Here is a 72,089-nt window from a genome sequence, read left to right as displayed (position 1 = left end):
TGATCAATGGTGTCAGAGGTAAAATGCATGTTATAAAAAAAATGGATGGGTGTGATGTGCATGCAAACCTGCCCTCAGGAAGTGGCTGTGACATGTGGACAACTAAACCAGTGAACTGCACACCACCAGCGAGTACGCCTGCGACGGGTAGCAATGAGGGCTCCCCCTCAGAGGGTGCCGCATGCTGGACCAGCGCAGGGCCTGCAACAATGACTTGTGGGCACCGGGCGTGGTTCAGTTCATGTCCAGACATGGAAGGGACTGATGCGTGTGCCCTTGTTGTAGTGTTTACGGGACCCAGTACACAGTATGCAGTGTAGCACCCTCTGACTGGCATCCCACAAGATGAGCATCATTGACGCAAGGGAAATCACTGTCCCTACATTCATCCACACATTCATACATGAATGATGAAAGACATGACACATCAGTGCGTCACTGGATGCTTATTGCACATCCAGTGCAGTTGTGCAGCTGGAGATGTACAGGGCAATGCCGAGCACACTGCACAATATGGGCCCGTGGAGGGCCAACTAGAGTCCATCCGGGGATGACAAGTACTGCGAAAGATTAAGGGTACAGTCCGCAGTCTGGTAGCCGTGTCATTGGCCATCGAACATGATATGGCAGTCAATGTCGCTGTCCAAGGTGAGTGCATTGGAGTGTATCGGGGGTCAGTAGAAGGTCATGAGGCCATGTGCAGCACCAAGCAGAAACAGGCCAGGTGGGGGGAATGACTGCTAGTGCCTCCTGATCACGAACCCATCGACGTCCTCGTCCCGGATGTGTGCTCTGCACCACCTGTGGGTGTTGCAGTACCGGCTGAGGCACTGTGTGCCACTGACACATCAGGTGCCGGAGTGGATACGTCTGACGCACTGTGAGGCAATGGCACACCAGGGGGAGGAGATGTGGATGGTATGGGGGCAGCAGCATTCATCTGCGCCTTGTGGCAGCAATGCCATGATGATGATGTGCAGGGCATGGTAGATCCCAGCTACATTTCGCTGATGTACAGTGGTGGCTGCCATCCTTTCCGCCTCCATCCGCACCATGTCCTCCATGAGCCTCTGCATGTGTGCCAGCTCACGCTGGTATCGCTGGTGTCCCTCTGAGCGGACAGGTGTTCTTCTCTTCTCTTCACGTCAGGACTCCAGCGATGTCAGTCAGGGCTCGTTGGAGACCATGGAGCGGGCCTAGACACCCATGGATGGTGTCCAGTTTGGTGGCCATGAGGTCCAACTCCACCCGCACCTGCTCAGCCGTCTCCCTCTGGGCCTCCAGCACATGGGGTTGGAAGGCCGTGTGTTGTTTCTGGGGGTCTTGGGAGACTGCTGGGGCCTTGGGTGCCTCCTGCTGGGTGGTTTGGGTGGTGGGTGGGGTCTCCTTAATGCAGCTGGTCAGCCCTGTTCCTGGAGGTGAGTCGCAGATGATGTCAATGATGTCTAGGAGGGCTTACGCATCGATGCTTGGGTTGTCCTCCTTGTCATCAGTGAAGAGTGGCTGGGACTGCTGGGAGATGGTGTATTGCAATGTGTCCACATGTGTGTAGCCGCATGGTACATGCTGACATTCAGACAGCATGGTATTGTACATTTTGACAGTCTATAGATCTGGGCGATGACCCAGGGTCATTGAGGGTGTGCACTGTGCTCTACTTGATTGTGCATGTGTGCCATCGTGGCCATCTCCACCCATCCCCCCAGTACCTGGTGGTCACTCACCCTGTTGCGGTTGTGTTGTGTCCTGTCGAGCAGTGTTCGGTCCCCCGACTCCGGCCACAGTATCCACACTGATGACTGTCGACACCAGCTCCTCCATGTCATCCAGCACGAGCTGTGACGCTGGGCCCCCACCTCCAGTCTGCACTGCTGCCTTCTGGTTGGCTGTGAGTTTTTCCTTGGTCTTTCTCTTGATGTCATTCCATAGCCTCTTGACCTCATCCATTGTCCACTTGTGCTCTCCGACGGCATTCACCTTGTCCACGATGTCCCGCCATATTCCGGTTTTGGTGCCCAATGGCACGTTGAAGGTGACGAACAGTTGTTGATGGTGTTCCATCACCTCCGTGACTATGATCTTGTTCGCCTGCGGACTGAACTTCGTCTTCCTCTTCTAGTCCTTGCCCGTCCCTGTCCCCGAGGTCCCGGGCTGGTCATCCGGGGTGCTTGTGGGGTTGCGCTCATCCTCTGCGCCTGCTATGGCTGCCTCCATGGTGCTTGGGTGTTGGTCAGTTTGTGTTTGGGTGTTTTTTCTACTTTTATGGTGATTTTTCCCACCTGCCAGGTGTGTATTGCAGGCCTGGCGCTGCTTATCGCTGATTTCCGCATCATGCTTTGGCCCATCACAGGTTTTTTGTGTTGTGGTTTGTGTTTTTATCTCCATTGAGGTGGTTGTATCGCGGACATTGTCTGTGATTTAGGCAGACTATCGCATGGTACCGCCTTGTTGTGAATTCCACGTTGACACAGGGTTATTTTCCTGCGATGGGCTGTGATGTTGAGAGTTGCGTTAAGCTACTCTTGTGGTAGTTATCACACGTTCTTGTGAATATATCCCAAAGTTTTACTTGTGGTAACTCTGCCGTAAAATATCAAGGCCTACACTATGTGGACTCTCACGAACAAGGAAGCAGAACCCCTGATCTTGTTGACGCGAACAGTAAAGAATTTGAGAAATCTATAAGGTAGCAAATTGGTTTAACTAGAGAAGAGAGATTGGTGGAATAAATTGAAGAACAAAAGCACCATTGATGTTTGGAAAGAGAAACGAGAACAGCAGGAGGATACTAATTGAATGAGTACCTCTCTATACAACACAGTGAGAGTAGGAGTTTTAAGGAACACGAAGAACTCCGAGGGTGCAAAGAAAGCCTCTTTAGGAAGAATTGCAAAATATCACGAAAGTGACTTTTGGCATCTATGTGCTTCCTGTGGATAACAATCAAACCGATGATTGTTGTCACATAGTTAGAGTCCTGAAGAAGGTGGTTTTTATCGAATATCATCCACCGAAACACCTCATCGACAACTACATGTTTTTATATTTGAGTGGTTATTGGCCAGATGTGAATGTTTTTTGGGTGATTTTAATTACTTAATGTGTTTTTAATCTATATGTATTGGTGTATGAATCGTAGTTATACAGACATTAGAAACTGGTGGCCAATACCAGAAAAGACAAGGCCCCATTTTCAATTGTAATCACATTGTTTTTAAGATTTTAATAGTGCTTTTGTACTAATATCAAAACAGTAATAAAGTAAACATTGTCACATATGAATGGGTTCAGTAATTTAGTGTGTGTACGACTGAGGTGTGAACAGGAAAGTGGCTAGCGTGCAAGGGAATCTAAGGGGGATATTCTCAAGAACGTGTGATAACTATCACAAAAGATGCTTAACGCAACTTTGCACATCGTAGTCTATCGCTGGAAAATAGCGCCGTGTCAACGTTGTATTCTCAACCCAGGGGCACCATGCGATAGTCTCACGACAACGCGCCAAATGACCACATTAAATCAAACGCAACGTCTAAAAAAATGTGAATCACGAACGTGAAAAAAGTTGCGATGTGGCCAATCGCGTTACAAAAATTAGCGATAACCAGCGACAGGCCTGTAATTCCCACGCGTCATGCGTGAAAATGCACTATAAAAGAAGAACAAAAAAAATGGCAAAAGACAATAAATTGCGTAGCACCATGCATTCACCCTCACCGAGTGCAGAGGTCAACGCGAACCCCACAAGCCCCACAGACGACCAGCAAGGAACCAGGGGCTCGGGGAAGGCCAAGGAGAAGAGGAAGACGCAGTTCAGTCCACAGGAAAATAGGATCATCGTCATGGATCCCTACCAACAACTGTTCGGCACCGCAAACCTCTCATTCGCAAAACAATCGGAAATATGGCAGTCCATCGTGAACAACGTGAATGCAGTCGGAGTGTCGAGAAGGTCAATGGAGGAGGTCAAGAGGCACTGGCATGATGTGAAAAGCCAAACCAAGCAGAAAGTCGCTGCCAACAGGAAGGCAGCAACGGCGACTGGAGGTGGGAGTCCTGCGCCACAGGAGGAGCTGGATGATCTGGAGGAAATGGTGGCTACAGTCATCAGTGTGGAGACGGTGCAGGAGTTGGGGGCTCGGACACAGCTCGATATGACCTGACCCAACAGCAACAGGGTGAGTAACGACCAGGGACTGGGGGGACGGGGGGAGATGGGCACAATGGCACACATGCACAATCATGTGTAACACACTGCGTAAATTGACGACACTGTGGTACAAGGTGCAACACTTTCACTACAGAACAGAGGACACAACTGGTGCCGCTTGTGCGTAGAAACAGGCTAATCACAGCTGGCATAGGAGGAAACTGTAAGGTGACAATGTACGAGTACAACCTCACATCCGTCATGTAGTCCAAATGTCCATTTTATCCTATCAAATAGCCAGCTCCTCCAAGACAGTCACAATGTACATTGTCATGCAGTCTGTATGTAAACATCTACAATACTTCAACATACATGGGACACACTGTTAACCTGCATCCCCCCTTTACATTGCAGAGGGACAATCAACACCTCCAGAGCAGACCAGACTACCCATCAGTGATGCTGGACAGGACCACCCCAGTAATTTCCTGGTTTACAGGTCAGCAGACGTGCGGGAGTCCAGATAGTGACATACCGGCATATCAAGATATCACTACCCTAAAAAAGAATATACAAATAAAAGATTGGAAATGAACTTGAGGACCCTGAACAGCTGTTCCCAAATCCATTTGCATTCAGATGAAGCCAACTTAATGCCTTAGAAGGGACCAAACAGAAAACAAAAGTATTCTAGTGACCAGGAGATGTTGGAACAATAGTTATTATGAGACGGAACCCCATGATGGAACCTTGATTAAACTTATGACATAGAGAAGAGAGAAGAATAGCCGTATATGGCCCAATAGATCCCCCATTTTTAAACCTCCGCTGCATTTAAAAGGAATAAAAAGCAAGAGGTCCTGATGAAGGTGGACTAATTGTATCCACTGAAAGGTACGTCGGCCAAGATCCGTTTCCAGCCGGTGGCACAATCATGGAAATCAAAGAAGGAATCTCTCCCTGATTTTTTTTAACTGCTTGCCATCTAGTAGCTGGAATTCATTGTATGAATTGTGTAGTGTGTGAGAGTATGTCTGGTATGTTATGATTGCATGAGAGGTGAGTGTATATGATAATTGATATGGGGACAAGTTCAGCTTTTGAAATTTTGTATGTATTTACTGTATCACTTGTTTCAATCTTCACATTTAATAAGGAATACTAAAAAAAATGTTGCATTGTTCAAGTTACACTCTGCATAAATGAAAAAAGAAGAGAGTTTAAAAAACAATAAGTTTATAAAAAAGACAGATACAAAATTGAATACTTTTTTATTAAAAAAAATGCAAACATAAATTAATATGAATTGATGTTTATTTGTATCATGTTTGTGATGCTCAAGAGTCTAGGGATGGCCCAATAGAGCTTTAATTAGCCATATTTGACTCAGAGTTGGTCGAGTGGGCGGTGCCTTTGGGCTTTTACACATATACAATTAACACCTCCTGCAGAGCAGACCAGACATCTCTTCAGTGATGATGAAGAGGACACCTGGACATTTGCTCAGACACCCTCCAACGGCTCATGGACAGCCTCCGCACCCCACCCCCAGGAGCAATGCAGCCCAGCTGCATCGAGGTGACCCCACCCCCTGCACAGACCACACAGCAGGAAGCACCCACCACCATGGCTGGCTCCCAGCACCTCACCGAAGAACACATGATGTTCCAACTCCGTGTGTTAGACTGCCAGAAGGAGCTGGCTATACATGTGCGTCTGGAGTTCGAAATCATGGCAGCCAAAGTTGATGCCATCAGGGACCACTTACAGTCCCTAACGGACACCCAAAGTCCATTTTATGCCCTACACCAATCCTTGGCTGACCTCGCTGGAGCCGATACTCGGATACAAGAACTGTCCAGTCAGACAGGCTCCAGCAACGACAGCACAGAGTTGGCACAGATGGGGAGGACAATGGAGAACATGCAGCGGATGCAGGAAGGAAGAATGGTGGCCACAGCTAAATACCAGCAAGATGTAGCTGGGATCTACCATGCCCTGAAGATCCTCATCTTGCCATTGCTGCCACAGACTCTGTCCCAGATGACTGCCGCAGGAACTTCGACACACACATCTCCGCCCCCTGATGTGTCTGTGGCAAACAGTGATGCAGACATACCACCTCCGCCCCTGATGTGTCTGTGGCACACAGTGGGGCAGCCATAACACCACCACACACACCTGGAACACCTGACACTGAAGACATGTCAGAGGACGAAGATGTGGATGTTAATTACTCTGTGTCAAAAAGAAGGTTGTAGCATTCTTCCCTGCCATATGGCCTGTTCCTGCTTGGTACAGCCCTCTGCATCATGCCCTGGAACAACACCTTTCACTGTTCCCCCAAACACCCTGCGACATTCACCTGGACGCCAACATGGACTGCCATATCTGCTCTGGTTACCAACGACACAGCAATCAGGCTGCGGACTGTACTCTTCCTCTTCCGACTCACTTGTCATTCCCCCAAGGACTCTGATTGGCACTCCACTGTGCAATGGAATGGAATGGAATGGAAGTACATTTATAGAGCGCGAATTGCTGCCCGGGGGCGTCCAAGCGCTTGAAGATAATAGAAAGGAACCTAATAAGGTGGCTGAGAGGGACTTAGTAGGGAAGGTTGAAAAGGAAAGTTTTTAGCTTCTTTCGGAATGACGAAAGATTGGAGTTGGCTCTGAGATGCAGAGGGAGAGCATTCCAGGACTTAACTGCATTATGGGTGAACGTCCTGCCGCCTGACCTGGTCTTTTTTATTCTAAGGGGTGTCGCTAGGAAAGTTTGACTAGAGCGGAGGTTTCTGGTGGGTATGTAATGGGTGACTAGATCGCGGGTGATCATAGGGCCCGTGTTCCAAAAGGACTGATGAGCAATGCACATGGCTTTAAATCGGATTCTTTGACGAATTGGCAACCAGTGAAGTTTGACCAGCCCGGCCCTCACAGATTGACTGCGAGGAAGTTCGAGTAGTAGACAGGCCGCGCAGTTCTGCACTATCTGAAGTCTGCGTAGGGTGTAGTCTGGGGCGCCGAGGTATAACACATTGTTAAAATCCAAGCGGGACTGTATCAGACCCTGTGTGACTACCTGCTTGGCTTCCATTGGGAGGAGAGGCAGGATTTTCTTAAGCATTTTGAGGAGGCCAAAGCAGGTTGACGAAAGTTTAGTGGCTTGGGTCTTAAATGAAAGTGAACTGTCCAGCCATACCCCAAGGCTCTTGATGTTATCTTTAGGTGCTGGGGGGGGGCCTAGGTCGGAGGGCCACAGGGAGTTGAAAAAAAAGGGGTCGGAGGGGCCCAGGAGCATCAGCTCCGTTTTGTCCCCATTCAATTTAAGGGATGATGAGGACATCCAGTTTTTTACTTCTTTTAGGCAGTCTCTAAGTCCGCCTGACGAGGGAGGATTGGCTCCCTGTGCCAGTGAGACCACCAGCTGCGTGTCGTCCGCGTAGGAGATGATCTTAATCCCAAAAGGGCGGACGACATCAGCCAGTGGCCTCATATAGATGTTGAAAAGAGCGGGACTTAGAGAGGAGCCCTGAGGGACTCCGCAACTCAATGGTCTGCTGGTGGACACGGCCTCACCGTCAAAGACTCGGAAGGATCTGTCCTCCAGGAAGGATTTGAACCAGAGCCAAGCTTTGTTCTTAATTCCGACGCTGGACAGACGATGCAGCAAGGTGTCATGGCTGACCGTGTCGAAGGCTGCGCTGAGGTCGAGGAGGATCACTGCCACTGATCCTCCCTGATCCAGGATTTTTCTGGATTCCTCCGTGACCATGAGGAGGGCGGTCTTAGTCCCGTGTTTGGGTCTAAAGCCCGTCTGGGTGGCGTCTAACAATTGGGCATTTTCTAAGAAATTTACCAGATGGCAGTTAATGTATTTTTCTAAGATTTTGCTCACCCACGGGAGCAGGGAGATGGGCCGGTAATTACTGAGGTCTGACCGGTCGAGATTAGGCTTTTTTAATAGTGCGCGAACCATGGCTTGTTTCCATGCCGGAGGAACTAAGCCAGAAATGATCGATGCGTTCAGTACATCCCTGATGATTGGCAGTGTAATTAGAGATGCTGACATTAAGATGTCTGGAGGGGCTGGATCTTCTGGGGAACCAGTTTTTACTTTCCGAGCTATGGGTTCCAGAGTAAGAAGATCCAGGAGAGGGAAGTGGTCCAGAATAGAATGAGACTGAGGGGGGGGAGGGGTGGTTAAGACTGCGTTGGACTGAGCTAGGAAGGGGATATTGCTGGGGAGAAAAGTGGAGTAGATGTTATTGACTTTTTGATGGAAAAACTCAGCTACATCATTGCAGTGGGTTGAGGATTTTGTATCGTGCAAGCTAGAAGGGGGTTTGGTAAGTATTTTTACAATCTGGAAGATTTCTTTGGGTTTTGATTTAGCTAAGAGAATTTTGTTGGAAAAATAAGTAGTCTGGGCGAGTTTGACTTCCGCTTTGTATTCGCTGATTGACTCTCGATAACCGATTTTGCTTCCTGGTGAGTAGTCTAAACGCCAGCGTCTTTCGTTTTTCTACACTGGCGTTTTTTGTCCCTGAGGGCCTCCATATACCAAGGAGCCGTTTTCTGGGAGCGTTTTAGCGTGATTTTATTTTTAGGGAGGGTTTTTTCAAGAGTTTGCGAGATCCAGTCAGCATAGGCCTGGTAGGCTAGGCCTGGGTCCTCATTGAAAGGAGGTTGATTGGTGGCAAGCTTCGAGGACCAGTCGTCGACTGAGAAGCGGGACCAAGCTCGAATGAATTTAGTGGTCAGTCCGCTCGACAGAGACTTAGATGTGGTCCATGTGATGGGCACCAGAAAGTGATCTGTCCAGGGGAGCGGGGAAGGTGAGTCGACTATGAAGTATGCGCAGTTGCTAAAAACCGGGTCCAATAAATGACCCTTAACATGGGTGGGGGTTTTGACGTATTGGGTGAGTTGTATCGCGGCTAGGTCATCTACCAGCGTGGTGACTACCTGATCTGATACAGAGTCAAAGTGAAGGTTAAGGTCACCTAGCAAAGTGAAGTTGGACGAGGTACTAACGCGTTCTGCAACAATCTGAGGAGAAGAAGGAGGAAATTGTTGAGGGGACCTGGGGGGCGGTAGATAAGAGTACCGGAGAAACAGTTGTCCGGGGAAAGATCAATGCTAAAAGCAAGACTCTCACAGTCGGGAATGGTTTCAGGAATAACACGGCATTGAAACTGTTCTTTATGGATAATTGCTAGGCCTCCACCTCTCCCATCAGGATGGTCCTGCCGAGTAATTTGGAAGCCAGGAGGGAGAGCGCTAACTAAGGCAGGATCGGAATCTGTGGTAAGCCATGTTTCCGTCAGGAAAACTACGTCCGGAGTGAGTTCGTCTAATAGCAGGGCGATTTCTGTCCTGTGTTTCGGCAGAGATCTGCAATTTTACAGGAGCATATGATAATCGTGGGTTAGATCGACTTTGGGCTTGGGTTTAAGAAGTGAATTGCACTTGGGACAAGTTTGAGGGATGTTATCAGCTGAGAAGAGGTGCCGTGAGCAGTTCGTGGCAGGAGGTCTTAGGCTGTGTAGGATTTCAGCATTGTAGTGCCTGAGCTCTGGTGTCTGAGGGATAGGGGGTACGGCCCTGTGCCCGGACTCGGCGCGGACGAGCGCAGACGAGCTTGCCTTAAGCGCGCCTTCGTCGCGCAATCGTCGCGCCCGCTGCGCTCGTCCGCTGCGCTTCCGGTAAATACACATTTATATAGTATAGGAGAAAGTACAGGGGGCGTGGCCTCAGAGTGGGCGTGTCCCTGTCTGGGCGTGAGTGATGGCGGGTGGAGTAGGTCGGCGATTTCCCTTACCAGCGCTCATACCGCTGAGTGGGGGGATGCCTGCACACCGAGATCGTGTGACAGGAGAGGGGTGAGTGAATATTTTAAAACCAATTTCACAAGTTTAAAAAAGCGACCAATGCGCTGATTTCTGCCTACTCCCGGCTGTGCCTCAGGAGGTTCCGTAGTTATCTGACGCGCTCGTGATTCAGCGCGCTTTTATGCTGGTTGCAGGGGGCGTGGCCTCAGAGTGGGCGTGTCCCTGTCTGGGCAACCATGTAAGGTGGGGTGTGCATGGCCATGTACTGCTCCAGCACCGACACTCTACAGAATGTGAATAAAACATTCCAAATCACACAGATGTTTCATGTCTATGTTCAGATAAGAATTAAAGTATGGATTAATGTAGGGACATCGATTGCACAAAAAGGTACACCCTGGGAAATGACATCAATGCGCATGTTTGACCGTGACACACATGGCCAATCATATGTCTGTGAAGGTGTGAACTAGCTGTGACCTCATTGCTCATTAACAACAATCTCGCAACCCCCCAACGTAGCCCCACATCCATGTATGAAATATGGCTGTGTGTGAAAATGTCAAAGTCGGTAGCAGGACCAAAGTAGTGTCCCCCATTACATGTGACAACAGTACATCTCTTTGCTTACCTACACACACTCAACTGTGTGGACACAGCCTGTTTGGATGGATCACATTGAGCCACATGGCAAGAAGTTAAATACCATACTCACATTGCTGAAGACACGTAAGCTCACAGGTCTACCAGCAACTTTCCCAACCACAATGTCTGGCTCACAAAGGTTTAGCTGCCAATGGGGACTCACCCCTAAGTGAAATGTGTCAGTCAGTCCTTCCCTGTGTACGGACAATGCTCATTGAGGCACACGATTTGGCATTGTAATCAACAGCTTCACAGTTGAACACTAGTGAAGTTGCGTACACTTTATTAGGATGTGCGTGTCAGTACGGGCAAGACAAGGGCCACAACATGCAGACCAATGCATCATATACTAACATGCAGCATAGGAACATGTAGAGGTGCAAGACATGGGGATGCAAACATGGACAGAAATCATCACGGATGGCAACAGTCTCAGCCCACCTTGCCTTGCTGGACCAGTCATGTGATGTTTGGCGTACGCTCATTGCACCGTGTCAGGGGACACCACTCACAGCCCATGGGATCTGCATAGTCCTATACCAACGGACTGCACTGACTGTCTGCTCTGCTGACAGTGAGCAGGTGACAGAGTCCAAAAGGGTCACATGTAGAACTACATTGCCATGTGTGTACACTACCTCCAGCAGGGTGTCAGATTGAGCAACGGTGCCATGCGCCGCTGTCCACTCACCTTGAACAGGTGTGTGTCAACCCGAAGTGTTGCACACACATGCATTCTGAGTCCAGGCGTATGCAGCCATGTCCACTGTAATGGTGGGATATGTGGCCATTTCTCCAAGATGCAAAAGGGTGTTGGTACCTGTGCTATGGGTAACAATCAGTTGCGCATGTGCCCGGGATGTCCTGCCATTGCGTTGTTGAGTCTCGAAGAACCGGAACTCTTCTGACCTGCAGCTGTTGTGTGGATGATATGCCACAGGTCGGAGCAATGAGTCGTATGGGTGTGCAAAGTTTGGAGGTATGGGTTTTGCTGTACTTAAGTGTCAAGGGCATTCCATGCTGGAGTATCTCGGGCAAGGACTTCTGTGTGTGGGGTGTGGATACGTTTTTCTTTCATTAGCGCTGTTTGGAGTGTGGGAGACGTCATCTGCTATGGTGTATCTTTCAGGGGGTGCCCGCCGCATGCACTGGCAAGGTCGTAGGGGCAGGTTTCCTTCCACCTTCTGTATTGGGACAAAGGAGCTTTCATCCACAATGTCAGTCTGACTACTGCTTGCATTCTTGAAATGTGATGTGGCTTTCGCTTTGCACATGCGGCTCGGCCTTAGGCTTATGGTGCACCAAGAGCGATACACATACAACAGTTGGCATGTATCAGCCAAGACCCCGAGCGGCCTTGCACTCCTTGTACAATCCCTTCCTGCGCGGCTGCCTTCTGTGTGCATGCAACAGGGGGACATTGTCGGTTGAGTTACGTGTGGCACCGATACTGCAACAGAGACACACGCATCAGTTGGTTTCCTGTCCAGCCAAGAAATGAACCACGCACAGGGCCCAGGGATGATTCTCTCTCTTTCTCTCTCTCCCTCTCTTCCTTTCACTGTCTCTCTCTTCCTCTGTTTCTCTCTCTCTCCTTCTCCCTCTGTCCCCATTTCTCTCTCTTTCTTTCTCTTTCTTGTCTTGAATTTTATCTTGCAGGCTGTGACTTACATGGGAGACCCGCCATGACTTTTACAAATAGTAGTATTGAGATAAATTTGAATGGATTATTCTTTTTGGGAAATTCAAAGGTGAATGGATGATTTACCTTTGTAGGTCCACACATGAATGTTAATTGTTGTTATTGTGCAGCTTCAGTCGAATTGTTTGGTTCAAGAATTTGTAAAGTTGATGTGAACTATCTTTGTCCGGGGGTGGGGGCCCGGGGTAGGGCCCAGGGAGGGGATGGGGGGTTCCTGGGGGTGGTGGCGGTGGGTGTTGTGGCCCTCTTGGGTGTCCGAGCAGCCTGATCAGTGGCTCCATAGCATCTGTTGTTCTTAAGGTGTGGCTGTGTGCTAGGCTCCCTTTGATGGTGCAGGTTGTCGTCCGACTTCACATCAGGTAAGAGTCTTATCTCATGTTTTGGGAACTTATCGCAGATCTGGCTGGTCTTTGAGAATGATGCAAAGTGGTGTTGTCGCTGCATTTTGCACGGGAACGCCTACTCTGCATCCCATTAGCGTTAGTTGCTGGTGTCATCTGTGGTGTTGTTTTTTGCGGCTACTATCGCAGGAAAATTAGTGATATTAGCTGTTAGCACCAGCTTGTGAATGGTGCGATGAATTTATCACCACTTTGGCTGCGATAAAGTGCCGCTAACACAGCGATAGGTCCTTGAGAATATGCCCCTAAGAGTCATGTGGGGGACACCATTTGGCTTTTTGCAACTGACCCTATCCATACGTTTGTAAGGGCGCCTCCCATATCTTGTGATAGTTTTTTGGGCAAATACCACCAGTTTTGGAATCCTGTTTATTTGCAAACGGGAATTGTCGAGATCAAATTAACTATGCAGATGCTGGGCACTATGTTTTTTTTTTTTAGAGAATATAGGCAGTGCATCTAATATCCAGTGCACATTTCCTTTCCGGCACCAGTTGCTTCCTAAATAATCTCATTTTTTGTACCGTACATCACACTTTGTTCTCCGTCGTTATTAAACAGATACATTCAAAGGATTTCTTAAAAAGTACTTTAAAATAATATAGAGGAAGGCAAATGTGTGTATGCTTCTTATCGCCAGTCCTAAACTTTCCCGGAAATGAATTTCTCTTATCTCTTTCCAGCTTTGCGAACGCTCTCAACAGATAGTGATACAATAGTAAAATAAAAAATCTCTGCAGTTGTCTGTGACCTCACTCATATTGAATATATATATATGTATATACATCTATCTAGCGGAGTATTGCAGAATATATCCTGTGGACAGAAATAGGAGGTTCAAATCGTAGAAATCCCTTTTTTCATTTAGGTTGTTTGAAAGGTTAAATATAAGAATAGATGTTTTGCAGCACTATGTTGGTGTGGGTGATTTTAAGGAATTATTGTTTTCCATTCTGCAGCCATCTCACCATAATCCCCGGCTATTTCACATTGTGAGTGCGTCGTTCTGTCATCAATGGCTCATTTTAGGTGTAGCTACGGACGGGGTTAGAAGTCTGCTAAGCTTCTGTCAACACAACAAAATAAACAAGCATTGGCAAAGCCACTAGGTTTCGCCTATGTAACATTGTTTGTCTTTGTTATTGCTTTTATATTTATTTTTTTATTGCAGTCCATGCTGCTATTTGACCTGATTTTCAAAATTTGATCAAGGTAATTTTAATATTTGTAAAACATCTTAGAAACTGTTATTAGTTGTCAGGATGTGACGAATATTGAAGTAATAATCAAGGGAACCAAACTCCTTAATGTAGTACCTTATTTCTATATATGGCATTGTACAAGAGTATAGTAAGTTATAGTTAGTAGAGATTCTGTGTTATTAATTTCCATTTTTTGTCATGTAATAAGACACAAATTAATTGTTGTACAGTTTGTCTCTTCTATTTTCAAACCAAAATTTTTATTTTTTTATATACACACTTTTAAAATGCTGACATTTGTCCTGAGTAGATCCCAGATTTTGTCATGCACGATCATGCTGCTTGTGTAACTCATTGGGTTAAGCACGCAGCAGATCCTAGACCGTTTTACAGGTGGGATAGGCGCTCCATCTGACCGAGCCCATACAAATATATATTAGGTTGTTGCATTTCCTATCACACTTATACAGTAAGTTTGCATAAAATACTCATAGAGCTAAAATATTATAATATGGTTAAAAGGAATGGAGAGACTCCTGCCAAGCTTCGTATAAATGTTAAGAAGCAACCATTTTACCGGAAGCCAATTCATGCAGATTATATTACCAATGCTCCCAAATGCACCAAGTTCTACACTTACACTTTTTGCAACGCTGAAGTCTGGAGATGAAGTCAAATTTCATGGAAAAGGTGACAGCCTATTCCCATGAGTAAATAACGTGGATAAAAAAGGGGTAGGTACTGCCAGTGGTGTAGCTTCCATTGGTGCAGCAGGTGCAGTGGCACCAGGTCCCAAAGCCATGAAGGGCCAATTGGTACATGCCAATTGAGGTATTATCCTACACCAACAGTCAAAAGAGCCTTTTCCCTCGCTTGCATGGTGGCGTAGCATAGCTTCCATTGGTGCAGCAGAAGCAGTGGCACCAGGTCCCAAAGCCAAAAATGGCCCATTGGTCTATGCCAATTGCGGTATTATCCTACCCAAACAATCAAAGGGGCTATTTCCCTTGTTTGCACTATGGCGCAGTGTAGCTTCCATTGGTGCAGCAGATGCAGTGGCCCCAGGACCCAAAGCCCTGAGCGGCCATTAGTACCAAACAATTGCTGTATTACAGTACCCCAAAAAGGCCATTTCCCGTGTTTGCACCATGGTGTAAGGCATCCTTGGTACGCTACTTGGTGCCACTCCATTGTGTGGCACTCCATGGGAATTGTAAAATAAATAATGAAGGTGTTCGTTTAAAAGAAATAAAAATATGTGATAAAACACTTTGTCTTAATATAAATTCACCCAATGCAATTACATGTGTCTATTGGCAACATTATTGAGAGGCTTAAGAGGATTAGGCTGTAATGGATATGTAAACAGCTACTGGGAGGAAGTTTATGTTTTGTCTCAAGCAGATTGTTTCTTATAAATGCTTGCAAATATTTTTGTTTCTTCCCCCTTTGCGCAAGAGTACACAGTATTAGCGTGTTTAATACATCCAAAAGTTGCAAATAATAGTGTACAGGAAAGGGTTGGAATTCAGGGAAAATATACCCCGCAATAAATAGGGACGATCAGAAGAAAACACTATGGAGGCAAAATTTAACGCACACCTAAGTTCTACCATATAGTGGATATTTAAAACTAAACATCCATGCACAGTTTGATTTTGTCCAACTTCAGGGAATAGCCACAAAGTTTAACAAAAAAAATAGCAAATGGTGGCTATCAAGTTGTAAAAGAATTGAATGTAAAATAGTGCATAACACATAGGTTGTAAGCAGAAAGCATGTGTTTAGCACATCAAGGCAAACATGCGGAAAGGAAACACTGTTAAAACAGTGTAACAGCCTGGCTGGCTGGCTCTTTAATCAGCATAGATTTTATCATGCACTATAACAGTTTCTGAAGTCCATAGAATGAAGGGGTCCTAAACACTGTGAACTGCCCCAGAGCACCATATGCTAAAGTGACACATAGACTCCAAAGGATGTTTTCTATTAGGAATTCTCCCAGATCTGTCACAAAGAGAAATATTGTCTTTTACAACTAACTTGCCCAATGCTGGTCCTATGAGCACTTACTATAAATATAAAGCCATGTTTGTATACAATAATAATGTATGTGTACAATAAAGCGAAATAGATGCACTCAGAAAATATGAATGTGCTACAGTGCTTAGGCCAACCAGGAAAAAATTAAATAAAAGTGGCAATACCTTTAAAGATAATGTGCTAGTTACATCCATTTGTTTTAGGTAAGTTCTTAAAGCCATATTTTGTGTCGTAATAATGTCAGACACTACAAAATGCAATGGTTACATTTGTTTCCTTTACTCAGGATGGGGCTGGAAAATGAAATAAAGAAAATCCGTATAAAATGTTGCAGGGGATGTTAATATAAGTAACAAATCAAAATATTTGGAGATCTTTAAATTAGGACAAAAACATAGGTGCATGACTAAATCTCCTAACCTTGCATTTAAATGCAATACATGCCTAAAATAAATAAAACAGCTATTAATAATGTTGTAATTCTGTTAAACAGAGAAAACTCTTTTCATTTGAAAGGAATTTTGTTGATGCAGTTTAAAATGCATAGCGACAACACTAATCACACTTTGCTTGCATTAATTAGTTCATGTAATTATAGACTCCAGCCCTCGTGTTTCTTAATATGGTGTGCGCACACAATATATTTATGTATAAGAATACAAAATAGCTGTATTACTGCCAAATGCAATGCAAACCTGATTTCTTGCACTTGCCAAATAAGCTGAATAATGATAAAATAGCAAATAACAAAATCGGTAAGCATATGAAATGTAAACCCACTTTCCAAAGTGCATATTTGGCATCAGTCGAACCCGTGTTTCATTATGCACAAATGTTGTGGCTTGTTTAAATCATTAGTAGTTGTAGCAAAACAATGTTTAGAAAATGACACATAACAAATTCGGTAAGCATATGAAATATACACCCAGTTGAAAATCATGAAAATTATCGTCATTAGAACAAGTGCTTCATTAAACACGAAAATATAACTTGTTTATCTCATCTGTAGTTGTAACTAAACATCTTCCAAAAAAAACACACAAATCCCAGTGACCAAACAACCGTGATTATATTATAAACTCCATCCACATTAAAAGACAAGACGTATTAAGCCAAGAATTGATGTGTTAAAAAAAAGATACAGTCCGAAAAATTGTAAAAAAAGGAATATCATCTGAAAACCCCACAACTGCAGAGAGAAGGAACCAGCTTGATTAGTAGCTTGAGCTCCTAAAAATATGTGCAGTTGACAATCAAGCTGGATTATAAAGAAAAAACTAGCTTGCGTTAGGTGGATTAAGTGTGCTAAAGGAAGGAGTACTTGGTCCAGGCTCCACAGAACAGAAAACCCACACAAAACAAACAAACTCAACAGAAAGTGACAGGAAATAACATGCCAAAACCAATAAAGGCCAAAGAAAACAAAGTGACAAGCGGGAAAACAAATTGGAAGTAGGGGGCGGGAAGTAAGCCACTTTAAAGATTTTTAAATCTCGCCTGGGCAACGCTGAGACATGCTGTATTACTCTGTGGGCTTACAGCCCACCCATCACTTTTAATTTGTTGCTTTGCGTGACCTTCACAATGGCTTGCTTCTCTGTGGTCAATGTGGGTTATATGTCCCTCCTTTTTGTGTGTCGACCCCTCCCTTGGAGCATTCCCACACTCTCTGTTTTGAAATGAAGTGCTGAGATCAACTTCTCTGAGTTTGGTAGAGTCTGTCTGTTCATCTGAGGGAGAAGTTTATTTCCCTAAAATGTTGTTGCTAGGATTCTCACCTGGTTCCCATTGTTGGCAGCACAGCTCCTGGAAGGGGAGGTGGTGCTACATTAGGTACATTAGCTATAGGACAACAAGACTGGATTGGGACTCTCAGACTGTTTCTCGGGGGCCGCCCATTGATTTTGGGTTTTTGTGCACTGGTGCGCTGACACCTTAATGTGATGGGATGGTTGTCACACAGCAGCCGGCTTCGACCTCTACGAGTAACCAGTAATGACCGAACTCGGTTTTATTCAGACACCCCAAACCTAACCAGTGCCCTCCATGTTTCTTTGGCTTAGGGCACTTTTTCTTACTTCACAGTGTTAAACTTGAAGGTACAGTTCCAAGATTCCTTCTACATAAGCTCATGCTGCTAGTCCTACACTTCCGTTGCATTGAGTTAAATGCCCGGTTGCCCCATGACATTTTTAAGCCTTGAGCCACTGCCAGCATTAAGCGAGCAACGCTTTGCATCATGGCCTGTGCATTCCATACTCCAGGTAGTACTACGGGCTTCATCTGCCATCCTGGAAAGTGTTGTTTAACAATCCAGAACTGTCTGAAAGTGTTATATATCACTTTGAACAACATTCACTGTCTGTATGTAAACGATGTTTTTTTTAGTTTGATAATTTTAACCCTCATAACTCTTATTCCCTTCTGTTGGAAATTGAACAAGATGTTTTAAGGGAAGGTTGAGAGCACAAATGTATCGATGTTTGTGACTAGCGATGTTTGGACCTTCCGAGTGAGTGCAATGAGAACTTTTGGGTCAGCAGCTGGTTTGAAAATGATTTCCTTGCACGTGTGGAAAACCAATCCTTTAAAAAGTATGGAGTTCTTTGGGGTAGTCATCCCTTCTGTACTACCAGCTATCCCTTGCCACAGGTGTCTGGCCAGAGTTGGTCTCCGTCTCCCTCTATCACCAGCAGCCACTTCCTATCTTTGCAGATGTGTTTGTTGGTAAAGACCCCTCCGCACTCATATAGGGGCAGAATTATGATTTCTGGCGCATCTCTGCAAATCAGCAGGGATGCACCAGAAAAGATGCGATGCGCAATTCCCTCCCTGCGCCACCACAAATGCGCCTCATTTACAATGCGGCGCACTGTGGTCCAAGGATAGGGCGATGCGTGTCGTATCCTGTGGCGTAAGGGCGGCGCATTGCTGGAGTCGTGTTGCAAGCACGACGCGGCTCCAGCAATGCTCAGGGGCGCCCTATGCCTAACATGCTGCGTCACTCCTTACGCCTTCTTCAAGCAGGCGCAGGGTTTTGACACAGCATGGACCTAAAAGTGACTCCGTGAAATTGTGTAGATTTCACTGCACCACTTTTACGAGGCGTTCCTGCGACGGAACGCCCACCCTGCGCCAGAAAGCCCACATGAAACCTATCGCAGGTTTCATGTGGCTGAGGGCTTTACAACGTGACGCATCTCCCTAGATGCGTCACGTTGTAAATAAGGCGCAACGTGGCATATGGTTTACGCCGCTGCTGCATCACAGAAGTGACGCAGCGGTGGCGTAAATGTGGCGCATGGGGCTTGTAAATCTGCCCCATAGTGTCTGCCCACGGGCATTTTCTCAGTAGGATAATACTCAGCATTTCAGAGCAGTTCTTGAGATGGAACAGAGATTTGTCCGTGCGCTTTTTCCCGAAGAATCCGCTTAGAGGCGCTGCTAATTTCGGAAGAGTAAGACGGCTAGGTTTTTAGAGCCCTATACGCTGTTGCATTTAAAGCCCCGACCAAGGATTTACAGAGCAAGTAAAAACGCAAGGATACATTTACAGTCTTATGTGAACACAAGGCAATGTAAAAGAGATGCTTCGGGTTAAATATTGTGGCAATATTGATCTGGCAAAGGTTTATTTTTCCGAACTTGACTGTAGCTATCACACATTTAGTCTCATTATCAAATATTTGTCTATTAGGTTGATTCATTTCCGGCCTTTAAGAGCACTCCGTCGCTCTTCTGGTGCACTTTAGACTGTAATTTCTAAAATCCGAGGTACTAAAAAGAGATGTCTCATTCTTCTTTTTTCTTGGCTCCTCAAACATAAACCTGCTTACCTTCTTTCTCTGCAGTACTCAATGAACTGCAGTTTTAAAAGATTTTGAATACCTGGCTGTTCACCAGGCAAAAAGGGCTTTAACTATCTAAGCATAAATGGCTCAGGAACTGTAAGTTGTGTTAGTCCTTTTAGCGCCACGACGCTCCCAGGAGTAGCTGTGCATTTTACAGGTATTTTCATTTAATTAATCCAACATTTCGTCTGATGTTTCTCTGTCACCACATATTGACAATGAGCTATAGCCATGATTTTATAACTAAAAGATCTGCAATTAGACCAGTCATAAATAGAGCAATCGGTGAAGATTCCCTTGTAGATATGTCTTGATTCTTAACCAGGTAACGCCTGTAAGGCCCTTTTCATGCCTCAGTTTACATAGTAATGGCATTAGTAATCACCATCGACTCATGGCCGCAGTAAAATATGCACTCATGACCTCGTCCTCCATGTTTCATGTGCAGGTAAAGTCTAAAGGCGAAGGACGGATGGGTCTGGCCTGAGACCTATGAGTAGGCAAGTCATAGAGAAGCGGATTAAGGGTAAGAGTTCAGCTTTATGTGATTGGAAGATGCTCATTTCTCGAATACTTTCGTATATACCCTTATAATTTAGAGATTTTAGCTATATTGAAATAATCAATTTTCAAAAATTTAGAAACATGGGGGCAGATTTACAAGCCCCGTACGCCACTTTTGCGCCACCGTTGCGTCACTTTTGTGACGCAGCGGCGGCGCAAAGCTAGCGCCATGCTGCGACAGATTTACGACGTGAGGCATCTAGGGAGATGCGTCACGTTGTAAAGCACTGCCCCACATTAAACCCCCGTCAGGTTTTATGTGTGCAGGGTGGGCGTTACGTCGGAAAAAGGCTCGGAAAAGTGACGCAGTGAAATCTACAAGATTTCACGCAGTCACTTTTCCAACGCTGGTGCGTCAAATCCTTATGCCTGCTTCAAGCAGGCGTAAGGCGTGACACACCATGTTAGGGATAGGACAGGTTGAAACAGTGCTGGAGTTGCGTCGCGCTTGCGACACAACTTCAGCACTGCGCCAACCTTACGCTGGCAGATGCGTCACGCATCTGCTTGTCCTTGCGCCACGATGTACCGCATTGTAAATGCGGCGCATCTGCGGTGGCACAAGGGCAAACTTGCGTGATGCATCTTCCCTGGCGCATCCCTGCTGATTTGCAGGGATGCGCCAGAGAACATAAATCTGCCCCATGGTAACTCACTCCTTTGCTTAAAAAGACTCGGAAAACACAGCCCTACTCATTACCAATTTCCCAATTCCTTCTTTCTAAAACTAGTTCTTGTCAGGACAACCAGTTAGTGGACAGTCCAATCAAGTTATAGACCTGGCCATTCATTGTTGTCTAAGATAGCAGTCTGGCCTCAGACTCTACCATGGTACCACTCTCTTCACGGAGCATGAGGACCGGAGTACTTTGGCCCTTGGTCCTCAAACCTCCCTCTCTTTTAGGTTCTGCCTAGGTTCGAGACATGTTGTATACACTCTGTGACTTCACAAGCACAACGCAAGTGTTGTGCAGGCAAAACCTAAAAACCAGGGGACATATTTGTCATAGTGTTGCATCGCCCTTGCCCCACGCAAGGGGTTGCAGGTAGATACAACACTAAAGTCAGATTTATCAAGCCATGCAAGGCCACAATGCGAGGCCCTGTATGGTTTGATTAATCTAGAGTAACACAATGCAGCGCAAATCTCTGCATTGTGTTGCTCTGCCCCAGGAGACTACCCACGGGTGGAACATGCGTGTTCCCACGCATCCACCTATGGATTTTGGCACATTCTCAGATTTACCATTACTGGTAGACCTGGGAATGCATCAACATACTATACTTCTCCAAGCAAGGTGTAACGCGGAGTAGTATCTTTATTTTTCCTAGTTTTTTCTTCTTGCAACCTGCTGCACACATGGAAAAAGGAAAATGCCTCACAGGATTGTTTTGGTGCAGGAAGCAGTCCCCTCCTGCACAAAAACGCATCATGCTTACAACTCAGGCACCCTTGCACCATGACGCAAGGGTGCCTGCATTGGCATTAGGCAACCAAAAGTATACCAGTGCAAGGAAAGGGCATGAATGTGCAATATGATGTTAAGTACGGTGCATTCCTGCCCATTCCCTTTCACGCAGCGTAGCACAACAAGGTGGCTTACTGTGCTGCGCTGCATGAAATCATCATAACTATGTCCAAATATACAGAAAGGGTCTCTTGGACAGCCCCTTTCAGCCATTGATTGTCTTGGGTCGACTCTCTTCATCCAGTGCTTTTGTGATATGTCATTTTCGAGCTGTCTACTGCATTTTGCAGTGGTAATTTAAAACAAGCTTTAAAAAAATTAACTTTTTTAAAATGCAACATCTCCATTTTTAAAAAGTTTGTTTGAGAGTAGGCAGCGTTTTTTTTTGGACCACTGTCTACTGGCAAACTTATATTTTGCATTCACAAATGAGAAGGGGTCCTCTTTCTCCGAGAATAGCCATGACATCGGCGTATTGTAGTATTTGTACTCTCCGGTTAACGAGGAGTAGGGGCATGATCTGGAATTAGTCAAATTACTTTCCAAGCCCGCCATGAAGAGATTAAATATTATAGGAGCAAGGATGCATCCTTGTTTAAGGCCTTTCTCTGTATAGATTTAGTTTGAAGTTGTCCAATTTGTTGTCAATTTACTTGTAACCCAGGTCTCACTACATAGGGACTCCAGAGCTTCCAGGAAACAACGTGCGATCCCCCAGCCATTAAACTTGGCCCATAACCATGCCCTTGGTACGTTATCGAAGGCGTTAGTAAAGTAGATAAAACTTTATGTAGTCACTGGGCATATGGCCGAATAGTGTCCTCTAGTAAACAAGCCAGGTTCAGCAGATTATTCTCTATATGGCAGTTGTTCTGGAAACCAGATGGAAACCAAGGGGTCAGCTGTTTCACATTAGACCAAGCTTCAGGTTTTTCATTTCAGAGTCAAGTGTATCCTTTCCCCTCTATCTCCAAGAGAGCAATCATCCTGCAATTACTTGGCGAATGCAATTACAGACTTTCTATACTGCAACCAGAATTGACACCGTCTAGTTGTCCAGAAGTGTGCTTGTGTAGAAGCAATTAGCATAAACGGGTGTCAAAATGGGGGCCCACAGGTCGACATCTGATTCAAGCAGTGTGGCAGGCACTCCACTTGGACCCGGGGCGTCTGGCCCTCTTAGTCTGCTTAGCATTCGTCTTACGCTGTTTAGGCTAGCTCACTGACAGCCGCCGTCAGGGAGCACAATCTTGCTCACGAGGTGCTCCCCCTGTTTTCTGGGCTTTGCCGGCCATCATGCTTGAGTCAGCCTTTGGTGACGCTAGTGCTGACATATTCGTCTCTCCCGTAAGGTTTGACATTCCTTACCGTTCTCGCTTCTTGGGGTTATGCTGCTTGAGGTCAACATAGGGGTTGGCATTTTATATAATTGTTGAAGACATCTCCCCAATTACTTTGGCGTGATGTTACAATTTCTTTAGTTTTTTCCCATGTGAGGCTACTGACAAGGCCCCAGAATTTCCTCAAGTATCTTAGTTTCATGGTTACATGGAGTCTTGCACAGCTATGTTTGTCTTTCTTAAATGAGCCTCCCTTCTTAACTTCCTGTATGTTCGCCTTAGAAATTAGTTTTTTTCTTTGAGTTCCCTGCTTGGGCGCCTGCTCATTTTATTGGAGCTCAGTTTTATTCAGTACGCACTTTAGCTTTCTTGCTTCAGGCTCCCAGCCAATAGGCTGTTTTTGCTCAGTCGGTCCCCCCCCCCCCAATATGACTTGTTGGAATTCTTGAATAGCAGTTATCACACTTTCCCACCCTATATTGTGGTTGCCCTGAATTCTTTTGGCCCATTTTGTTGCCATCCTCGAATTGTTATTCAAATCTGGATCAGTCCACTCCCACACAATTGGCTTTAAGGGGTTCATATCATTTTGGCTCCCTATCATTTGCTGTCTTGTACGACTGATCCACTTATAGATAATTGCACAAGATAATACTTCATGATCACTTGATATTTTTGGTATTATGTGAAGATTGTCAGTGAGATGGGAGTGATCTGGGGAGCACCAGATATAATTTATGTGGGTGTGTTCAGCTGGGATATCACCCTTAGTTCTGCCATTCAGACATAGGAGGCCTAGAGCTTCGAGTTTGATGGCTTGTGAGGAGCCGAACACATCTTTTTCCTGATCTAATTGAAATGTTTTGGGGATTTTCTAATCAGAGTTTTCTTTTTCTTTCCAGTCTTCAGCAGTGCTTGACCCCAGAAGATTTGAGTTGAAGTCTCCCCCAATTAAAAACATGGCATCCCTATGCTCTGTGTTTATGGCCTCATGCTTCTACAATATGGCTTTTGCTGTATGCCTTTTGCTAATCAGTGCAGGGTGAAGATAAATGTTTCCGATTATGACTGAGTTTGGCATTGTCCTATTAAGGGATTTTATTGCAGTGATTTTAGCAATAATAGCATCTCCATTGCCAGCCCAGATTTTGGTGATATTAGCGGCCCAGTTAGTTTTTATGTGAATTTGTATGCCACCATTTGGGTGGCCGCCTCATATTTAGGGTCGTGCTGGGATGCCGAATTCAATGTGATCTTGTTACCGCTCTTCCTCCTGCTTCCACGTCTCTTGAAGGCATATCACATCGTATGCACTTAGCTCTTTTTTTATTTTCATCCTGAGATCCCTGTCAATTTCAGAAACATACGTTTAGTGTATTACTCAGTTGTTGTGTGCCCTGTTCCATGTCAGGGGTGTGTGTTTAGTGACCTGGCAAGCCAATCCCAGTTGGTGTTCTCCCGGGGGGGATTTAATCTGGGCTATATTTACTTCTCTCCTCCAACTGGGGCATTGTTCCCCCCTAGACACATCTATCCATTCCAGATTTGACCTGGTGACTTCAATATGTATCCTGAGGTTATCTGGCAAAACTGATGGTTTGCCTCTATATAGTTCTGGCTCGAAAGAGGATGAACCCTCCTTTCTGTCAACTGGAGCAGTACACCTCTTCTCTCCTTGTATACAGGACATCTGATATACGTCCTCCTGCCCAGTGGTGTTCCACTTCTCTTCTTGTTCTCTTTTTGGTGTTCTTCAATATTGAGGGTAGTTTCTCAGGGGGTGGCTCATTTTGCCGCTATTCTCTTGTTTAGGGGAGGGGGAAGGATTGTTCCGGTGGTATTGAAGCTTTATTCCCCAGTATGCCAACAGGGATCTATTTCGGTCAAGCTTATGCACCAATAGCTCTTCCTTTAGTCCTATCTCAGTTTGTTCCCGGTGTTTCTTAAGGCCACGTATTCAATGTCTTTGGACCTCAGGCATTCTAGATCTGTGATTTTAGAAGTCAGCCTGAGTATATTCTGCCTGTTGAGGATATCCCATTTACCTCGTGAAATATATTCTGGTTGAAAGGTTACTCAGTATATTCTTTTTGTTGGGCTTCTAGGGCAGTTTATCCCTTGAGATTTTCTTACTAGATGATGTTCCCAACTAGAGTGAGGGCATCTGGTGGGGGGCCATAAGGAGTGTTAGAGATGGGGGTCTCTAGTTGGCAGAGGTAGGTGCCTTTGTCCAAGTAGGGACCCCTCTTCCTAGTCAGGGTAAGGGGGATACACTTCTAAAATAACCCCTGCTCACCCCCATGGCAGCTTGGCATTTACAGGCAGGCTTATATCAGAGGCAGTGTGTAAAGCATTTGTGAACACATACAGTAATGCAGTGAAAACACTACAAATGGGCACCACACCAGTTTAGAAAACTAGTAAATCTTTATCTAAACCAACAAGACCAAGAACTACAAAAATCCATCATACAATACTCTTTAAGATAGTTACTGTGCACAATGACCTTTGAATTGCAGGAAAAACATGAAAATACAGTTCATCCACTTCGGCTGCTCAGTCTGGTGCTACCGCGATACTGAATACGACAGAGCCTAACAATTCCAGCCAACCGTGTCGATACGGGTCAGCAAAAGTGTCGACAGACTTGGAGACAGTACCTTTTGTTGTTGCGGGCAACACAATGGTACAGGCTGGTCCAGGGCAACTGTCGTGGGTGCGATGTGAGATGGGAGCGTTGCAGCGGGCAGCGTCCTCACGGCTCGGTGCAGGCAGCGGCTCGTTGAAGTAGCCACTGAGACCAAGGCTTGCATTGCAGTGTGATGCAAAACTTGATGCGGTGTTGGCAGGTCACAATGTAGCCAAAGAGCCGGTTAATCTTTGAGTGGGGCAATGACAGAGTCAGTGATGTCCTTGCAGCGTGTAGCGAAGGGTTGTGGAGTGTGGGACGTGGTGCAAGCAGCGGCTCGTTGACGGAGCCCTTGGAGATCTTTTCTTCAAGCAGGCGACAATGCAAGCAGCAAAGTCCTTTTCTCCTTCCCTTGGCAGCAAGTAGCCGCTGCAGGCCAACCCCAGACAGCAAACAGCACAGGGGCAGTATTCCTCCTCAGCTTCTCTGGCTCTTCTCCCTGGCAAAGGTTCCTATTGATTTACCAGAAGTGATCTAAAAGCCTGGGGTCTGGGCCCCTCTTTTTATACACAAAAATCCTTTGTTCTCTGAAGGCTGAGAGTGCCTGTCCCCAGCTAAAACCAGTTATCTCCTCAATGGTGCAGCTTCCTGGCAGGGAGTGGAGACAGCATTGTGGAAGGCAGACCAGGCCCATTCAGGTAAAAAGAAATCTCCTCCCCCCACTCTAAATGAAGCCCAGGTCTACCCAGACCAGCCCTGACTCATCAGGCTCTCTGGAGCCACTGCTTCTCCCCAGCCCCTGTCATCCAAAAGCCAGACATGCAATACACAAGCCAGGCAAAGGCATACTGGATGGCTAAGCAAGGAAATAGCTACTTTCTAAAAGTGGTATTTTCAAACACAGAATGTCATTCTGAGTTCAGGCATATCAAACTTTATTTTCTTACCTTGCTCCCAAGGGCAGGTATGTTTATAAGATGTTCTAAACAAACTCCCCATTCTATCCTATGGGAGCAGGTAGCCTTGCAATAGTGAAAAATGAAATTGGCAGTATTTCACTATCAGGACATGCCACACACATCAGGGCATGTCCTCACTTTCACATGCAATGCACCCTGCCCACAGAGGTACCTTGGGCCTACCTTAGGGGTGACTAACATGTAAGAAAAGGGAAGGGTAGGGCCTGGCAAGTGGGTGCACTTGTCAAGTCGACATGGCAGTCCCAGGCTGCAGAGAGGCTCTGCAATGGCAGGCCAGAGTGACATTTTACTGGCTGCTTCTGTTGGTGGCACAGTCAGTGCTGCAGCCCACTAGCAGCATTTGATTTAGAGGCCCTGGGCACACACAGTGCACTGCACTAGGTACTGACTAAATCAAATCAGCCAATCATGGAAACACCAATCCATAACAACAATTTATAGAGAGAGCACATGCACTTTAGCATTGAATAGCAGTGGTAAAGTGCCCAGAGTCAGAAAATCAACTAAAACAGGTCAGAAAATATATAGGAGGAAGGCAAAACGTTCTGGGATGACCCTGCAAAAAGGGCTAAGTCCAACACGGAGTTTCTCACAATTGTCAACGTCTCTGGTGCAGCGAGGTGTGCACACTGTTGTAAATTAATAGATCATCACTCCTCTCTTAGCTCTTCTTTGGTCTCTCCCTGCTGAACCACCGGGTAAGGGGCTTTTGTTACTTGCTGGGCTATAGTTTCTTCTGAGGTTGCTTTTAAAACTGCTCTTTTCAGCACTTCGATAGGCTCCTATGTAACTGTTTGGGTGATCATGTTTATATGGGGCTTTAATGTGGGCACTTTCAAGATCCCATGGCCCTCTTGCTAGAGCTACCCCTGGTCATTCTGGCTTTGGCCCCAGACTACATTGTCCAGATCGTACCCCCTCTTCTCTTGCACTTGTTTCCCTGCCGCAGTCTGATTGGCATATTTAATTTTCTTATAAGTCCCTTGCATAGTGGTTTACCATATACCCAGGGTCTGTAGATTAAATGCTACTAGTGAGCATGCAGCACTTATTGTGCCACTCACTTAAGTATCCTCTTAAAACATGTCTCAGGCCCGCCATTGCATCCTGAATGCCATTTTAAACAGCTAATTAGATTTGGAAAGTAAACCCTTTGCCAAGCCTTAAACTCCCCTTTCATTACATATAAGTCACCCTGTGGAAGTTCTTGAGAAGTAAGTTTTATGGAGGATGAAACACTACCAACATGTGGACAGATTGAAAACGTGGATAGATCCATATCAGTAGAAACACATGAACACTATAGCATCCATCCACTGCATTCCAAAGAAGTTATTGGCGATGCTATTGATCACTTTCAAGTGAAACACGCAAAAGGAGCTCCAATCAATGTGTGGTAAAAATGTTTAGAGGCCTTCTGTTTTCCACAACTATTTCCCCCTGGAGCAGGAGGCCCGTTTGATGACCACCCTGTACAAATACCAGTAGAGTACAGGTCAACCAGATTATATTCAGAGGATCTTATTTGAGAGGGACTTGTCTGGACTATCATATGCTATAACCTACATAGAGAAGAACGGGAGCTAACCTGTAAAATCTCTCTGCAAAGGAATTCATTGACAAAGTTCATGGGAAGGATGAGAAGTTGGATTACAACTTGATTAATTTGATGGTGCGCCAACGTTACTGATTCCCTTTGGCATAAAGAGTACCAAGCAAGAGGTGCTCCTCATAGTCACATGCTGTTATGGATAAAAGATGCACCAAAACTTGGAACAGGCAGTGATGAGCCTGTACTCTCTTTCATTGAACAGTATTTGACAGCACCATCCCAAAAGACAGTGGTGAAAAATACCTCAGACAACAAGTTTTTCGCTTTCAAACACATACATGTCACAAGTACTGCCATCATAAAGATGCAAAGGAAATTTTTATACAAAACGTCATTTTGAATTTGTATGACCTGTCATTTCCAAGGAAGAGTGAACAGCTTTTTATCTGCACTGTAATCAGACATACACTGACACAAAAATCAATGAAAAACACATAAAACCTAAGAACAGAAGCCTCTGAGTATATTAATTACTATAACCTTGTGATTCTCAAAACGTGGAATGCAAATGTGGATGTATTAATTGTTGCAGACAACTCCATTGCTGTTGCTCATTATGTCGCTTCGTACATTACAAAATCAGAGAATACAGAGATGAAGGAGATGTTGAAGGAGATTTCTGCAAAAAAACCTCTAACCAAGAAATTGTACAGCTTCAGCTTGAAAATGCTTTCACATAAAGAGAGAGCCTCCTATGAATGTTTTGACCAGTAGAGCTTAGCTAATTTGTACTCAAAGTCAAGGGGTACTGTTTGGGTAAGTCTAGGCCTTCCAAAAACATGAAATAGAGCGTTGAAGTCTTTCCCAGAAATTCAGTACCTAGCAGATTTCGACCTGGAAAGTAGAGAAATTGTGAAATTAAATATGTTGGACACATACTATCCAAGAAGGAGTCCACATCTACTTCAACACTACAGATACAGAAGCAATATAACAGAACATTTCGATGAAGGGAAATGCACAGTAGTTGTGACTGTTGTTTGGTCTGACACACAAAAAGAAATCTAATTAACCACACAAAACGTAGTTGCCAAACCCCAGACAAAAGCAAGTTTTTTTATTCAGCACTTCTACAATTCTTCAAGCATTGGCATTCTGAATTGGAATCATTCGGAGAACAATCAGTGTCCAGGGTTTCTAAACTCTTTGCGAATGTTAAATGATGAGATTGAACAAGAAGAAACAGGTGCTGCTGAGATTACGAAGGACAGTTCACGAAGCAGACACAGTTAAGGACCACTTAGTCAAGATCCTCTTGGACAACCAAATATTGAAAATGAAGTATGAATAGCCATGAATGAGGTAGAAAGTGCAATGCAATACACGAGACAGGGAAGTGTTTATTTGGAACAGTTAGTTGGACAACTGAATGATGAACAAAAATAAATTTGTATGGAGGTAAAAGAGAAAGTAGAGCATGGATGCCTCCATGAGAATAATGAATGTAAATGCTCATCATTTAAACCACTGCTAATAAACGTCAGTGGTCAAGCTGGTAAATGCTTTTAATTGAAGTTCTCACCGCTTACCTACAGTGGGATACGGTATAAAATTTGTTGCATGTAGTAACAGCGCCAACTGGATTAGCTGCACACAACATTAAAGGAGTTACTTTACACTGACTTCTTATGCTACCTGTTGAACATGACAATAAACTGGAGTACCTAAAGTTATCTGGTGAAGCTAGTCATGAAGTCTCAAGAGTACTGAAGAAATTGAAACTTTTAATCATTGATGAGGTGAGCAGGGTCTCAAACTTAATGCTTACCTTCATACACTTGAGAATGCAATAGATTTTAAAAACAGAGTATGATGTGCTTTTTGGAGGAAAGAACTTAATTGCCTTTGGTGACCTCCTACAACGTACCCCCATCAAAGGACAGCCTCAGTATTCCTCAGGAAGTTTTGAAAACATAAACATTTGGCTAGACTTCCAATACAAGGAACTAATTAAGAATACAAGTCAAGCAGCTGATGTGGAATATGGAAATATTCTGAAGGATACTAGAGTAGGCGTTACACAATGGAGAGGAAACGTTGCTTATAAAGTCATCTCATCAACTATTTTCCTCAAACAAGACAGCAGCACAGTTACTATTCAATTTAATTGAAGAAGCGAAATCCATAGGCTTAATGCCTACAGATCAGGAGTGCTCAAATGTTTATAAACAATTACTGAAACTGGAGAAAGAAAAGTTTGGGGGAATTACAGCAATTGAAAAAAAATGGAACACTAGGGTGTGACAGTACTGCTTAGTTAAAAACTACAAGCAAAATTGGATTTATTAGAGAAATCTTTTTCCAGGATTATAAAAGGGTTTACACGTATACAAAAACTGTAGAACTATATGGCGTAATTTCAATGTTGAGGAAGGATTAGTAAATGGTGCTATGAGTACAGTGAATGATTTCATTAAATTTCCAAATTTAAACGAGGTTGTATACTTAGCAATAAAATTTGCTCAGATTGATAAAGCAGATTGGGAAGTGTATTGTATCTTTTTTCTTGCAAAAGACTTGTATGTTCGGCGCCAACAGTTTCCAGTTATTCTAGCATAAGCTGCGACTATCCATAAATCTCAAGGTTTAAGTGTAGAAGCAGCTTTTGTTAATATTGGTAGTACTGTATTTAAGGAAAGTATGGTATATGTAGCATTATCTCGAGTTAGAACATTGCCCGGTTGTATTTGATTGTTTTTGATGACAGAAAGGAAATAGTGATCCAAGTTGAGTTAAAGATTATAATCGATTATGAAGTGTATATGCTCCTCATTTAGGACAGTTTTCCATTTATGAAAAATGCACAATTTTTCCAAAGCGAAAACTTACAAACAACTGTAGTGATGTTGTTGAAAAGAAGAATATGATGCAGACCAAGGAAGCAGTTAAGAACAAAGGAGTTGACAAAGAGGGAGATACTCTTGGATACCAGTTGTCAAACCCTTCTGGTGCAAACTGCAATGTTTTCAACGTACTCTTTCAATTACCACATCTTGTAAATGCAATTGAACATAAACCATAGAAGAGATTACGTGTTGCACTGTGTGATTACATAGTTTACATAGTGATAGGACTGTAACACATTGTGCTTCAGGCATTCGGGATCTAGTAGATATATGCAGTGGATTAGTGCAATTTACTCACATTCAACAAGGTGCACAGGAGTTTATCATGGTCATCCTTGGTGTTTTTTTCATAAGAAGAAATAAATATTGAAGGTTTATTTGGATTAAGGTACTTATGGAATCATGAATGTGAAGATTGCTCTTTCACGTCAAGTACTTATTTCGATTCAGAGTGATTTCTTTACTTCACACTGCCAGATTAGAAAACTGTGTCTTTCGACAGATTGTTCAAAAAAGCTTACCTAAACAATGACTGCCCAAATTGTCGATCAGATGTTATGTCAACATTACGTATTCAAATACCTTATAATAATGATACAACGATGCAGAGCAGATGGAAGTAAATTGGAAACAAAAATTACAAACTCCAAAGCTGAACAAATATCAATTTCTGGATAAACATATTCTACTATGGCTATCATTTTTCACCTAGGACTTAGTGTAACATCTGAACACTGTACTGTCTATTTAAAGAGTCAAACGGGATGGACGGAACGTAATGATAGCAACTCATGGTTTGACTGCAAGTGCTCACAACAATTGTGGAGACTAAAGGTAGCTCTGAAGCAGGTGCCCAGGGAGAAAGACGGAGTGACTCAGTGCCCGCGTCTTTACAAAGAAGCAGTGAAAGTACGCAGGTGCCAGTTACACAAGAAGGCCTGGGAGGATTTATCCAAAGCGGGGGAGTTGGGGGATTGAAACTTATTTTGGAAGATATTTAATAATCCCTGCTTTGCGGACCCAGCCAGACTAATTGTGTGCCGTCATAGTACGTCAGGCCAGTGGATTTCCCATTTCAAAATGGTTTATACTGCAGGCTCCTTGGTGGAGCCATGAGTAGACATACCCCCTAGTCCAGATCTAATCCTTATTAGCTTCTCCCTTGATGAGGTATATTCAAGCATAGAGTTTGGGTCCAGATGGAATACCTCCAGGCCTCCTTTGTGATAATATTAAGGTCTGGGCCCCCCTTTTAACTCAAGTCCTAAATGCTGCGGCCTCAGAGGGGACATTGCCCTCCTGGCCTACCGCTACAATAATCCCAATTTACAAAAAAGGAGACAAGGACAACCCGCAATCGTATCGCCCAATTTCTCTTATTGATACTGTAGTAAAGGTCCTGGGTCGGGTCCTTTTATCCAGATTGTCTTTGTGGGCCACAGACAATCAGATTTTATCGGACGTTTAATTTGGTTTCCGTGAAGGCATGTCAACTACTGGCCAATGCCTCAATCTTTTTCTTTTGACAGCTAAATACATAATGAGGCAACCAGGTGTTTTGTATCTTGCCTTCATGGACCTTACATCTGCGTTTGATTGAGTTAATCAGACCAAGCTCTGGGATATAATAATTTCTCTGGGAGTGGACCCTTGTATTGTCAATCTGCTTACATCACTCCACGCCCAGACAACAGCAGCAGGGGGCACTTATAAATCATTTTAACTGCACGAGAGGGGTGCGCCAAGCTTGTATTTTAGCTCCAATTTTATTATCGGTTGATAGTAATGGTCTTGAGGCGGCCTTATTGGCACTTCAGTTGGATTCCCCTTAGAGTGGGGACGAGAGCCTTGCCAGATTACTTTACGCCGATGATGCAGGATTTACGGTTCGCACAGCCCGGGGCCTGCAGATTTTAATAGATGGTGTCTCTTTTATGGGCAGACTGGACCTGTTAATTTTGCTAAGTCGTTTGTATTAGTTGCCGGTCATTAGGGGTCCCAGATTAAAAGTTTTAAAGCTGGTCTCCATATTTCCGCTAAGGTTCCGGTCTTTCTCTACCTAGGTGTGTTATTCGACGACCGATTACAGTGGAGAGCCCTCTTAGATGGGAAGTCTAGCGAGTTGAACACATCTGTGGAGGCTATTACCAGCTTTGCTAGCAGAATGGGCTCATGGGCACCGGAGGTCATTTTAAAATTGTATAAATCTAAGGCCACTGTGAAAGTGTATATGGCAGTGTGGTTAAGGGGTACATCCCTTCTCATAGGCTACAGTTAGTGGAAAACAAGTTTTTGCACAGGGTCCTGTGAGTCCCCCAAGGTACGCCAGCTTGGTCTGTGCACAAAGAGTTAGGGGTTGATTTTCTGGTGGACCAAGTGGCAATTGGATCCTTACTTTGCTGGATAAAGATATAGACATGTGAAGATAAGGGTTTAAACTGCCTGATCTTAGCAGATTGTCTGGCCTTGGAATATGGTAATACAATCCAGTGGATACATTATATAAAGGAATCCTTTCAGGCCATAGGAAGGCCATACCTTTTCTTTGCACAAGACACTTTAAGCCCCGGGGATGTCACCATCACAAAATATTTATACCTGTAATTTGCCACTGTCTAGCGTGAAACTATTGAGCTCAGTAAACCCTCAGTGAGGTCTTTTGTAATGTTAAAATCTGTGTCGGGTATGGAGCCATATCTTTTTGCACTTTCCAGTACCCACAACAGATTTGTAATGATACATTTTTGATTCAATCAACTGCACCATCTTTTAGCATCTCCGGCTGGATTTCTTCCTTTAGCCCAAAGAGGCCCCTGTGGCTGCGATCTTAGATCTCCACAGGATACGCTTCACTTTGTTTCATTGTGTAAACGGTTCTCAGTGCCAAGAAAACAATTTCTCTAGCCTTTACTAAAGAGTTTGAAGTTTGAGAAGGCTAAAGTGGATCTTTTGCACTAGCAGTTGTTATTAAACTCCTATAACCGCCACACAGTAATATGTTTTTGCAGCAGCTCATAGATCCAGGCTATCAAGAATTGATTGATCTCTCATCGTTTTGTATTTTAGAGGTCATTGCTGATGCATTGGGGTATTTAGCCTTAGATACTCAAGGTCCTACTAACTTGCTTTGTTTTAATAATGTTGCATTGTTTCATCTGTCTGTAATGATTTTCACACTGTATGATTGCATTATTGTATCTTTTATGGATGCATCTTCATCCGAATAAAGAAATAAATCATTATTATAACTTACTCACCCATACAGCCACTCACAGACCCACTCACTCACCCACTCATCCATACAGTTACTCATACACCCTCTCACTCACACATACAGTCACTCATGCACTCACTTACTCACCTATACCACCACTCACTCATCCACTCACGTACCCATACAAGCACTCACACAGTCACTCACCCACACATATATCCACTCGCACACCCACTCACCCATGCAGCCATTCATTCAGTCACTTACTCACTCATCCAATCACTCACAGTCACTCATGCACTCATACAGACACTCATAAGGGTCATTTACTCATAGCGCCACTCATGTAGCCACTCACCCATATAGCCACTCATGCAGCCTCTCGCTCACCCATAAACCCACTCACTGATCCACTCATTCAGCATTACAGCCACTCATGTACCCTCACACACACCCATATACAATGACTCAAACACCCATTTAAACTACCACATATATGGAAATATTTTGACAGGTGTTTACACTCGAGTACCAACAAAAACATGTATTTTTTCTGCAAACCAGGTAAGCCAGTTCTAACAAGAAGCTTTTTTTGTTTGTTAAAAGTTTTGTATGGTTTTTCTGAACTTTGTTGTGTTTTTTTTATTTTTAAAACGTGAACTATAAAAAAGAAACTAAAGAAAACAACATGCACAAAATCTGTGCAATAGGTTCAACAGCAGAGAAAATAAATCAGCCAGTGGCACTTCTTTGCCTCAATAATTGCTGGAAAAGATTGTTTTCCTACAGACAACACCATATTGTACTTGCGGCAAAAAGTGCCCATATCAGCCAGGTCTGGTATAATAGCTGGAAAATCGATAGTTCCTGGGAATGGCAACGTATCTTCAGTAGCCTGCTGCCCCAAGTAGATGTTAATATTGCCTCTTTCCTTTTCTTCTCTAAAAAATGCAGTGGATGTATGGTTTGCAAATGTTTGAGTACTGAGGTGGTTCCATGGCTGTACTTCTTGCTGGTACTCCTCAATAACTTTTTGTTTGTGGACTTTGCACTCCACCACCCATGCCACTCCTTTCTCTTGAGAAGTTGCTTGTCTTCAGTGAATGAAGAGTGGTCCTCTGAATCTGGACCCTGACTTGAGGTGGAGCACGCTGCCATTTTTCAAGCCCCTAGTATGCCACAAAATCAAAATGAAGGTAATGCTACAGTAACAGGTGTCAATCCACACAATTACAGAGAGAAGTAAAAAAGTGGGAGAGTACTTCCTCTGCATAAACATGAAAACTATTTAACCAATCATATCCTTTTTTTCGTGTGTCATATAGGATGCGCAAGAAGTTGCGGTGATGTTGTGATACCACAGTGAATACCAAAATATATATTAAAACATGCGTATAACATTAAATCACTTATCACAACGTAAATGAATACATATTATTACTAAAACCCTTACCTCAAATATAGATTTTGAAATGTCTACATATAATTTTAAGTGTTTTAATAAATCATTCTGCTTTCACGAAGTTCCCGCTGTATCAGACAGTATGTATCGGAACAGTTTAGGAAGGATTCGCGAGTATAACAAGAAAAGACAAAACAGCAAATACCTGCGAATTTCAAGGTCATGCGAATTAAAAAAACATGCACACAAGGTCACTGCACACATTACCTTATGGTCCTTGATGCAACTGTAGTGTAGAATATGGACTAGAAATGTACCTGACACAGTAGCACTTATTATATAAGTAGCAGAAAGTGCTGCAATTCCGTACACATTTACAATTAAACTGTAGACTCCTCTTGGAAAAAATGTGCTTTCATTATAGCCCAAATGCTTATTTCACACAAATCAAAAGTAAATGGCAGGCAGTTACAAATACACATACAGCAGGTGCACCAGTTGAAACTGCAGTTCTATATAGCACAAACAATTCTAACTTATCGGGCTTCAAGAAGACAAACTAAGTGTGTTCCCTCTCATATTTCACATTGAAAGACAATCTGAAATCCTTACTGAATGTGAATGCATTGTTAATCTATTGGAGTGGAATCTGATCTGCAGTGTCTCTGATGAATGGTTTCTTTCTTGTTGCATCAACACAGATACTCACACAGGTACTCATTCACACATACAGTCACTGACACAGTCACTCACTCTCCCATACAGATACTCAATTGGCCACTCACTCACCCATACAGTGGCTCACACACCCACAAAACGACTTACACACTCAGTCATAGACCCATATAGTCACTCACATACCCACTCACAGATCAACTGAAGCGCTCATGCGCCTACTCACCAACCTATACCAGCACTAAAACACCAAAGGTTATAGGGACATTGTACAGGAATATTCACCCTCATCAACACCCTTGAAACTAAAACCAACCCTAAAAGGTTAGAGATTATAGTTAAGGAATAACATTTACAAAACCTTAGAAATTCACTGAAAAAAACAAAGGTTACAAGGACGTTATAGGTAGGAAATAGAATTAAAATAAACCTTAGAAATTCCCTTAGAAAAACAAAGGTTACAGGGGGCATTATAGTTATGAAATAGAATTTAAAGACCTTAGAAATTCAGTCAATAAACAGAGGTTATGGGGACGTTATAGTTAGGAAATAGAGTTAGAAAAATCTTCACTAAAAAAACAAAGGTTACAGGGATGTTATACTTAGGCTCAGATTTTCCTCGTATAAAACCATAGAAATTCTGCAATTATAGTTACCTGAGCTAACTATGACTTACGCCCCCGCAATGCACTGATTATGACCTCATATATTACATCACTCATGACATGGTCAGTTATATCACTGATAACATCTCAACTGAAACTAAACAAGGCTGTGAACCAGCCAAAAGGTATTTGATGTAAGCCAGACAATAAAGCACTTTGGAGTTCACCTACAGTGTCGTCATACTTGAAGAGTTTGAAGGGTGTGGATGAGGGTGAATATTCCTGTACAACGTTCCTTTAACCTTTTGTTTTTTCAATGAATTACAATGGTTTTTGAGGTTATTTCCTAACCCTAACGTCCCTGTAACCTTTGTTTTTTTGTGAATTTCTAAGGTTTTTTTCATTTTATTTCCTCACTGTAATCTGCAACCTGTGATAGTGAGTGTGTGAATGTCTGTATATGTCAGTGAGTGGGTGTGTGAGTGGCTGTATAGATCTTAGAGTGGATGTGAGAATGTCTATGACTGGGTGTGTGAGTTTCTTTTGGGTCTGTGAGTGGGTGTGTGAGTGTTTGTGTGGGTTTGTGAGTGGGTGCCTGAGTGTCTGAATTGATCTGTGCATTGATGCATGAATATGTGAGTGGGTACATGAGTGTCTAAGTGTGTAAGTTGGTGTACATGTGTCTCAGTGGGTATGTGAGTGCATGCAAGTCTCAAGGAGTGTGTGAGTATGTAAGTGTCTTAATCAGAGTGTTAGTTGGTGTGTGAGTGTCCAAGGAGGTCTGGGAGTGGGTGTATAAGTGTCTCACTGTATGTGGGAGTGGGTGTATCAGTATCTGAGTAGGTCTGTTAGTGGGTGTGTGAGTGCCTGAGTGTATGAGTGGGTGCAAGTGCTGGTGTAGGTGTGTCAGTTTCTGTGTGAATGACTGGGCCACAACATAACTGCACCTGCCTCTTTATTCAATAAGAGTCCAAAGTTTTGCACAAAATATCTACCCAAGTAGAGTACTTTCAATTCAATTCAATTCAGAAGTCTTTATTCAGATACAAATATATCCATAAAAGCACAGGTCACACAGCAGCATAATAGTACTCAAGTCTTATTGATCATAAAAACAGTAAAATAAAATCAGTTCATATTCAAAAACCATGAAAACAATTTCCCAATTGGGGCCCTTTGGTTTACGCCTGTACTTAATCATAATGAGGGGTTAAGAAGATGGGTCTATAAAAATATCCATGTATTTCACATTAATCGTAATTACAATATAAATATAGAATCATTAACCTTCATAATGTTCACATTGTGTTACGAGCATGTATTGCAACTTTCAAAAAGGAGCCAAAGTAGAGTACTTTCTACTGATTAATTACCAAGTGCTACCTTGTAGGGTAAATGTCCAGTATGTATTCTATACTACAGCTGTGTAATGGACCACATGGAAATGTCACCAGTGTTCTTGTGTGCGTTTTGGTAATGTGATTGTTCCTCGTGCGTCTTTATCCAAAGATCTGTGATAACATGAATAATCTTAAAGAGAAGACAATGAGACAGCAAAGAGGTAAACCTCGACCAAACAAGGGTCCTTCTTCTTAAATAAATGAAGTAAGTGCTTCTTTGTTTGGTGGAGATGCCCTTACATTCCTGGACATCAAGAACATCTCACTAAAATTGGCGGCAACACGCTGGTGGCCTCTTCTTAAGCTGCCCATTGTCCTGCAAAACTCGAGAAGTCCAATGCATACTGCTAAGGTGGGCGGGGTCAAACCGACAAACCATGGTCCCCAGTCTCACCAGGTAAGGATAAGAAATAATCTACTCATCACAGTCACTACAGATTGTGCTCCAATAGATCAATGATGCATTTACCTGCACAAAGCATTTCTGATCCTCTTTCAATGTGGAATTGCTGAGAAAATACACTTGATATGTCTTTTATAGAAGGGGGCCACACGTCCCCGGGCTGATTTCGGCCCTGGGACCCGATCCCCTCAGACCCACCCAAAAATAATTGGGGGAGGGGGCGCGTGGCCCCCATACTGGGGTCGATTTTGGCACTGGTGACCCCATCCTCAGGGCCCCTCCTCTTGCTCCTGGGTGCCCTGGAGCGAGCCTCAATGCCCCTTGGTCCCTGCCAGCTCCCCGCCTCCAGCAGGATCCAACTTTTCTCCTGCTTGCAGGGAGCAGCAAAAAATGCTGCTCCCTGTGTGTGGGAGCAATTTTGTCATTTGTTTTACTGCCTGCTTGACAGCTTTATATACTGTTTGCTCTCGCTTGGTGGGAGCTATCAAAGCTCCTGCCAAGCTAGAGCAAATAGCTGCGTCCCCGGTGTGGACACCCCAGGACATAGAGAGCCAGCCCTGGTAGTCCCCAGGACATTAGTGGATCCAGGATGGGGGCCATTCTGCCCCCTCCATTTATTTTCAAGGGCCTGCCCTTCAGGAGTGGTGATCCTTGGGGCCGCAAATGGCCTGGAAGGGGGGCCGCATGCCATCCTCCATTAAATCAATTTGTGGCCCTGGAGAAGTGGTGATCCCTAGGGCTACTAAGGACAATGTAGGGGGTCCGTGAAGGTAGTTTGTAGTCCCTGGGGCTGTTAAAGCCTCAGAATGGGTCCTGCGTGGCCACCCTCCATTAATATTTTAACTCGGTCTGCCCCAGGGAGGTGGCGGTCCCTTTGGCCAAGAGTGGTCATGGAGAGGAGGCTGGGTACACCCCTCCACAAAATATAGAACAAATTATGCCCCTGGTACATGGCCCACACTGGGGCTTTAATAAAACCAAGCACAGGAAGAAGCGCTTTAAAAAACAATTGCTACAAATTCGCAAATCCACACGATTGCCTGGCAATTTTCTTTTTAATGCCTCTTTGCCCTGGGGGGGGGTCTCTAGGGGCTGCCAACACTTCCTGGTTGAAGTGTTGCCAGCCAATCAGATCTCTGCGCGAGATCGTCAATATTCCCAAAAGGCTGCACACCTCTAGATATATATGTATATATATTATCTACTGGCAGTCGCCAGTAGATAGTTATAGTTAGGACCGTGTTTCCATAGGAAATCTGAAAATTCTATTTTGAATAACTTTGGCGCCGGTTGACAAATCCTCGCGAAATTTTTAAAACTAATGGGGCGCTCCGCTCAGCTCCTACCCTGAAAGTCTCGGGGTGATTCGTCAAGCGGGGGCTGAGAAAAAAGGGGGGTCCCAAAACACGTTTTCCCCATGCATTTTCCCATAGGACCTTTAGTCGAAGGTACAGCCCGAACAGCTGAACAGAATTACTTGAAATTTGGCAAAGAGGTAGTCCTCAGGTCAGGCATGTGCCTTTTGCATATATGGAGTCAATCTGTTCAGTATTTCTTGAGAAAATTGCAGTTAAAAGTACATAAATATCTATAGGCGCGCACCGTGCGCGCACGGTGCGCGCACCCTTTCGTGCGCGAGCGTAATTCTGATTGGTGGTTACATGTCAGTCAACGTTCGAATCGGTCGAAATCAGGAAGTGCGAAACGTGAAAAGGGGTTAGGGTAGAGAGTTCCTGACACCCTAGCCTTTGTCAGGGGGTCCCTGAAGGACCCCAAAGGGTGAAAAAAAAAACGCACGGTGAAAAACCTTAAAAAAAACATATATAATAATACATACATAACTTAGCATTTAAAAAACCGTACAAATTCACCTAAAAAACCATAGGCTTCACACATGTTATAGTTAGGTGGACATTTCACTCACTTAGAGCGAAACACTGTGTCAGGGGTTGCTTTTACTCATTTCAGGTTGGCTTGGTTGGTATTTTACCAATTCAAAGCTGTAATACTGTGCCTGGAGTGGTAAATGGCTTTTGTCATTTTACAGCTCGGCAAGGTCAGCACTGTGCTAGTCCTATGCTTAAAGACTTTGCTGTAGAAATGGCAAAAGACTTTGTCCATTTCTATCTCGGCGTGGATAGCACTGTGCTAATCCTATGCTTAAAAACTTTGATAGAAAAGCAGACATTTGAGGTGAGCAGATCTAGAGTGTTGCTAGTGTTGAGAGTGCTCTATACAGGAGCTGCTTTCCACCTAAACTTGAGAACTACCCAGAGTTCTCTACTTCTTTTTTGCATAATTTATTCGTCACTCTATGCCTGAAAGGGTATTTTTTTGACTTATACTGGGTGCTCCCTTGTGTCTGGACAAAGCTATACCTCTCTGAAGAGCTCTAATTAGAGCGAAACACTGTGTCAGGGGTTGCTTTTACTCATTTCAGGTTGGCTTGGTTGGTATTTTACCAATTCAAAGCTGTAATACTGTGCCTGGAGTGGTAAATGGCTTTTGTCATTTTACAGCTCGGCAAGGTCAGCACTGTGCTAGTCCTATGCTTAAAGACTTTGCTGTAGAAATGGCAAAAGACTTTGTCCATTTCTATCTCGGCGTGGATAGCACTGTGCTAATCCTATGCTTAAAAACTTTGATAGAAAAGCAGACATTTGAGGTGAGCAGATCTAGAGTGTCGCTGGTGTTGAGAGTGCTCTATACAGGAGCTGCTTTCCACCTAAACTTGAGAACTACCCAGAGTTCTCTACTTCTTTTTTGCATAATTTATTCGTCACTCTATGCCTGAAAGGGTATTTTTTTGACTTATACTGGGTGCTCCCTTGTGTCTGGACAAAGCTATACCTCTCTGAAGAGCTCTAATTAGAGCGAAACACTGTGTCAGGGGTTGCTTTTATTCATTTCAGGTTGGCTTGGTTGGTATTTTACCAATTCAAAGCTGTAATACTGTGCCTGGAGTGGTAAATGGCTTTTGTCATTTTACAGCTCGGCAAGGTCAGCACTGTGCTAGTCCTATGCTTAAAGACTTTGCTGTAGAAATGGCAAAAGACTTTGTCCATTTCTATCTCGGCGTGGATAGCACTGTGCTAATCCTATGCTTAAAAACTTTGATAGAAAAGCAGACATTTGAGGTGAGCAGATCTAGAGTGTCGCTGGTGTTGAGAGTGCTCTATACAGGAGCTGCTTTCCACCTAAACTTGAGAACTACCCAGAGTTCTCTACTTCTTTTTTGCATAATTTATTCGTCACTCTATGCCTGAAAGGGTATTTTTTTGACTTATACTGGGTGCTCCCTTGTGTCTGGACAAAGCTATACCTCTCTGAAGAGCTCTAATTAGAGCGAAACACTGTGTCAGGGGTTGCTTTTACTCATTTCAGGTTGGCTTGGTTGGTATTTTACCAATTCAAAGCTGTAATACTGTGCCGGGAGTGGTAAATTGCTTTTGTCATTTTACAGCTCGGCAAGGTCAGCACTGTGCTAGTCCTATGCTTAAAGACTTTGCTGTAGAAATGGCAAAAGACTTTGTCCATTTCTATCTCGGCGTGGATAGCACTGTGCTAATCCTATGCTTAAAAACTTTGATAGAAAAGCAGACATTTGAGGTGAGCAGATCTAGAGTGTCGCTGGTGTTGAGAGTGCTCTATACAGGAGCTGCTTTCCACCTAAACTTGAGAACTACCCAGAGTTCTCTACTTCTTTTTTGCATAATTTATTCGTCACTCTATGCCTGAAAGGGTATTTTTTTGACTTATACTGGGTGCTCCCTTGTGTCTGGACAAAGCTATACCTCTCTGAAGAGCTCTAATTAGAGCGAAACACTGTGTCAGGGGTTGCTTTTACTCATTTCAGGTTGGCTTGGTTGGTATTTTACCAATTCAAAGCTGTAATACTGTGCCTGGAGTGGTAAATGGCTTTTGTCATTTTACAGCTCGGCAAGGTTAGCACTGTGCTAGTCCTATGCTTAAAGACTTTGCTGTAGAAATGGCAAAAGACTTTGTCCATTTCTATCTCGGCGTGGATAGCACTGGCTAATCCTATGCTTAAAAACTTTGATAGAAAAGCAGACATTTGAGGTGAGCAGATCTAGAGTGTCGCTGGTGTTGAGAGTGCTCTATACAGGAGCTGCTTTCCACCTAAACTTGAGAACTACCCAGAGTTCTCTACTTCTTTTTTGCATAATTTATTCGTCACTCTATGCCTGAAAGGGTATTTTTTTGACTTATACTGGGTGCTCCCTTGTGTCTGGACAAAGCTATACCTCTCTGAAGAGCTCTAATTAGAGCGAAACACTGTGTCAGGGGTTGCTTTTACTCATTTCAGGTTGGCTTGGTTGGTATTTTACCAATTCAAAGCTGTAATACTGTGCCTGGAGTGGTAAATGGCTTTTGTCATTTTACAGCTCGGCAAGGTTAGCACTGTGCTAGTCCTATGCTTAAAGACTTTGCTGTAGAAATGGCAAAAGACTTTGTCCATTTCTATCTCGGCGTGGATAGCACTGTGCTAATCCTATGCTTAAAAACTTTGATAGAAAAGCAGACATTTGAGGTGAGCAGATCTAGAGTGTCGCTGGTGTTGAGAGTGCTCTATACAGGAGCTGCTTTCCACCTAAACTTGAGAACTACCCAGAGTTCTCTACTTCTTTTTTGCATAATTTATTTGTCACTCTATGCCTGAAAGGGTATTTTTTTGACGTATACTGGGTGCTCCCTTGTGTCTGGACAAAGCTATACCTCTCTGAAGAGCTCTAATTAGAGCGAAACACTGTGTCAGGGGTTGCTTTTACTCATTTCAGGTTGGCTTGGTTGGTATTTTACCAATTCAAAGCTGTAATACTGTGCCTGGAGTGGTAAATGGCTTTTGTCATTTTACAGCTCGGCAAGGTCAGCACTGTGCTAGTCCTATGCTTAAAGACTTTGCTGTAGAAATGGCAAAAGACTTTGTCCATTTCTATCTCGGCGTGGATAGCACTGTGCTAATCCTATGCTTAAAAACTTTGATAGAAAAGCAGACATTTGAGGTGAGCAGATCTAGAGTGTCGCTGGTGTTGAGAGTGCTCTATACAGGAGCTGCTTTCCACCTAAACTTGAGAACTACCCAGAGTTCTCTACTTCTTTTTTGCATATATATATATATATATATATATATATATACACATATATATATATACATGCCTTACACAAAGAGGAAGAGGCAGAGGCAACAGAGGCGGAAGGGGACAAAGAAATACCAATCCCGCAAACTTGAAAAAGAAACAATAACTGAAATTTTACCCGAAGAAGAGGAAAGTACAATCATAAACCTCACGGACATCACACTAACTGAGAAGGAGACCAAATTACTTAAACTAGGACTGTCCTATTGTCCACCAGCAGATTTCAACTACGTAACAACTAGAGTAGATGTATTTAAATTTGTCAGGACTTTAAAATTGAAAAAACTATTTGCACAAAAGAAGGCACTGAAACCACGAGAAGAGAGCAGCGGTCCTGCTGTTTCAGATCATCCAGGCAGTCTTTCTGTTGCAGATATGGATCTTATGCTGGGTCTACGGGGCATGGACAATGATGGTGATCGTTGTATTTCAAGGACTAATGAGGATGAGATCATCAGCCTTCACGATCAAGAAGAAACCTCTGGGTTCTCTATGAGTCAAGCATTAGTAACTGCCAGAGAACAAGAGGTTGAAATCACCGCAAATGAACCTACCAGTTTTAGACCACCATCCAAATTTATACCCATGACTGCCAAGGACTCTATAGACATTTTCAATGAACTAGTGATTAACGATCTTAAGAATTTGGAGAAATGTACGAGTGTGAAACATAAAGTCTATTCACAGCATGAAAAAGAGTATTCGGCGTTAGTTACTAAATTGACTTCAGATGGTAACTGTATTGTGAGAAATGCTGATAAAGGAGGGAATGTGGTCCTATGGGATAGAACCAGATATCTGAATGAGGCATACAAACAACTTAATAACTGCAGCAATTATGTAAGAGTTGCTGAGTCTTTGATGCAATTGAGTTTCTCTAAGTTTAATGAACAACTTCAAGACTGGCATAACCAAGGTTTATTAACCTCAGAGGAACATATGTTTCTGAAAATAGACAAACCGGTTATCCCCGTTTTTTATCTGATTCCTAAGGTGCCCAAAAGCCTAGATAATCCCCCAGGGCGCCCCATCATTTCCGCAATAGGAGGAGCTTTTGAGAACACATCAAAATTTGTAGATTCATTCTTATGCCCTATAGTAAAAACTTTACCATCCTATATTCAGGATACAGGAGATTTTCTGAAAAAAAAAAAAAAATTTACGATTTGCCCTGGGAAGATGACTATCTGTTGTTGACGATTGATGTAACTACACTTTACACCAGTATCAAACATGAGGATGGCTTGAACGCCATAAAACACTTTTTGAGTAATCGTCCGATTAAACTTTGGGCCCACACCCAGATGCTATTGAGTATGGTGTCTACCTGCTTGAAAAGCAATTACTTACTCTTTAATGATGAGCTTTTCCACCAAATCTGCGGGACAGCGATGGGCACCTGCTTTGCCCCCAGCTATGCTAATTTGCATATGGGCTGGTGGGAGGAGCAGGTGGTCCAGGTCGCACACCAAACTGAGTGGGAGGAAAATGTACTACACTGGAGTCGATTTATCGACGACCTGTTTGTAGTCTGGAAAGGAACGGAGGAGTCAGCAATAAACTTTATTAAAAAACTACAGGTGAACAATTTAAATCTTAAATTCACCAGCACCATCAGTAATTTGTCAGTAGATTTTTTAGACCTCTCCATCTATGTTAACAATTCCAAACTCCAGACAAAACTATACAGAAAGCCCACTGCAGGGAATACTCTCTTGCATGCAGAAAGTTTCCACCCTCAGAATCTGATTAAAAGCATCCCATACGGAGAATGCCTAAGAACGATGCGTAATTGCAGTGAAGAAGTAGTTTTGGAGAAAGAGCTAACAAAACTCAACTCGAGATTTCGAGCTAGAGGATATACCAAAGTTAATCTACAAACAGCAACTAAAAAGGCAAGGAAATCTTCAAGGGAAGATATCCTTTTTAGACCCAGCAAAAGTAAAACATCTAATTCGGAAAAGAATCAACCAAGAATGATCACAACCTATAATCGTAAGCATAGTCAAATCAGAAGCATTCTCACTAAACATTGGCATTTGATCAGAAATGATCCAATCCTCGGTAAATTAACTCAGAGGAGACCAGCAATAACATTCAGAAGGGCTCGGTCCTTCAGACAAATGCTGGTGAGTAATGTTATGAAGCGTCCCAAGAAACAGTCCACGAATTGGCTCAAACCCAGAGATGGGTTCACCAAATGCACCAAATGCAAAGCTTGTAGTTTTGGGAAGAATACACAGGTTTACACATTAGGACTATCAAAACGGATGAAAAAGATTAAAGGACATCTTTCGTGTAAGACAGATTTTGCTGTCTACGTGCTCCAATGCCCTTGTGGCTTGAGGTACGTAGGCAGCACGATCCATCCAGTCCACAAAAGGGTGCTACAACATCTTAGAGCGATTCGGAATGGTGATAATTCCTATCCTGTTGCGCGACACTTTGCAGCATATCACAACAAGAGTACTCAAGGCCTATCTTACTTTGTGGTAGACTGTATTCCTCCAAACCAACGAGGAGGAAACAGAGAAAAAAAGTTGCGTAAACTTGAGTCCTGCTACATTTTAGAGCTCAATACACGGTCCCCTGGAGGATTGAATATTGAGGAAGATTTAGTGACACATTTATAATTGAATTTTGCGTCAGCGCTTGGGATGAGAAACAAATATTTAATAGGCAATCTCTCTGCCCCGTTTTTTAACTGTATCTTTTCTAAGGAATTTTTTAGTTTATTATTTTTGTTTATATATTTGTTACACTTTAGATACACAATCACAATTTCAAATTTTTAAGATGAATCATGAATGTACTTGGGACTATACTGTAGTATCAGCCCCACTTGGGGTATATTACGAGGATGAAATTCACTTGTAATTTGTCCTTAAAATAAGCACTGAATTTACGGCCCACTAGGGCTTAACCCCGACAAGATTTCTTCTAGTCTAATGAATTTTAGAAGAGATACTGTTTTATAAATAATGAGATTATGCTTTGTCAATTATGTATTGAAATGTATTAAGGATCAAGCGTCTATTTGTTTACTAAAACTGATATCCATATTCATTGTAACGATCGTGATATTCAGTGCTTGTATGCCATAATGAAAAACTACGAGTCTTTCTTCCAATACACTCTGTCAGTAGTCTTAGTCATGTGACACGATTGTGAACACTTTATTTAAAATGGCTCAAGAAACGGGCAAGTCGTTGGTGAACAAGCCTGCTAGTCAGGCGAAACGCGTCCTACCAGCCGATTGCAATAAAGTTTTTCTGACCAGAACACGGCGTCGTCATCCTTGCGGTACGAGGAATTTTGAAATTTATTACGGACCGAGCCTGGGTGGTCCGCCTCGACGGCGCACCCTCTGTTCAGGAGTGCGGTGGCAGTTACCTAAGCCTGGAGGAATCATATATATATATATATATATATATATATATATATATATATATATATGCTCCAAAACTTCTCGTACTTCCTTTTGCGGCGAACAGAGAAAGACGGACCCAAACAGGTAGGCAGTTGATGTAATTTATTAACTCCCTCTGCGACGCGTTTCGAGCACCCTGTGCCCTTGATCACACGAGAAAGCAAATGTCTGCCAACTTTTTCAAATGCTACGTGTCCACCCATTGGTCAATCACATTTGCATAGACATAGAAGAAATATTATAAAAAACAACCGGTATTTTTTGTTTGTTTTCGTTTGTTTCGGACTTTGTAAATATACATTGCTTTTCTTAACAATCATGTGAAAATACACATCGTTTTTCGGCTGCATAATGCTATGGACATAAAATAGAGACATTTGAAGAATAAAAATACCCATATAAATATGTATATATTATTATTTCAGAATGATCAGCTAAAACATTTATGATAAAAATATATATATCAATAAATATGACTTTAAAATAATTGTGCAAAAAACAATCACTTCCTGTGCAAATATGCAAAAAAAGGAATAATTAATCACTCTTATCTTTGTAAACATTGTCATTTTGTTTTAGCTATGGCAAAAATAATATATATATATATGTATATTTTCCGTATTCCTGTCTCTCAGCGATCCAATCCCCCGGAACCAAGAAAGGCACGAACTCCACTTTTTTCAGTGCAATTATATGTTTAATTTCTTCAGTGCATGGCTGCCATGACGCGTTTCGAACCTCTGAGCGTTCTTGATCACATGACTCACCACGTCATTCCTCCCCATTTTAAAGTGACAAGTGCATAATTTTTTTCCCTCTTTCACTCTCATAATGAAACTAGAAAACAGACTATCCGTGTGTTTTCTACAACTAGCGCCAAACATCATTCATTTGTTAATAAGTGAGTTTACATTCCATATATTTGCATAAATGCATCAAGTTTTGAAAAACAGAAATGTTATTATTATCCTGGTAAGTATTATCAATTACTCAGTATCGCTTTTGACTTTATACTATGTCACCCCTCAATGCTTGTTTACATGCATGCATAATGCAAAGAATCATTTTGAACAAAGCACATTGTTATCAATTCTATATAGAATGGACAATTTGATTATTAAAAAAGTATGAATCCAAATTTTAAAATCATGACATAATACCTGTTTATCTACATATTGTAATTTTGTTATGTCTGTGCAAAATACGCTAATGGGTGTAAACATTTCCTACTTATGTAAACAATCACTTTTTAATTATAAATTGAGTCTCATATTTGTGCAAGATGTCAGAAAAAAAGTGCTGGTGCTACCAATCAATCAATCAATCAATGGCATTTGTATAGCGTGCTACTCACCCGGAGGGTCTCAAGGCGCTGGGGGGGGGGGAGAAAGTTACTGCTTGAACAGCCAGGTCTTGAGTTGCTTCCTGAAGGCGAGATGGTCCTGGGTAGTCCGGAGGTGGGTGGGGAGGGAGTTCCATGTCTTGGCCGCCAGGTAGGAGAAGGATCTTCCTCCGGCGGTGGATCTGTGGATGCGTGGGACGGCGGCGAGGGCGAGGCTGGTGGAGCGGAGCTGGCGGGTGGGCTGGTGGAAGGTCAGGCGGTTGTTGAGGAGCTTGGGTCCCAGGTCGTGGAGGGCCTTGTGTGCGTGGGTGAGGAGTCTGAACATGATCCTTTTGTTGACAGGGAGCCAGTGAAGGTCTCTCAGATGTCCGGAGATGTGGCTGTGACGGGGGATGTCCAGAACGAGTCGAGCTGAGGTGTTCTGGATCCGTTGGAGTTTCTTCTGGAGTTTGGTGGTGGTGCCGGCATAGAGGGCGATCCCGTAGTCCAGCCGGCTGGTGACAAGGGCTTGGGTGACCGTCTTCCTGGTCTCGGTGGGGATCCATCGGAAGATCTTTCGAAGCATGCGCAGGGTGTTGAAGCACGAAGACGAGATGGCGTTGACTTGTCTGGACATTGAGAGGGAGGAGTCCAGGATGAAGCCCAGGTTGCGTGCGTGGTCCGTTGGCTTGGGGGTGGCGCCCAGGGCAGGGGGCCACCAGGAATCGTCCCAGGCGGAGGTTGATGACCCCAGGATGAGAACCTCCGTCTTGTCTAAGTTCAGTTTCAGGCGGCTGTTCTTCATCCATTCGGCGACGTCTTTCATCCCTTCGTGTAGGCTGGCTCTGGCGGTGTCCGGGTCGTTGGTGAGGGAGAGGATGAGCTGGGTGTCGTCGGCGTAGGTGATGATCTTGAGGTCGTGTGGGCTCATGTAGATGTTGAAGAGGGTGGGGTTGAGCGATGACCCCTGTGAAACGCCGCAGATGACTTCAGTGGCCGCTGACCGGAATGGGGGGAGGCGGACTCTCTGGCTTCTTCTGGCGAGGAATGAGGTGATCCACTCAAGGGCCTTCTCCTGGATTCCGGCATTGTTCAGGCGTTGTACCAGGGTGCGGTGGCAGACAGTGTCGAATGCTGCGGAGAGCTCCAGGAGGATGAGGGCCGCTGTTTCCCTGTTGTCCAGTAGGGATCTGATGTCGTCTGTGGCTGCGATGAGGGCGGTCTCCGTGCTGTGGTTGGCTCGGAAGCCGGACAGCGAGTGGTCGAGGGAGCCGTTGGTCTCAAGGAAGGCGGCTAGCTGTCTGTTGACGGTCTTCTCGATGACTTTGGCAGGAAACGGGAGGAGCGAGATGGGGCTTAAGTTCTTGAGGTCAGTGGGGTCAGCTGTAGGTTTCTTCAGCAGGGTGCTGATCTCGGCGTGTTTCCAGCAATCCGGGAAGGTGGCGGTGTTGAAGGAGGCGTTGATGATGTCGCGGAGGTGGGGTGCGATGATATAGTCGGCCGAGTTGAAGATGTGGTGTGGACAGGGGTCCGTGGGGGATCCGGAGTGGATGGTGTTCATCGTGCGTGTTGTGTCTTCAGTGCTGACCGGGGTCCAGGTGCGGAGGGTGGCGGTGGGGGGCGTCGGTATGGTGGTGGGGGTCGTGGTAGGAGGGCCGAAGCTGTTGTGTATGTTGGCGATCTTGTCGTGGAAGAAGGCGGCAAGAGAGTCGCAGAGGTCTTGCGAGGGAGTGATGTCGTTGTTTCCGGCGTCGGGGTTGGAGAGCTCTTTGACGATGGTGAAGAGTTCTTTGCTGTTGTGGGTGTTGTTGTCCAATCGTTCCTTGAAGGCTGTCTTCTTCGTGGTGCGGATCAGTTGGTGGTGTTTGCGGGTGGCGTGCTTGAGGGCAGTCATGTTGTCTGGTTGGTGCGCCAGGTATTCTCCAGAGAGCGGCAGTTCTTCTTGGAGGTGATGAGTTTGTCGGTGAACCAGGGGGTTTTCTTGCTGCCGCGTCTGCTGGGGGGGTTCTTCAGTGGTGCAAGGGCGACAGCGCAGTTGGTGATCCACGGAGTGAGGTTGTTGTGGCTTCGTTGGGGTCCATTGAGCTGGTGGGGCGGTTCTGGCTGAGGAAGGTGGTGAGTTGGTCATTTGTGATCTTGTTCCAGTTCCTTCGAGGGGCTTGTTGCGGGTGGTGGTGGGTCGTCGTTTTTCTGAAGCTGAAGTGGACGCAGCTGTGGTCGGTCCACTGGAGTTTGGTGGCGTGGCTGAAGGCGACGTGCTTGCTGGATGAGAAGACTGGGTCAAGAATGCGGGACGGCGAAGTGGGTGGGGGTGGTTACCAGTTGCTTGAGTCCGAGGTTGGCAAGGTTGTCCAGCAGGGCGACGGTGTTGCGGTCCTTGTTGTTCTCCAGGTGGAAGTTGAGATCCCCTAGGAGGATGTAGTCGGTGGAGTTGATGGCGTGTGGGCTGGCGAAATCTGTGATGGCTTCGCTGAATTGTGTGCATGGTCCCGGTGGTCTGTAGACGAGGGTGCCTCTGAGCGTGGTCTTGGGGTCAGAGTGTATCTGGAAGTGGAGGTGTTCTGCGTAGGTGAGGGTGTCATCTGAGTTGGTTGTGATGTGGATGGTGTTCTTGTGGGCGATGGCGATACCCTAAATTGTGCTTGTAACTGTCTTGTCTAAAAGTGTGTTGTACACATGAGCCCATGTTTTTAAAACAGTCACTTAGAAGGAAAAAACAAATTGGGGGGGGTTTTGTGTGTTATTTGAGGTTCAGATTTTTTAAATCATAATGATTATCAGACTGGTACCTGTAGATTTTATTCATGTACCAACATAAGTTTCCTGTTGCCAACCTAATACCAAAATTATTGTTGTTATACAAACCTGTGTAGATCATCCGTCGTGTTTAGACCATGAGGGCTTTTGCTGTCTAATTCTAGAATATATTTGGTTTCTAGTCGCCTCAACATGGCTGATATCTTTATTTGTGATGGCCCGCATGTGCTGGAGTATTCTTGTGGACCTGCAACTTTGTGCTTCCCACATATCGCAGTCCACAAGAGAACTCCAGCACATACACAACAAAATCAGATTTGCAGGTTACAAATGTGTTAATAACAGAGGGCTTGTCTTTAAAAGTGGTTAAAAATGATGTTCTATTCTCCCCATGTTTACATGCTTTACATATCATACAGCGGACAAATCCTTTGCGATTGGTCAACCAGTTAATACTAGTGGTGACCTCTGGACTACTGCTGACTAATGATCACCTGTGCTTTGTGCCTTCCTGTATGTTATCATGGGAAATGCTGGCATTTGACTCCCTATGATCGGATCACTCTGCACTAAATGCCAGTTGTCCTTGATTATTTTTCTTAGGCTGTCCTTTTGTTTGTTATATGTAAGTAGTAAACGAGGGCTACTCTCTGTGGCGGAGATTTTCATTTTTTTTTATCTTGCCGGCTGATGGTTTGAAGAGTACATTTTCCCGTGTTTTGGCTCTAGTTTGTCTTATAGCGTCATCGATCACCTTCTCTTTGTAACCTCTCGCTAGGAAACGGATTTTACACTCATCCTGTGCCTTTTTCAAATCAATTTCATTACTGCATATTCTACGAATTCTCAACATCTCCCCGTAGGGGATACTATGAATTGTGTGTTTAGGGTGAAAACTATTTGAGTGCAGTATTGTATTCCCAGCTGTTGGTTTTCGATGTAGACGAGTTTCCAGAGTGTTATTGGAAACATACACTTCTACATCTAAAAAGCAGATGGTGCTTTTACTTATAGTATAAGTAAGCTGGATGTTAACATTGTTATTGTTTAAACATCTTATAAATTCCTCAGCACCTTGTTTATCACCCTGCCATATTAAAAACAGATCATCTATGAACCTGATCCACTTGATTATGTTTTTCGACCAAATCTCTGCAAATTCAGTTTTTACTGTTACTTCTTCCCACCACCCCATGTGGAGACAGGCGTAGCTGGGTGAAAAACTCACACCCATTGCCACGCCTCTCACTTGATGGTATACCTGTTGCTGAAATAGAAAATAATTAGTATACAAGCAAAACTTCTTGGTCAGGTCCAATAACATTTTGTTATGGGTGTGGTACTCAATAAATCTCTTTCCCAGAAAGTGTTCCAAAGCTTTTATTCCGTCTAAATGGTGGATAGAAGGGTAGAGGTTGCTGACATCCATAGAGATCAGTTAAAAAATCTTGTTGCCACTGAAATCCATGTATTTGCCTCAAAAGGTCACTCGTATCCTGTATATATGACAGCAACTTTTTCACCTGTTCCTGTAAAAATGAATCAATGTAAATTAAAACATTCTCTGTCAAACTTTGAATAGCAGAAATTATTGGTCTTCCGGGTGGGTTGGTACTGTCTTTATGTATTTTTGGAATGAAGTACATTACCGGCAATATCGGATAATCATTTTTTAGGAATTTCAGTTCATCTTGATTAATTAGGCCACTGCTTTTCCATGTAATTCATTCTGCGCAGTTTTGGTAGTCATTTTGTTGCTGATCCTGTAGCAACTACGATCTCCTAGCTCTTTTGACGCTTCTTCCATGTATAAGGACTTTGGCCACACAACCAAATTGCCTCCTTTGTCTGAATTACGTACTATCACGTTTTCATTGTCACGTAATATCTTGATTAATTGTTGGTATTTTAGTTGGTATTCATCAAGTTTTCTCTTTCTTGATTGTGTCTTGAAACTTAGAGTTCTCACTTCCCTTATTAATATTTCATTAAATGTATCAATAGAGTCTCTTGTTGATACCGGGATGAATTTTGATTTGGGATTAAATTTAGTTGTTGGTGCCCTATTGATGTTTACTCCGTGATGTGACATTAGTTGTTGTGTTGAATCTGAGGGCAGGGGCTCATTGTTCTCGCTTTGTAGCTCATGGATATCACAAAATAGGTTCACATGAGAGGCTGTGAGTGGATTTTCCACCTCATTTGCTGTTTCTGAGCCTATGCAGGTGCTATTTTTCTCCCGTCTGACCTGATGGTATTTTTGTAACTTTAATTTTCTGATAAATTTATATATATCTGCACGGGTTTGTGGATAATTAAAGTTACTCTCATCATCATCATCATCATCATCATCATCAAATTCTTTATTCGATTGTTACATCATGAAAGAATACTATGTCAAAATTAAAAAGGAAAAAAGAAAAACAAAGACCATGTGCCGAAACAAGGAAAAACCAAAAGCACAAAAGCTTAAAATCCTAAAAGAGCATTACATAACTTGGTCCAGCCCGTTAAGACTCTTCTTAAAAGAAATTAAATAAACATAGCAATCATTCCTTACATCATAAAACAACAATACAGAAGGAAGAAACAACTAAGTTAAACGAGCAACAGGATATCAAAAATAAAAGGTGCTGAAGGGGATGCCTACTTGACAATTAATCTGCGAATAGCCCAGGACCAGCTCAGAAATGTGGCCATTGCAATGACTATATCCTCTTGTGTATTTGTACTTAGGATGCGAAGTGCTATCTTAGATGATCTAGTACAAAGATTTAAGCAGATCGGCCTAAGCCAGGAGAACCTAGGACGAACATAGGCAGGACACACAAATAGGACATGTGTGATAGTCTCTGCCTGTGTGGGGCAAGCGGGACAGAACCTATTATGACCATTCTTCCATTTGCTTCTAAAAGAATTAAGTGGGAGAGACCCCACTCTAAATTGATGGAATAATGTGCGTCCTTCAGGTCTGGAAATAAAGTTCCAGTAGGGTTCAAAGCTACTAGAAAGCTTGTGATTCATAAAAAGACCAGATAGGGAACAGCTGTTAATCCCAGATCTATTAGTCCCAAGCCTAGAATCCCAGTAAAGTGCTTTAAAGTCCTGTTTATTAGGGAATTGATTGCCTCTGGGGTCTATCCAGAGGTGAACCAATCCCATATCATACAAGCCACTTTTAATATATTGGAGCCAGGCGATTCTACTGGACTTATCTTGGTCTTTAATATACCAGATCGCATTGGCATACGGAAGTAGCTCAGAGGTTGACCACAATCTTCTCCAATAGGTGAAGGGTCTAAAACCAGCTTCATCGTCAAACGCCCTGCATCCCAAGTCAAGTAAGAGAGGATTAATAGGTGTGGACTGAGGGAGACCTATTTTGGGCTAGTACTAGTTGTGAGAGATTATCATAACCCCATATCTCCGCCCCGTAAATAATCGAGGCTCTTATTTTCCCATTATACAATGCAATGGCCGGACCCACCAGTTTGGTATGTGAGGCTTTATGTTCTTTTAGGAGGGCCCCAGCTAATTGATTATGTTTGAGGACCAGTAGATCAATTTGTGGCTTCCAGGACAGCCTACGGCCCATGGTGATCCCCAGATAGGTAAACGTGTCGGTTTGTTCCAGCAAGATGTTATTCATTGACAGTTTACTCTTAATTATTTTACTTTTATGCATCACCATATATTTGGTCTTGTCAACATTAATGGCCAGTTCATGGTCGTTACAGAAGACCAAGAATCTGTCTAGGGCCCGTTGCAGACCGGATTGAGTCTTAGACAGTAAGAGCGTATCGTCCGCAAACATAAGAAGTGGGATCCTTGAGCCATCCAGTGAGGGAGCATCTGATGAAAAATTAACAAAATAAGAGATAACCCTGTTGATAAACAAAGAGAACAGGGTCGCGGCTAAAACGCACCCCTGCCTTACGCCCCTATTAACTGGAAATTTTTCAGTAAGTTCACCCTGTTGTCTCCATCTAACTTGGGCAAAATTAGAGGTATGGAGTTTGTCAATGAGCGATAAAAGAGCCGGTGGCATACCTGCCTCCTTGAGAGATGCCCACAGCTTGCTAAGGGGAACTAAGTCAAAAGCAGATTTTAAATCTACAAAAGCAGCATACAGGGTTCCTCCCGTTAAAATGACCGTTTTCCAATAAATCATAGAAAATCTAAAAACCTGGTCAATTGTACTAACATGGGACCGGAACCCAGCTTGAAGGGTAGATAGAACCTGAGACTTGTCAATCCAATCATTGACCCTACGAAGTACGATCCTGGCCACAATTTTTTGAAGGGAATCGATTAGGCTAATGGGTCTGTAGTTGGATGGGCTAGAGCGGTCTCCCTTTTTAAAAATTGGTATGATTTCTGCACCTAACCAAGAGATAGGCAGAGGAGCACCCCGTGCCAAAGCATTCATTAAAAAGGAAATATAAGTGGCCCAGTTTTTTTTATCAAATTTAAAAAGATCCGTAGGGATACAATCCGGACCAGGTGCCCGGCCAGCAGGCGCAGCTTCTATGGCTTTCTCAATCTCTGTCAAACCAAAGGTAAGAACCTCCGTAGATACAAAATCAATAGAATCGGACACAGGGATTAGAGGACAGGTGAACTGGGCTTGATAGTGAGAGACCCACATATCTGGGGCTACATTGTTAAAAGGGGTAGGCTCAGACACCCCGCTTCCCCATTTTATTAGGTGCCAACATTTCAGCCAGTTCTTCTCTTCAGAGGCTTTTGTTAAATCCTCCCATCTTTCTATATCAAAGCGCTCTCTGGCCTTCGATAAAACCCTTTTATACAATACCCTGGCTACTTTGATGGCCTGGATATGATTAGATTTGATTGCGAAAGAAAGTGATCTAAAGGCTGCGGAACAATCTTTATTGTACCAATTCGCTGGTTTAGATTGACTGGAATGATTAGCCTTCCTTTTAAGGGTGAGCAAAGATTTCAATTTATCAAAGAGTACTACATGCTCTTTCATTAGACGAGGAGGAGGAACTTCTAAAAAGTTAAAAACTGATAAAATGTGAAGTGAGTCCTCAAGTGACTTACGAAGCTGGCTTTGGAGGCCTTCGTTATCAATTACTTTGACCCATTTTAATCGACGGCAATCATTTGAAAGCTCAATATCGCCGACCCGCGATTCCCTGTAAGAGCCAATGCCCGCGGTGAGCTTAGTTGCTAGCTTCATTGAAAGAGGATCGTGATCGCTTTCTGGTCTTGTGATCACGACCATATCAAGCACGGTGGGCCAGAGATCAAGAGTGACAAAGATATAATCGATCCTGCTCCCACTCTTCCCGTTGAAAAAGGTGTCATTACCATTGCTGTCTGATTGAGATCTCCCATTCACAGCTCTCAAGCCCCACCCTAAAGAAAAACTTTTTAATTGAAGGGCAGCCTCAGTCCACTTTTTAATAGGTGCAAGGGATAAAGGTGGAACACCCCAGTTACTATCCTCCTCAATGTTAAGTTTACAGTCTTCAATCCCCAAAGGCTCAAATGTGCAATTGAAATCACCCATTATAACCAGCGAATTGGAGCTTACTAACCCATTAATAAAAGAGTCCAAATGCTTAATAGTTGGCGAAGTTCTGCCCCCCGGTTGACCTCTCGAGTAAATATTAATTAAATTATAAACAAACATATCATCCTTATAAACTTGCAAAGCCAAGATATCATCGTTATCCAGGGGTATTTTCTTAAACTGAAGCGATGAATGCTGCCTGACCCAAAGTAAAAGACCCCCACTAGGTCGACCTTTCCCTTTAGAGATGGCCACTTTCCCATAAGCCAGATAGCCTGGTCGATGAATGATGGATAATGACCAAGTTTCTTGCAGCGCAATAATGTCGTGGGTGTCCACCAAGTTCGCCCAATCATTAGAAGGGAGTTTGGAAGACAAACCAGCGACATTCCAGGACAGCATAGATAGACCTCTAATATGGGGGATCACGGAGGGTGCATGTGGAACCACTGCAGATAGGGGCGGTTGAGCTCTTGGTAGGAGAGAGTCTGAGTCGGATGGGAGGCCAGTAGGTGAAGATAGATTTAGATTATGGCCAATTCCAGGCTCCTCATTAAGAACCGGGACTCTCAACACAATATGTGAGCCCCAATGCCAACAATTGTTTCTCCGCTGTGTCCAATTTTACGGTTGACAAGTTGATGACTGTGTTGGCATTTTCATTCATAGGGACTATTGGCGGTGCCAACCCTTGTTGTTCTTCTTTTTGTTTGTTATTTTGGCGCCTCCTTTTCCTTCTCTCTCTTCGTTTGATGTTCCTCCTTGTTTTGTTCTGTAATTTTCTTTCCGGGGCGTAAGGTCTGTCGTCTTGATTCCCTTAAAAAATTCAATTCTTCCCCTATTGTTCTTTTGGGGATGTGTTGATTTGCCCCATCAGTTAATCTTGAATTGGACTCTGTTTCTGACTCAGTTTCCACTGATGAACTTAGATCTGATACAGATTGAGTCACCGGCAAATCCCTACTTATATCTACTAATGAAGCTGGGCCTTTTCCTCTTTGATCTCTTTTTTGCATTGCCCTAGTTTCATCAAACTTGCGAGAGAAGGTGAATATTTGACCTAAGTCATAATCGTTTTTGTCCCTTTGGAATTTGTAGGTTTTTCTCCTCTTTATTATTTCTTCCTCTTTTTTCAAACGTGCCAACATCTCTTCACGCATTTTTAAATTTGGACCATTGACCTCGAGCTGGTTTATTTGTTGATTCAAACTGTCAATCTGTGCCAATAATTCATTTCTGTCAATATCAGCATATTTCACTAAGATTTCAACCAATCTTCTTGAGGACTCTAAATTGCATTCTCCCCATTCGCGTAGCATGTTTGGGTTAGGGCTGTCATAACTGGGGGCAAGCATGATGCGTAAACCATGGGGGATCCTACCTACCTACATATATATATATATATATATATATATATATATATATATATATATATATATAATATATATATATATATATATATATATATATATATATATATATATTATCTACTGGCGGTCGCCAGTAGATAGTTATAGTTAGGACCGAGTTCCCATAGGAAATCTGAAAATTCTATTTTGAATAACTTTGGCGCCGGTTGACTTATCTTCGTGAAATTTTCAAAACTAATGGGGAGCTCCGCTCAGCTCCTACCCTGAAAGTCTCGGGGTGATTCGTCAAGTGGGGGCTGAGAAAAAAGGGGGGTCCCGAAACGCGCTTTCCCCATGCATTTTCCCATAGGACCTTTAGTCGAAGGTACAGCCCGAACGGCTGAACAGAATTACATGAAATTTGGCAAAGAGGTAGTCCTCAGGTCAGGCATGTGCCTTTTGCATATATGGTGTCAATCTGTTCAGTAGTTCCTGAGAAAATTGCAGTTAAAAGTACATAAATATCTATATGCGCACACCGTGCGCGCACCATGCGCGCACTAAATGTCCGCCAGCGTAATTCTGATTGGTGGTTAGATGTCAGTCAACATTCCAATCGGTCGAAATCAGGAAGTGTCGGCCGCCATTTTGTGTGTGACAGTGAAAAAGAAAGGTGGAGAACGTGAAAAGGGGGCAGGGTAGAGAGTTCCTGACCCCCTAGCCTTTGTCAGGGGGTCCCTGAAGGACCCCGAAGTGTGAAAAAAACATTTTATTTTTTTTCAAAAAATCGCGGGGTGCGCGCACCGTGAAAAACCCTTAAAAAAACAAACATTTTAAACTGTTTAGAAGTTTATAGAAGATATTAACTATGCTGTTCAACTTTACCCAAATTCAAAATAAAAGAGCTGAGCCATTCCATATTAAAGGATACAGTCAATCTATAACTATATACATAGGTAGTTTATTGTAAAATAAATATATAAAAAATATAATAATACATACATAAATTAGCATTTAAAAAACCTTACAAATTGATTAAAAAAACCATAGGTTTCCCACACGTTATAGTTAGAAATTAGCATTTAAAAAACCTTGCAAATTCACTTAAAAAACCATAGGTTTCACACACGTTATAGTTAGGAATTAGCATTTAAAAAACCTTGCAAATTCACTGAAAAAACCATAGGTTTCATACACGTTGTAGTTAGGAATAAGCATTTAAAAAACCTTGCAAATTCACTGAAAAAACCATAGGTTTCAGACACATTATAGTTAGGAATTAGCATTTAAAAAACCTTGCAAATTCACTGAAAAAACCATATGTTTCACACATGTTATAGTTAGCTGGACATTTCACTCGTACAAAACCATTGAAATTCCCCCGTTATAGTTAGTTCAGCTAACTATAACTCGCGCGACCGCAATCCACTGCTGATGACGTCATATATTACATCACTGTATTCACTAAGATACTGTTAATAAGTCAGTTATACAATTAATTTTACACAAAAAAAATCCATTTAGACACTTATTTACCCGTTCATTGTTCCATTAACCTTTAGATATACATAAATAAAAAATATTTATTTTTCAGAAAGACACATATTCACTGGATGATGTCATCAGTGATGTCATCAGTGATGTCATTTGAGATGTCATCAGTGATGTCATGAGTGATGTCACTGACCATGTCATGGGTGATGTAATATGTGACGTCATCAGCAGTGTATTGCGGTCGCGCGAGTTATAGTTAGCTGAACTAACTATAACAGGGGAATTTCAATGGTTTTGTATGAGTGAAATGTCCAGCTAACTATAACATGTGTGAAACCTATGGTTTTTTCAGTGAATTTGCAAGGTTTTTTAAATGATAATTCCTAACTATAACGTGTCTGAAACCTATGGTTTTTTCAGTGAATATATATATATTCACTTAAAAAACCATAGGTTTCACACATGTTATAGTTAGCTGGACATTTCACTCGTAAAAAACCAATGAAATTTCCCCGTTATAGTTAGGGCAGGCAACTATAACTCACGCGACTGCAATCCTCTGCTGATGACGTCACATATTACATCACTGTATTTAGACACTTATTTACCCATGTCTTCTTCTATTAATCTTTAGCTATACATATATTACAAATATTTATTTTTCATAAAGACACATATGTCATCAGTGAAGTAATATGTGACGTCATCAGCAGAGGATTGTGGTCGCGTGAGTTATAGTTGCCTGCACTAACTAACAGCCACAGCTACACGACCAGCATGACGCGTTTCGATCCCTCAATATATATATATATTCGTCCAAACACTACTGCATAACACAGTGTGGTGCACACCATCGAGTGGGATGTATAAAAGTTACTTTATTGTAGTCCTGTAGCTGAACAAACGCGTTTTGGCCATGACGGCCTTCGTCAATGTCAGTACAACAATGAATTCATAAAGTTTAAATACACTTCAATTGATTCACTCTTGGCCAACATACAAAATGGACTACATTAAAAGCATGTGAATTTGTGGTGAAAGTGGCGGGCATCTTACAATGGATAAAAGAGAGAGTCCATTCAATATACTTCATAGGTATTCATCTCCTCAAACCATTCATTTTGTATCATATCTGTTTGAAAGTCAATCACTATCAATAAATAACCATACATATCAATAGATACCCTTGGTTATTGGTGAATATCAATAAATATCCAATAATTGATAGATATTGATGCATATTGATAAAATTCCATTAGAATCTAAAATATTTACAACAATGTTTCATCTTTTCTCTAAATCAAAAATAGGGCCCTGAATGGGCAAAGATAATCTGTCCCATAATGAGATCTTGACAGAATTGGCATCCATAAAATGGCCGCAATGGTGCTCTTAATCGGCTAGATAGAGTCCTCTTTGTATACCTAGTCAACATGTCTTTACTTATAGTATTTTCATATTGGTCCATTTCCAACATATCGGCCATCAATTCATAACAAAAACCATTTCAAAATAAGAGAATGAGGACTTATATAAAGCCGCTACAAAGGAAGAAAACCAAAATATGTATGGGGGGTTATAGTTTTTCAAAATATTTCATTTGAAAATTTATAGTTAATATGATAACATCACCCAACAGGGAGGATGTAAATAGAGGTGAGAAAAAAGTACAAAGGGGAGGGGGAAAGGACAAACTCAATGAAGGGTGGAAGGAGAAATTACTGTATAACCTGTTGTGTGTGAGATATGTGCTGGAATCATAGGGCTATTCATTTGTATTCAAAATGTGTCTCCTATTGTTGCATTTATCTAATTCACACTGTTATTCCTTCACTTTGCCCATTAATGTGGTGACATTTGTGGCAGACTTATATACTATTCAGACAGATAGATTCGCCATATGTATTATAATAGTTTACCCTACATGTATCCACAGTTCCTCTTCGCAGTTTAGACAATGAGGGGTAAGAGTGCGCAAATCCACTATATACTTGGACTCCAATTGTCTCAACATTCTTACTCTGTCCCCTCCTCCTTTTGGCAGAGGAACATGATCTATACAGAAACATTTCAACTCTTTACTATTGCTGTTGGGATGTTCTGCAAAATGTCTAGCAACAGGATAGCTGTTATCCTTTTTGGGGATCGCACGCATGTGCTCCAAAATCCTCTTTTTTGTCTGATGTATTGTGCTTCCTACGTAACATAGGTTGCACGGACACATAAGACAATATACAGTGAATTCCGTGTTGCAATTCAGGAGTCTTCCTATATGTCTGGTCTGGTCTTTGCCTGAAACTCTTTCACTACTTTGGAGTTTTTACACACCTTACATTTAAGACATGGATACAAACCCTTAACCTTGCATAGGCTTACTTCCGTTTTGTTATAGTGACTATGCACTAGCATGTCTTTTAAAGAAATATTCTTCCTGTATGTTATTCTCAGATGGTTTGTGATAGATTTTCCAATTACACCATCCGATCGAAGAATATTCCAATGCTTCCCTAGATTCTGGCGAATTTCTCCAGAGTCTGTGGAATATGTCAATATCATTCTGGTGGTCTCATCCTCTCCAGGTCGAGCTGTCTTATTGAGAAGTTCTTCTCTATTCCGTAGATTCACCTTTATTAATGCGGGTTGTAATACTTTCTGAGGATAGCCCCTTTGGACAAAACGACTCACTGCCTGCTCGGCGGCTGTATGGTAATCTTCTCTAGTTGTTACTATTCCTTTTAAGGCATAGCAGCTCTCCGTAGGGAATGCTGTTTACGAGACAACATGGATGTTGACTGGTGTAGTGTAATGTGGCATTACCCGCTGTGGGTTTCCGAAATAACTTTCAGTTGACCTCCATCAGCAAAGACCATCAGATCCACATATGGTACCTCCTTTCTACTGATGGTTCTAGTGAAATGTAGGCTGATGGTATTGATGTTAAGACTATCTATATACTGGTCTAATTCCTTTCTTGTACCTGTCCAGATGAAAAATATATCATCAATATAGCGGGTCCAAATTGCTATCCTCTGTGCCAAGGCCTCATTGATTCCCACCCAGGCAACGTGCTTCTCCCACCAGCCCACGAACAAGTTTACGTAGCTGGGGGCGAAGCACGTGCCCATCGCGGTGCCCTGTTTCTGTATATACATTTGATCACCAAACACAAAAATGTTATTGTGTAGGCAGAATGTTATGAAATCCACAATCATTTGACTCTGTTCTTTACATTTTAAGGGTCTGGCTTTCAAAAATGTTTTCACTGCTTCTACCCCCTGATTGTGATTAATACAGGTGTACAAGTTGGAAATATCGAGTGTCACCAGAAAGAACTAATTATATATATATATATATATATATATATATATAGAGAGAGAGAGAGAGAGAGTTGCCTCTATCTTTTATATATATGTAGATATTACCTACTGGTGGTCACCAGCAGGTAGTTATAGTAAGGATCTAGATTTCGTAGGAAAAGCATTTTTTGTTTTCACTACTAACTTTGGTGCCATTTGAGAAATCTTCATGACATTTTCAAAACTTGTTCGGGGTAATTCATTCATCAGGCCAAAAAACATGGGGGGTCTCATAAAGTATTTTCTCCATGCAAATTCCCCTAGGGATTTTGAGCACGACTACCGCCCGAACCACTGAACGGAATTGCATCAAATTTGGCAGAAAGCTAGCCCTTGGTCCAAAAGGAGTATTTGTATACTTTGGTGCATATCCCGTCAGTAGTTTTGGAGTTATTTAAGAAAAAATAATTATAGGTATCTAGGGACGCGAATCCTCCGTGGACAGTGGTGGCTGCACCGCTAAGGCAGAAGAACGTCGCCCCACTGCTTTTCAGCAGTGTAAATAAAGGAAACATAAAATTATAATAACTTGTTATTATCATTTTATTTTTTCCTGCTGTAGCAGCTTTGCAGAGCTGAGCTGCTCTGCTTTAGAGCAAGTGCAGGAGTGGTGGGCACTCTGGAAGTGCATATGAAAGTTTGGCTGGCCATCTCAGACCGGCCAAACAGTGTTGATCAATTTACATGTTCTTCACCTTGGCTGCATTATGGGTGGAGAACAAGCTTAGGCTCGCAATCCTCGTGTGAGCACTGAACCACGGTGCTCCGACCAATCACAATGCTGCATTGCAACGTTGTGATTGGCTTAGGGGAGCCAGGTTGATTCCTGTTCCGGCTATGAGACACGGAGGAGAGATGAAGGAGAGACACGGCGAGTAGGTACGTTTATTTTTTCCCTTACCTTCCCTCTGCCCTCCTCCCCATCACCCCCGATTCATGCCAGCCACCACTGTGCATGGATCAGACAGATTTCATGCTGAGATCTGATTGGTTGGCAACACTTCAAACAGGAAGTGTTGACAGCCATTTTGGGACTCAGACTCATCCTAGTCCTCCCAAAAAGTTTGAAATAAAGATAAGGGGCAGGATAGGAATACCCCACCCCCTAGACCTGGTGGTGCAACCCCGCCGGGGTAAAACATTTTTTTTTTAAATGTCTGTAAAAAATGTGGAGATTCTGCAAATCTCAGCAATTATTTTTTTTAAAACAACCACGGTCTGTTTGTTTTTACTTCAGCCCCTAGGTGAGTCAGGTCCTGGGGGCAAATCTATATAAGTATATTGGGAAGGGGGCACACGCTGCTCCCCTCCCCGTGGCCGATTTTGACCCAGGGGACTGCCACCATGCCAGAGCCAGGCTATCTACGGCCCCCCTGCAGGCTATTCAAGGCCCTGGTGACCTCCCCCTTCCCCAGGCAAGGCCAATGTTTGTATAGGGAGGGGGCCCATGCAGACCCCCCTCCCTGGACCTTTTGTGCCCTAGGAACCACCACCTCCCTGGGGCCAGGCCTATTTTTTGAACGGGGAGAGGATCACGTGACCCCCTCCCTGGCCAATTTCGGTCCCGGGGACCACCACCTCCCCAGGGCCAGGCTGTGCAAATACAAAGAAGAAGGGCCCCATTCCTGGAGCCATTAATGGCCATGGACCACCAAACCCCAGGGCTGGCTCCCTATCTCCTAAGGTGCCCACCCTCGGAACATAGATGTTTGCTTTCGCTTGGCAGGAGCTTTGACAGTTGCCACCATGCGAGAGCAAACTGTCAGTCCGCTCCCAGCAGGAAAGAGTAGAAAAACTGATTCCATCCGCTGGGAGCGGACTTTTCATTTGTTTCCCTGCCCGCTGTCCAGTGGGTGGGAAAACAAATAAAAAATGCTCCCACACACAGGGAGCAGCAGTTTTTTTGTTCCTTGCATGCGGGACGAATGCTGGCTCCTGCTGGAGGCATGGGGCCAGCAGGTACTTTGGGGGCTCTCAGGCTCCCCTCGTGGACCCCAGCAGTGCACTTGGGTATCCTGGGTGGGGCCAGGGCACCCAGCATGAACTGGCCAGGCCCCGGGGGATGGGGTCCCTGGGGCCAAAACTGGCCTAGGGAGGGGCACATGACTCCCCTCCCTTTTACTAATGGGCCAGCACAGGGGATAGTGTCCCTGGGGCTGAAATCAGCCTGAGAGGAGGGCTACATGCCCCCTCCTCTTTTAGTAATTGGCTGGGACTTGGGGGACAGGATCTCCAGTGCTGAAATTGGCCCAGGGAGGAGGGCTGCACAGGCCCCCTCCCCTTGCTTTAATTTGCCGGGCCCTGGGAGATAGGGTCCCTGGTGTTAAAATAGGCCTGGGGACGGATGTTGCACGCCACCCCGCCCCTTAATTGTCCAGGCCCTTGAGGAATGAGCTCCCAGGGCTGTAACTGGCCTGGGGAGTGGGGCTGCACACTCCCCTCCCGAGTTGTCCACATATGGGGGGTGGCCCCCCCACTGAGCATGGTCAAAGGCCAAGTGAGGCGTGGGGTGGGTGCCTGCAGGGGTTGGCTGCAGGGCTGGACCTTTGGCCAGGCCCTATAGCCAAACCCCCTCCGTGCACGGTCAAAGACTTTGCGCGGAGCGGGGTTAGGTACTTGCGGGGGACTGGGCAATGAGCAAGGTAAGTAAAACAAATGTATTTATTTATTTATTTTTAGGGTTTTCTATAGCGCGAACAAGACCCAGAATAGGGTATAAGAGCACTTTCCAAAACAAAGCAGAATAAGTATAAACTTTTTACAAAAACAGAGCAGAGAAAGTATCAAAACAATTTTAACAAGTTTTGGACGGTAGCAGAAATGGTAATTGAGATGATTTGTTCGGAGTAGTAAGAACAGGTTCGAGTACGAGTAAGTCATAGAGGCGAATGTGTCATTAAGGGGAGTGTAGAAACAAGTTTGAGGTAGTAGACAGTGCCTTGCCAGTCAGTGAAATAGCTGGTATGATAGTCAAGCCCCATAAGGTAAAGCAAGTGCCGAATTAAGGGAGAAATTTGCTCAGCAGGAATGATTTTGCTTCCCTTTCGAATAGTGGTGTAGAAGAGATTTTCCTGATGCATGGAGATAGTGAGTTCCATATTCTTGGTGCCGCTCTGGAGAAAGCTGTCAGATGTTTTATTCTTACTGAAGCGAGAGGGTTTCAGGAGTATATTGTCGGAGCTCCTAGAGTGTCTGTTTCCTCCAGATAAAGTAAGTTTCTGGGCTAGGAACTGAGGGGTATTGTGGTGAAGAGCTTTATGAGTGATGCAGGCCATCTTTAGGTGGATTCTAGCTTTGTAGGGTAGCCAGTTGAGCGCCTTCAGGTGAGGAGATATGTGGTCACATTTCCTAGAACCTGTTAGGAGTCTTGCTGCTGCGTTGAGACAGGCTTTTAGAGGGGCTGTTGAGATTTTGGGAAGCCCCGAGAGGGTAGTACATCCGTACTCCAACCTTGAGATGACTAAAGCCTGAACTGCAGTTTTGAGGTCAGAGTTCTCAATGAATAGTTTCCTTTTTCTGAGCTAGCTGAGGTGAAAGTGGGCATTGTTTGCCAACAGGTTGATGTGTATTTGCATGTTAATGTTTTTTTCCAGTGTAATTTCAAGAAATTTTATGGAGTCCACCAGAGTCGGCGTGCAATTTAAAGCAGTGATCATCTTGGTCCATTCCTTTATCTTTTCAGTGGTGTATGTATGTATGACTGAGTGCGTATGTCTGTGAAAGAGCATGTATATTTGTGATTATGTCTGTGTGCCTATGTGTGTAAGTGAAAGTGAGAGAGTGTCAGTGAAGTGAGTCATACTGAGTAAGAATGAATGAAAGGAAGAGTGAGTAATATTGAGATTGAATGAAACTGAGGGATAATGAGCATGACTGTTATGGAGTGTTGATGAGTATGAGACTGAATCAGAGCGAAACTGAGTGAGTCACAGTCTGAGTGAGACTTAGTGAGTCAGAATGAGTGCAAGTGAATGAGAATGAACAAGTCAAAGTGAGATTTAGTTAGCGAGACTGTGTAGGAGTGAATAAAAATGAGTGAGAATGAGTGAGACTGAATGAGACTAACCGAGAATGAGTGAGACTCAGTGAGTCTGAGTACGAGTGAGCTTGAGTAAATCAGAATTAGTGAGAATGAGTGTGAGTGGATGAGACTGAGTGAGCATGACATATTCAGAGCAATACTGCATGAATCAGAAGGAGTGAGACTGAGTGAATCTCTGAGACCAAGCGAGTCATTGTGGGACTGACTACAAATGAGTGAGACTGAATGAGTAGGAGTGAGATTAAGTGAGTCAGAATGAGGGAGAATGAGTGGGACTAACTGAGATGGAGTGAGACTGAGTAAAGTACGAGTGAGTCAGAGTGAGATTGACTGAATTTGAACTGTTCTTTCTTCTGACTAAGAATTAGTAAATGATTCACCAAAATCTGTGTGGCCATTGTGCTGCCCTTAAGACCTTTGAACTAAGTTAATGGTGACTGGCCAAGCAAGGTGATTATTGCTGAATGTTGAATGGGAATGTCTCATGCATGGAATTCCATGCCAGGAGTGCCCAACTTTGCATATGTGCTATCCTGGTTTTTGGATTTTTATCTACCGCCTCATGCTAATTTGGCATGTGTGTGAAGACCTAGGCCTGACCCGTGACACAAGTGCATTATGGGACCTGTCTTTAATGTAGAGAGGCACAGCACATATGTTCTTTTTAATAACAGAAGACTACTGTTCCTGTCACGTGTGCAAGCATGTAAAGCGATGGTCATATAGTTGTGACCAGACCTTTTTATCCATGACATGGGATTTGTGGCCTTCTTACACATTCCTATAAAGTTATGTTTCTTAAAAGATAGACCCAGGTAACTGTGCTAACATCCAGACCAAAGTGGGCCTGTATGTATGTGTGTAGTCCGTTTATACATGCATCATGTGTGTCTGGAAACCCCTGACTTGTTCATGTGCACAAGAGGAATGTGAGATTACTTTTCCAGACTCTGAAAGAGTATTACTGCCACTCCTGAGACTGTATTGAGAGGACAAAGATACTGAAATGGAAAAAGAGGAGAGAGGCTTCCATTAGCAATTCAATGAGGTCTCTTTGCTGCAAAGACCTGTTGATTAGCCTTCCTAAGTACTGACATTTGGTGGAATGTGAGACTGCAGTCTTGTTCGAATGTAAAGGGTCCTTTGTAAGAGACCAACCTTTACTCTCTTTTCATGATCACTGTCAGTGTGGCCGTTGCTAGCCATTTGTGGAAAGAGGAACACCTCTTTGTGCCTCTGTGGTGGGTGCTCCAACCTAGAGACAACCCTGCTTTTGGACCATCACTCTAGACCATGGGCACTCACAGACATTTTCCCGGGGCCACAAAGTATGGTCTACGTAGTGACCGAGGGCTGCACTGATGCCAGCAGGGTGGCGGTCAGGAGTTATGGGGTTTATAAGGTGGGTGTAGGAGAAGTGAAGCATGTACATGTAGTGACTGAATTGCACAATGTGGAACCAGAAAACCTGGGATCAATCCCTGCTTCCCCACTTGACCAAATTGTGTGAACTTAGGCAATTGTTTTTTTCACTTTGCCTCTTTTTCCTTCTCTTGTGTTTGATTTAATTAACTATGCTGTTGTCCATTTATAATAGCAACCCAGACCACCTAGAGGGTGCACATAACAAATGATTTGCCTCTTAGTTCATCATTGCCATTATTGTCCGGGTCAGTGAAAGCCCTGAATTTCTAAATTCATGTTTGAAAACTATCATTTAAAAAAAGAAAAAACTCTCAATTCCTTGATATCATCAGATGTACTAAGGTGAAAAGGTTCTGCATGTTAAAGAAATACATGTTTTTTAATTTATCATATTTTTACACGTTTGTTGTAAAATGTCTTTAAAAATTAAGGTGTTTCTAAAGTTAAGTGCTGCAGGACTTCCATTCTGCATGTTAGTGCTGAGGTAAGGTAAACAGCATACCAGTGCTGCTGTTCACCAAGAGGCCGCATGGAATGGTCAGGAGGGACGCAAACAGCCCCTGAGCCATACTTTGAGTATCACTGTTCTAGACAAAGACTGTGTCTGGAAGCCCGACTGACAAGGACACATGAAGGGAAACTGACTAAAACCAGTTCTGAAAGGGCAGACTGAGAATACACATCTTATTTTAGCTATACATGTATATAAGTGGGAGTTGTTGACCCACTTGTTGTGCCAGTGCCTGGTTCTCTCAGACCATGGACGGGGTGCTAAACAGAGTTCCCAGAGGGCTACTGCACACCCAGAGCTAGTGTCTACCTGAAAGTCAGCTTGCCAGAGCTGAGGGAACATCACCTGGAATTTCACTTTCCATATCGACACTCAAATAGCCACTCTCTCAACCATACAGTGATTCACACACTCACAATACCATTCACACACTCACTCCCAGACCCATACAATCACTCACACACCCTCTCACAGATCCACCTAGGCACTCACGTGCCCATTCACCAACCTATACAAGCACTTAAAACACCCACTCTCAAGGTTACAGATTACAGTTAGGAAATAAAATTTACAAAAACTTAGAAATTCATTGTAAAAAAACAAATGTTACAGGGAAGTTTTAGTTAGGAAATAGAATTTTAACAAACCTTAAGAATTCACTGAAAAAAACAGCGGTTATAGGGAAATTATAGTTGGGAAATATAATTAGAAAAACCTTAGAAATTCATATAAAAAACAAAAGTTACAAGGCGTTACAGTTAGGGAATATATATATTTTTTTAAACTTAGTAATTCACTAAAAAAACAAAGGTTACAGGGATGTTATAGTTAGGCTCAGATTTCACTTGTACAAAACCATAGAAATTCAGCAGTTATACTTACCTGCTCTATTACTTACACCCCCACAATGCACTGCTTATGACCTCACACATTATACTATTCATGACTCTCACACCCACTCACAGATCCACTCACACAGCCATGTACGCACCTACGCAGTCACTCACATACCCACCCATTCACAGACCAATGCTACCACTCAGACACCAATAAATCCATTCACATACTCTCTCAGAGACTCATATAACCACTCAGACATCCATTGCAGCTCAGGCTTGACTGTTACCATGGTCATTTGCAAATGGCTGGGTCCAAACTGGAATGGCATGGTGAGCAAAACAACAATGGATTTAACCCAGATCTGTGACTGGGGGTGAATGTTTGATTTGTTCAGCATTCCATCCATCATCTGTTCTTTTGTATTTCCATCCTAAGTTGGAAGGGTACGCCCAGACGTGGGTCCCATGCTTGCAGTGCCACCAGATTTAAGGTAGCCTTGCTGATGAGGTTTGATACCCCGAAACCAATCCCAGGATGCTTGTTTCCTGTCCAGGGAGGATGTGGCCTGGCAGTTCTGACTGGACTGTTGCCATGGGGATCAGGGTCAAGACTGATTTGCATGTGGCTGGGTCCAAACTAGAATTCTGAGAAGCAAATGGTGGGTTTAACCCAGATCTGTGACGGGGCTGAATGTTTGATTTGTTCAGCATTCCGTTCATCATCTGTTCTTTTGCATTTGTCACCCTAAGTGGGAAGGGTGTGCTCAGTCCCATTCTCACTTTGCCACCGGATTCAAGCTAGCTGTGGGTGTTGACCCACTTATCGTGCCAGTTCTTGGTTCACTCTGACCATGGACGGGGTGCTCTACAGAGTACCCAGCAGACTACTGCACACCCAGAGCTGGTGTCTGCCTGACAGCAAGCTAGCCAGAGCTGAGTTAACATTACCTGCAATTTCATCTGAAGGAAGAACAGCCTCCTTGACCTAGAAGACCTAGAAGTGGCCTGCCTAAGAGTAGAAGGAGAAAGCTACCTGGCAGAAGGAGCTAGCTTCCAGTGTGGGCAAGAGCGGTTGACAAGAGCTGAGGGTCCACCCACAAACAGCCAAAAGTGTTACCAGTGTGCTCCCATATCAGAGCAGTCCACTCAAGCTGAAGCAGAGGATCCATGATACTGCTGTAGTGTGCCCATGGAGATTGCCTTCATGCACTATGCCTTCTGTAGATTTGCATATGGCCATGTCTGAACTGGGGTGGCGAAGTGAGCTAAGGAATGATGATGGATTAAACCCAGATCAGTTGACTGGGGATGAGTGCTTGCATTGTTCAACACTCCGTCCATCATCCCCTTTGGTTTTGCTTTGTTCGCCCTAAGTTGCCAGGGTATGCCCAGACATGGGTCCCTTGCTCACTTTGCCACTGGATTCAAACTAGCCTGGCTGATGACGGCTGATGACGGCTGATTAGCCAGAAACCGGTCCCAGGATGCTTGTTTCCGGTCCAGGGAAGACATGGCTTGGCAGTTCGGGCTGGACTGTTCCCATGAGGCACAGGATCAGACTGATTTGCATATGGCCATGGATGAACTGGGGTGGCGGAGGGAGCTAAAGAATGATGATGGATTAAACCCAGATCAGTTGACTAGGGGTGAGTGCTTGCATTGTTCAACACTCCGTCCATCATCCCCTTTGGTTTTGTTCTGTAGGTCCATGGCACTTGTCCGAAATGTGCCCGAATTAACCCCTGCCGTTTCAGCCGATTACACTTGCTCCAGTGGGTCAAAGCGACCTGCGCCACTGAAGAACTGACTGTTGCCAAGCCTGTGTCATTTACTGAAATGTACCAAAATGGAATTAAAGTGGCTAGCCTGCAGCACATGTCCAATGTGTTCCCTGA

Source organism: Triturus cristatus, chromosome 5_2 (assembly GCF_964204655.1).
Source record: "Triturus cristatus chromosome 5_2, aTriCri1.1, whole genome shotgun sequence".
NCBI lineage: Eukaryota > Metazoa > Chordata > Amphibia > Caudata > Salamandridae > Triturus > Triturus cristatus.
The sequence above is the reverse complement of the archived record's forward strand: the minus strand, read 5'-3'. Positions refer to the sequence as shown.